Here is a 72,089-nt window from a genome sequence, read left to right as displayed (position 1 = left end):
TGGTGCCACCGCAGAATACCCAAACTTTTTCAACTTACTTACCAAGTCTGCCTCTTTGGGATGCTTATCCTTCTATTTTTTCTTCTTACTTCTCTCCCTTCATTTTCTTGTCTTCCTCTGCATCACTTTCTGATGATGTATCTGAATCCTCCTCCTTGTCTGAATCGGATGTTGCATTTGACCCTTTTTCGGAATCAGAACTATTATCTCTACTACTCTTTGCTTTTGTCATACCCAGCCTCTTTTCAACTCTTGCCGCAGCAGTATAACAAGATCATTGATTCCTCTAGCAATGTCAATGCTTACCACAGCATTCTTCAAACTATACCTTAATCCTTTCAAGAAATATCCGGCCAACATCTCATTAGTGGGTCTTTCATTGCCCTGCAATCTTTCAACCAAATTTCTGAATTTTTGAGCATAGTCTTCCACCAACATATTCTTCTGCCTAATGTCCCTGAGTTTTCTTAGAACATCAGTTGGAGTCTTTTCCTTTCTGAACCTCTGCAAAAATGCTGCCTTCAAAGCATTATAATTAACAAAATGTGGAATACCATATTGGCTAAACCAGCTCATGGCTTTACCTTCTAATGTGGCTGCAAAAAAACTGTTGAAGTTTAATTGGATCATAGTATAAAGCTTGATAACCGCTTGCTTGCCATCGAGTTTCAAACTGGGCTACATGGCAATCTGCATCTTCCTTGGATCCTCCTCTGAATTTAGCGGCTTTGACCATGGGGTTGAGAGGTGGTTGAGCCATGAGGTTCGGCGGTGGTGGTCTCCTAGGTCTTTGCCTGGTAGCCCCCTGTAGTGGGTCAAACTGGAGACTTCTTCTTACTCTTGCAGATCTTCCTGCCAAGAGTAAAGCCCCTAACAGTTGCCTTACTTGCCTTCCTCTCCTGTTGCTCCAGAATTCTCCCCCCTTTGGTCTACTGTGCGATTTTCAGAGAGTGGACTCTCCTGACCCTCCTGGGCAGCTTGATCGTACTGAAATGGATCAATATTGCCTGCCTGGGCTTGTGCCCTTGTATAATAAACTCTGGCTACTCTTCTCTCCCTCTCTGACATGCATCCCTATTGGCATTTATCGCCTTTGTCCAAACAGGACAAACACAGCCGGATTGCCAATTGTGTTGGGGTTCACCAACACAGAAGAAAGTATAAACAGACACAATTGCTCAATAAAAGACATGTTGATTAGGCCAAAGCAGAAAACTCAGACATAGCAGAAATGTGATGCACAGACAAAGGGTTGATAGAGTAAGGTTACACAAGAGATAAGAAAAGAACTCCAAATTCTTCTTGATTCACTCTCATTACATTACTTCCCCTTCTTTTCTACTTTGCTCAAAACATTACTCTTTCCAAAACGTTCTTCTTGAACAACCGTTACCTATCTTAACTTCCAAGATTCCCAAGAAAGTCATCAGATATTCCTACCACTTGAGCATATGTCCCCAACTTACTAAATATCCGACTGCTTACATATCCGACTTACTGCATTCCGACTTCTTACATATCCGACTTACTACAAAATATCCGACTGAGCAACATTCTGACTTAAGGGAACTATGCCTTCAATAGAGCGCTACATTCGAGGTGGTGCAAAAAGATCTCCTATGTTCTTTAGGTGAGACAATTTTTATTCTATTTATTTTCAGAGCTACTTTTTCAAAATACTTAGATGCACGTTTATGATTGCATTTCATTGTAGGTGGCTAGCGGAGACCTTCTCAAGTGAAGGAGATGGTGTCTTGGATGTTTTTGCAAGATGTGGAGGCTTGAGACGTGCATGCCAAGAGTTAAAAAGGCACTATATGGGGATAGAGAATGACATGGAGGTAGCCAAAGCATGTATGGGAGATTTCTCATTAGGTCGGGATGACACGTAGAAGAATGCTATAATTTGTGGATCAAAAGACTTTGTAATCGAGATTGTCATGGTTTGGAAGTTTAAAGATCGATATATACATTTTTGATCTTTAAAAGATTGTGTTATATATTTAAGTAAGTAAGAAAGTATGTATGTAATGTATGTATATATGTTAGTGCTGCGTAGGTAGCACTTGTATGTATGTATGTATATGTATATTATGAATTTAGGTAGATATATGTATATATATAATTATATCAATAAGTATGATGTGGATCAAAAGACTTTGTAATCGAGATTTTCATGGTTTGGAACTTTAAAGATCGATATATACATTTTTTATCTTTAAAGGATTGTTTTTTATATTTAAGTAAGAAAGTATGTATGTATGTATATATGTTAGTATGTAGGTAGCTCTTGCATGTATGTATGTATATGTATATTTTGTATGTGTATATGTATGAGGTGCATGAATTTAGATAGGTATATGAGTATATGTAATTATATCAATAAGTGTGATGTGGATCAAAAGACTTTGTAATTAATATTTTTATGGACTAGATCTTTAAAAGACTGAAATTTATATTGTTGATCTTTCAAAGCTTGTTATTTATATGTAAGTAAGTTCTTGGTCCTTTACAAAGCTCATAGTAAGTTCATGGTCCTTTGCAAAGCTCGAACTCCTTGTTCATTGCTCCAAACAGCTCGGCAAAAAAAGCTCGCAAAAAAAAATCCCCCGCGATGAAGAGCAGTTGATAGCCAGGTTCATTCGGGGACTGAACGAATCTTTGAATATCCTAGAATGCCAAGCCAGTTTCCATGGCCGAAGCAGTGCGGATGGCAAAGAGTTTCGCCAAGCCCTTTGATGTTAAGGTCCGGCCGAAGCCAGTTTCAAAAGGTTTTTAGCTCCAGAAGGTGATTCCAACCTTCCACTGTCTAAGAGATATAAGGGTCAAACCCAGGATATGGGAAGTTCTAGAATGGAAGAAATGTCCTTTTCCCGGAACTCAATCCCTTGGAATTCAACTTCAAAAGTTTCACCCTTGAATAAGGGAGTGAAATGCTATAACTGTGAAAGATTTGGACATCGCAGTATGGATTGCCCAACTCTTTTTGGAACAAAGTTTTCAAGGCTAGAAAATTAGGGATCAAGATTCTAAACTCCAGCTCCTTCTTTCCAGAGTAATCAGGTTTCTTTTCGCCAAAATCAGAGAAATCCTAGAGGCAGACCCTCTAACCAACCCGCAGTTTTAATCCAAAAAAGTAAGGCAAGACCTCAGATTAGGGGAAGTCAAAGAGAGATGTTCCCACATCGGCCGTCCACTTCCAAGGCAGTAACGCTAGAAGTGATTGAAGAAGAAAAAGAGGATGAAAGAGATCGTACTCCACCTACGTGAGATGAGGACATCTCACGTTTTTTAAGTGGGGTAGGATGTAAGATTCCTCCCTCCAGCTTTTGAGGTGTGCAGGTGTAAGAACCTCCCCTTATGATCTTGTAATTATTACCCTCTTTGAAATAAAAGAAAGATTCTATTTTACCTTGTTTTGATCTAGACAGAGAAAATGTCTAGAGAGAGGTAATCCAAAATTGAGATATTTTTGGATATAAAAATCCTCCTAGTATCTAAAATGGTTTCCTCTAAAACAAAAATTCAAAAAGAACTTTCCAATGTGCATTTGGAATTAATTGAAAAGAAGTATAAAGGACCTTAGCCTAAGGGTCTAGATTTTAGAAATTTTTGAATTATGGTCCAATTAAGATTCCTATGGGCCAATAGGATCAATCCAAGTGTGGGGAGGAGATAAATCCAATTTATAAAAGATGAAATTACTTTATGAGAAGATGAATAAAAGAGGAATACCCATGACATTGGAATGCAATTAATTAAATGCAAAAAGAAAAATTCCCATGGTAATTGAGATCCAAGAAATTAAATGGAAAGAAGAGGAAATTTTAGTATAATTCAATTTATGATTACTTATCAAAAGTGAAAATATGGGTAGAATTAATTTCTATAAATCCCATGAATTCTTCTATTCCAAAAGAGGAATATTGAATATAATTCATTTGAGAAGTTGAGAATGAATATGGAACTAATCATCGAGAAAAAGAACCTTTAATTAGGCCAAGCAATTGGCAGAAATTTAGAAAAAAGTCCCATTATCACGATCAACCTAGAAAAAGCTATTAAATGGGAATAGCATGTGAATGGATGAGATAAGATGAACATAGGATGGATAAGATGTGATGTAATGAGAATGGATGTAGATGTGTATGTGGAAGAATGGATGTGGATGTGTATGTGGAAGAATGGATGTAGATGTGTATGTGGAAGAATTAATGTGGATGTGTATGAGTAAGAACAAATGTGGATGTGTATGTGGAAGAATGAATGTGGATGTGGAAGAATGGATGTGGATGTGTATGTGAAAGAATGGATGTGGATGTGTATGTGGAAGAATCGATGTGGAAGTATGGATGTGGATGTGTATGTGGAAGAATGGATGTGGATGTGTATGTATAGATTTGGATGTGTACGTGGAAGAATGAATGTGGATGTGTATGTGGAAGAATGGATATGAATGTGTATGTGGAAGAATGAATGTGGATGTGTATGTGGAAGTATGGATGTGGATGTGTATATGGAAGAATGGATGTGGATTTATATGTGGAAGAATGGATGTGGATGTGTATGTGGAAGAATGGATGTGGATGTGTATGTTGAAGAATGAATGTGGTGTATGTGGAAGAATGAATGTGGATGTGTATGTGGAAGAATGGATGTGGATGTGTATGTGGATGTGTAGGCGGAAGAATGGATTTGGATGTGTTTGTGGAAGAATGAATGTGGATGTGTATGTGGAAGAATGGATGTGGATGTGCATGTGGAAGAATGAATGTGGATGTGTATGTGGAAGAATGGATGTGGATGTGTATGTGGAAGTATGGATGTGGATGTGTATGTGGAAGTATAGATGTGGATGTGTATGTGGAAGAATGGATGTGGATGTGTATGTATGGATGTGGAAGTGTATGTGGAAGAATGGATATCATTAGAAAAATTCTAGACTCAAAAGAGGACTGTTTCAATAATAATATAATAATAGACACATAGATTGAGTGACATGAAATCTAGCAACAACGATATTCACTAATGGTGGGATCTCTGTACAAACCCACCTAAAATGTGGAGAAACTCTTATCTTCATGAAATATTAAAAAAACCATCACCTTGTCTTAAAATATTTTAAACCATTTTTTTGTCACCACCTAACACAATAAAATAATGTTTTCCACATTCCTGTGTTAGACATGGAGCACTAAAAAATTCTTTCCACCACCCCTAGAACTAATGATTTTGAATGCTTGGAATAGATAGATACCCAATCTCCTGGTTATTCCCTCAACTTGGTTCCACTTTTGAAACTCGAAACATCTTTGGCGCCGGAAAGGACACACCGTCCCTCATTTCTTCTTCCCTCCTTGATCCACAAAAGTGGTTAGCTCAATCATCCGCTTTCTGCTACTTCTTCTTTCTCATACGTCTGTTAACCTCTCATGGCAACCGAAAGTGGAGTGAAACGAGCAAGGAGCAGTATCTCATCTGTTGTGTTGTATAACATAAAAGACGAGAACGAAGAATGGATTCCCCAAGTATACAGGAAGTACTCTTGGGTCACTATGTAGCCAGGAAAACGTGGCCACTACCGAGTGAAGGAAAAGGCATCTGAAGACTTGGCCAAACATTGGAAAGGAAGGATCCTTGACTTCAAGATGGCACTAGGAGGGAAAAGTGTCAAAGAAGTGTTGATCCAACTTGTATTCATGCAAAAAGAGATCAACTTGGGACCATTGGAAGGACTTCCAAGACACAGACCACATTGTAAGTGCTTGTGTTTTGTATTCCAATGTTGCAAATAAGGTGATTGATATACATTTTTCTGCCTTGCACAGATTTGTACCCATCCAATCTCTAGGAGTGGGAGCCTGCACAATGCTTGACGGGATTCTTGAATGTCGTACATGGTGAGGTGGGGGAACTTCAATATGAAGGTCGTGCACCAAGTGATCTCGCAAGAAGTAGAACACATTTCTATGACTCATTTTATACCTTGCCCACTCAATCGAGTCGACATGGAAAGTTGGAACGTATTTCTTTGCCTGCACTTGATAGTCCTCCTGAGTGGCCATTGCTTGATACAGAAGTGATAGAGTCATACAGGACCAAAATGTTTAATGATATTAAATGTGCTATGAAGCCTAGAATTGGTGCAAGAAATGTCCATTTAAGTTTGTTTGTTCCAATTGCATGCCTTGTTGATTTATTTTCTGATTATAAACAATTGAGAAAAATTAGAACAACTTTTATGTGCAAAGATATAGATGAAGCCTAGGTTGATCATTTGTTTGACAAAGGCTGGAGAGTGAAATCATCAAAGGGAGATGATTTGATCGAATGTCGATTGAACACCTCCGACATTGCATTTCGTTGAGTGTTATAACATTCAAATGTCTTTTTGTGAAATAGTTACAAAGCTTATTTGATTATACTAGGGAAATTATCCTAATGATATTTTGGAATCAGATACTATATTACCAGGCAACATATGTGCATGTCATTTACTTATAGAAGGTGGCGATGGATCAACAACAACTGGGAAAGCATGGACCAAGATACAAGAGATGGCAGCCACTCTTGCTTGATAGATATAGTTATGATTTGACAAGGTCACCCATCATTGACATTGGAAGTGGAAGAGAATTGGACTCTCGCATATGTTAGGAAGGAATTAGAAGTAGTTATTCAGAATCCTCCAGATCAATTTTGCTTCAAGCTCGATGGCCGAAAGGTAAGTAGAAGAAGAGAGTATCAGATCATTTGTAAAGATGTTGCAGCCCCACATGAATTGGAGGCACTAGAAGATATATGATGTGACCATGTATATGTATACGGTGACAATGTATTTTCCATATGCAATAAACTTATCTATTCAGAACATTGCTTTTATAATGCTTTATTGTTTAAAACAATGTATTGAAGGCAAAAATTCCCCAATTAAATTTTTATGTACACAAAAAGGCCTAAAGTAAGAAAATAAGAAGTGAAGGAACACAGTAGCAAATTTGATCCTCTGATTTTCAAATTAAAAGTGCATTTACAATTGATGTTCTCTGGAGGATACACTTTCTAGCCATCCCGAATACTTTGAAGAGGCAAAGCAAGAGTTTGATGAGCTCACAAACTACATTCATTTTCATCTCAAGGTGTCACCGGAGAAGAAGCAGAGGTTAAACAGGGATTGGCACAAGGTACCATGTGATAAGAAGAGAGCTTTGCCATGCCCTTTTCACAAAATAAAATGCCGCTTGATGGAATACTCTTATGCCTTCTTATGCTTCTTGCACATGAACGTGCAATTAATAGATAAAGAATGTACAGAGCCGCATGCAACAAATTAAAGTGAAGACACGGTTTCTCGTCAGGCTAGTCCCACCGTTGAGGACGTTGCTGAAGAGGAGGACGCTCCTCATGTGATTGAGGAGTTCAATGTTGAAGAAGAGAGGAAGCTCAGTGCGGAACAAAACACTGACGTAGGCTAGCCTGTGATTGAATCAGATGAGTTCTCCCCCATTCCAATGCCATTGCTCCCATCCTACCAAGTAGAAGATTCAGAGTATATATTGCTGACAAACATACAACATGTATTTAACTTAAGGGAGGACCATTGCATAGCCTTCATAGCCCAAAATCTGGAGGTTGATGACAATTTTGTAGAGATGATGATGGGATAGATAAGTACTTACTAGTGGATAGCCATGTGAAAGACACCGAGTTCCTATCTGCTGAGCAACACTAAAGATGATCTATGCTGATGCCCTTAAATATGAAGGAAAAGATGCCACAGAGAAAGAGCTACAAGAAGCAAGGGAAAGACTGAATATTACCAACATGGGAGAGTTTAGGGATGTGTCAAGTAAGACAACAAAAACCGTTCCTAGTTCGAGCACTAATTTATGGCAAGACGCCTTGCTTGAAGCAAATGAGAACCAAGAGGTTATTTTCTTTTGTTGTGTTTTCGTCGTACTTTTGTTGTGGATTTGGCTTTATCAACTTTGTCCAGGATTGTTTGGTGATGTTGTTTCTGGGCTAATGCTCCTTTATTTTTTCAGTTGGAAATATATGAAGACAAATTCCTCAAACGTGCTTCAGGCAAGCATATGGCAGGATTAGGCCACGATTCGACACTAGGAACATATATACATCGCCTGACTTCTACAAGGATTGCTTTGCTATGTCTGATCAAAGTCTTGCAAACTTGGGATGATGTATTGCTGACTCCACTATGTCTTTTGTCAGAACTTTGCCAAATATATCAGAACCTTGCTCTTTTGGACCCACAACATCTGTGACCATCCTGAAGCAACAACGATAGCTATTTCAGTCCATCATTCATCTAACTATACCACCCCCACACCTAATCCCCCATCTCCAAAAAAAGGAACTAAGGATGAAAATGAAAAGTGAGTGCTCAAAGAAATTATAGATCCCATAATACTTGCAAGCTTTTACACGACGCTTCCATTGGCCACCTCCAACATTGAGTTCTTCCAATGGTTTGAACTGTCTCTTGCGTAATCGAGGCGTGTCTTTCAAATATTATAATTTTTGGCTTCTACTTGGAAGTGGATATCCACCTTTTTCTTCTTTTGTTTCACAGGTTCCATTGCATTGTTCTGTGCTTTAACAATACCAAAAAGCATCATGAACTCACACTTTAACCAAAAGAAACCAAAGATATTACACTTATCTCCCATGAAGAAGATTGCTTCATTAAAACCAAAAGACAACATCACTAAATAATACCTCCTTGTCCATCAAACAAACTTGTTGGTATCTTGGATTGGTATCTTGGATGCACCAAAATGTACACAATACTTGTAAGCACAACCCTCACTTGAAAAAGGTAAGAAATGGGATTGTTATTCATGCACAAGCAATAATGGTGCATGAAGAACAAATTCTTTTTCCATCCTTTTTCAAAACTTACCGCCTCAGTCTCTCCTAAAACCTTGATGTATGATGAATCAATATTCCATTGAATGTGCCACGAACTTGGAGGTAGGCAAGCACTCATGAGATGGAGACTCGGAAGATTGTGGTGTGAGAAAGACGTGGGAGGCTATGAGCTTGCAAAACGGAAGGAATGTGAATGAGAAGAAGAGAAAATCAAAAACTTCCCGCTCAAAACAATTCGGATTTGGAGTGGTTGTGGTTGTGGTTGTGGTTGTGGAGTCGGGAAGACAATGAGGGAGACAATGCAAGATGATGGGTTATAGGGACGAAGTTTGGTTCAAGTTTGGTAAGCAAAGTTGGCTTGGTTCCATTCAAAAGTGTAATGAAGAAAGAGAGTGGTGACTTTTTTCAATAAAATAAGGCACCATAGTGGGAATAAAAAACTATACTTAAGAGGCATTGTTTTGAATTAAAAAACACCCCACATGTCAGTTAATGGAATAAAGAACTCAAAAACGACGCATCTACCCTCCAATATTATATGTGGGTTTATTGGCTTTCTTTGTCCACATCTGGCCTAGTCTTCTAGAATAGAATTGTTCGAGAACCTATTTATCTAATGTAGGACTTTCACTTAATATGTTGGAAAGCTACCCGACTAATCGGGTCCACCCGTCCATAGGATGGTGCCGTCGGGGGATTCCATCCTCCCACTTTCCACCCTACTCACGTGTCAATTTGTTTTCTAATTAATCCTACCACACTGTTTGACATAAATAAGCATGTTCCTTAATTAAGGCTCTTTTCACAAGGTTTGTTTTAATAGCCTTTTTCCACAGTACAATAATGCAAAAGACAAGATTTATAACAAAAAGTTTATACATGAATCAATTTCATATAAGCCAAACCAATTCTCTTATTCTTTTCCTTTATACTGCTGATGATCTAGAACTCGGTCTTGCAACCTCTACATGCTGGGCAAAACCCTACGGGACCATACACCTCATCATTGGCTGCTGGCGAGGACTCCAAGCCGGCCTGTCGTCCTCTCAGGCTCCATCGCTCGATCTTTCCGTCCCTCAGAGAGATGTCTGCGCACTAGGGTGGGCTAATTCACCACACTGGCCTGGGCCCTCAGAACTAGGCCGCATCACAATCACTCGCCTCAATCGGCGAACCTCATTCTCCCAATGGTATGAGGGATACCATGGGCCAACTCCGGGCCTTACTAATAACGTCTCCATCGTCCGGCTACACAAGCACAAGAACGGGGCAGCGTCAAGGCAGGGAGAAGTTGTACTTGTACCTTAATTTAACCAAGATAATAATCCATTTACTCAACTAAACCATAGGACTAGAATCCATGTTACCTTCTTAAGAAAATAATCATTTTCATAAAGATTTTTGCATTTGAACTTGAGATTGCGATAAGACATTCTTTATTTAAGGCATATGCTATTATTTAAAAGAATACAAACTTTAACAGTAAATCAATCAAATAGATCACTATTAACAATTAGTGGAGAAACCGGGGCCATACCTCAACCCCTAAGAATGATATGTAATTGAAAAACAAAATATGTATATACCTTATAGAAATTTGTCGTTTATCGTTGTCTTTGCTCGTAATAAGAGTTTCAGAACTTGAAATATTAGAATAAAGAGTCTTCTAATACCTTCTCTTATGATTGAAATCATCCGATCATCCCCAAGCTTTATCTCCTCTTACTTGTACTCTGACTTTTCTTTCTTTCGAAGGTCTATGGCAAAATAGCCTTCTCTTGGCAGGGCTACGGCAAACTATTCTTTCTTTAAAAGAAAAGCTATGGAGTTTTTGGTCTCTTCCTCAAAAATACCATAGAAATCTATCCTTCTCTTCTAAGATATTAGATAAGAAGAATGAAGGGATATATACATCTCAAGCTCTAGGATTACCTTGATGATACTTGCTGCCTTTTTACAGTTTTCCCTATGTAGAGACCCTGACAGAATCAGCAAATTGTTTCGTCCATAACTCTTTGATAAAAACTCAGAATATGGTCATATAGCCAGTTAAAAGAACCGGAAGCTATCTGTTCTACGAGCCAATGCGGGTATAGAATAGGCAAAAACATCTGTTTATAGCCACAAATGCGCCATCTTTAGAAACGCGTTGCTTTTCCACATTTTTAGTACGCATGGACTGTAAAAGTACTGTAAATATGACCTCTTATCACCTAAATTTGAATTTCTATTTTTGGAGATATTTATCTCTTAATAGAACTATTCTTGTCTTCTTATTTCTTTTAGGACTTTTGGAGCTAATATTTTTATTCAAACACTTTCCTAATGTTTCTAGCCTTATTGTCTCACTCTTCTCTAATTACACTCTATTTCCTTATTGAAATCTATATTAAAAGAGACACATACATACATGGCTTGGGAAGGACCTTACAAGTCTCTTGTCCGGATATCCGTGGGTGAGGCCCCGAGTAAGGGACACTGCCCCACGCAAGAAGTGCTACTTCCACTGCTAGCACCCCCGAATCTGTTACGCAGAGGGGGTAGGGATATTTTAAGTTAAAAATTAAGAGATATTAGTTAAAAATGAGATATTTTGGAGAAATGATGCCATTTTGACACCTTGGTAAGGAGAGGGGAACCTTTGAGGTAGGCACCTTTTTCACATGTGTGGCTGGGTTTTTTAAGTCAAAACAATGTGATATTTTTATCTCTCCTCTCTCTTGGATCAAACTAAATAAAAAAGGGAGCCAAAAATTGAGTCAAACCGAAGGTGGAAAATTCTAGAACCCAGATGGACTTGGTTAGTGGCCTCCCTCACTTATAAATAGATCCTCGTTCCTTTGTATTTTCATATTGGAGCTATACCATGCCAGTATTATCTTAAAATAATCATATTTCTATTATCCCTTAAATTTTCCTCTCTTGGGAGCTTGGAGCTTCTCTCTCTCTCCAACAACTCTTGAAGTTGCTCTTCTCCTCTTGGTGGACCATGAGTCTTGTAAATCCCATGAATCTTTTATTCAAAAAGAAGAATATTGAATATATCTTAATTGAGAAATTTGAAAAAGAATGTGAAAATATCCATCGACAAAACGTGGATAATTCTTATTCAGAAAAGGGAATCTAGAATCCTTGGGAGGATTGAGGATCCAATGAGTAAACGGAAGTTTAGAATTATTTCTCATTAATGAAGCTTAAGGAATGAAAATACAATACGTAAATACTCTTTTTGAGTTTTTACTATTCAATTCTGATAAGGTCTATTTTCTCTTTTTAAACCTTCTGATACTTAGATTTAATGGGATCGAGAAAAAGTACCTTTAACTAGGTCAAACAATTGACAAAAATGTAGAAAAGTCCTATCAGTATCGAAAGTAGAGAAACCATACTAAAAGTGGATGTGATAAGATGTGATGTGGATTTGAATAGATGTAGATGGATGTGATGTGGATCTGAATGTGTAAATGGATGTGATGGGATGTAAATGGATGCGATGTGATGAGATGAGATGTGAATGTGATGTGATAAGATGTGAATGTGATGTGATGACATGTGAGTGAATGTGATGTGATGACATGTGAGTGAATGTGAATGTGATGTGATGACATGTGAGTGAATGTCGATGAGATGTGATGTGATGTAAATAGATGTGGATGTGAATGTGAATGTGATGAGATGTGAATAAGATGTGAATGGGTGTGATGAGATGTCAATGAGATGTGATGATATGCGAATGGATGTGATGTGATGTAAATGGATGAGAATGAGATGTGATGATATGTGAATGGGTGTGATGAGATGTGAATGAATGGATGGATGTGAATGAATGTGATGAGATATGAATGGATGGATGGATGTGAATGAATGTGATGAGATGCGATGTGATAGATGTGAATATGAATGAATGGATGGATGTGGATGAATGTGATGAGATGTGTGAATGAATGTGATGTGATATGGATAGATGTGGATGTGATATAATGTGGATGGAATGAATGTGATGTGATATGGATAGATGTGGATGTGATGTAATGTGGATGGAATGAATGTGATGTGATGTGGATATATAGATGTGGATGTGATGTAATGTGGATGGAATGAATGTGATGTGATGTGGATGGAATGAATGTGATGTGATGTGGATATATGTGGATGTGATGTAATGTGGATGGAATGAATGTGATGTGATGTGGATGAAATGAATGCGATGCGATGTGGATGGATGTGAACGATATGTGAATGAATGTGAACGAGATGCGATAAGATGAGGATGGATGTGACGATATGTGAATGAATGTGATGTGATGTAAATGGATGGGAGTGATGAGATATGAATGGATGTGATGAGATGTGAGTGGATGTGATGAGATGTGAATGGGTGTGATGAGATGTCAATGGATGCAATGAGATGTGAATGTGATGTGATGATATCTGAATGGATGTGGTGAGATGTGAATGTGATGTGATGAGATGTGAATGGATGAGATGTGATGTGATGAGATGTGAATGGATGAGATGTGATGTGGATCTGGTTAGATATGAATAGATGAGATATGATGTGATGTGATGAGATGTGATGTGATGTGGATCCGGGTAGATATGAATGGATGTGAATTCATGTGAATTCATGTAAATAGATGTGAACGTGATGTGATGATATATGGATGTGATGTGGATCTCAATGAATGTAGATGGATGTGATGTGATGTGGATATGTTTTGACGTGGATAGATGTCATGTAATGTAATGTGGATCTGGATAGATGTGAATGGATGAGATGTGATGTGGATGGATGTGACATGATGTGATGAGGATAGATGTGGATTGATGTGATGAGATGTAATATGATGTGATTGGATGAGAATGGATGAAGGACGATGGGAATACATATGACTGGATATGGAATAAGAAATGTGAATTGATGTAGAAGAATGTGGAATAAGAAGAAATGATGTGGAACAATGTGGGAAGATAAGAGTTTGTTAGAAACTGTATTTATGAAACCTGTTTTTAAATGACTGTTTTATGTCAACAATGCTGGGGAAGCATTTTGACCATCTTGTGAATGAGGTTGTGGAGACCTAAGTGATAAAGTTACAACGGCTAATAGAGAGTCAGTGGAGGATGTCTCGCGTAGCAAGGTCGGCCAAGGTCTTGACCAACCTCGATTCTATTTAAATGGTGAGCTTCCGGTATGGTGGACGAGGGACCAAGGAAGCAGCCTATAAGTGAAGCGCTAGGTGACCTACGAAAAGGAGCCTAGAGGGTGCTAACCATACGGTGCTCGGGCTCTAGGTCGCCGAAGATACCCATGCGTGCGTCGAGGAATAAATTGGAATAAGGAGTTAGAATTGTTTTCTGAACTCGGGCATGGATCTGGTTGATTGGCCTTGCTGGTCCTCAACGGATGAGTCCATGGCTCTTTTATATGGAACTGTTGGTTGATCTTGCTTATCTTTAATGGAGAGTCCATCTAGATTTTTATTATGTGATTATATTTTCAGGTACTATGAGCTAGGAACTATTGAAAAGGCCCTTGAGTGAACAGGTGTTGAGCGTTCTGGTTGCCAATGATGCCATAGGTACACTGATGAAGGAATGATTAGAAATTAGAATTCAAGCTAGATATTTTGAAGGCTTATGATCAGTGACACTATGGTTTCATTAAAAGATTGTTTTAAAGACAGCTGTGAATCTGTGAAACATGCAATTTCATATTGGGTGTGTAAGTGGTGTGACTATCTTGAAGTTTGTTTGAAGCGCTGACTAGGGGGCTTGGAAACTCTTTTCCCTGGTACCCGGGACAAAACATAACCAAATTTCTAAATGAATCCTATCACTTTAGTGGTTAGGTGGTTGGCTAACCCATGGGGTTGGTGGATGGGGTTAGGCTGGACTTATGGATCCCTAAAATGAGACTCAATTCTGCTATGTTACGGTAGTTGAAGTAAAATCCCGAATAACCCTTGTTCTATGGAAAAGAATCAACGGCTATGCCTCTTGATGAGGAAAAAAGCATTGGTCTCTATGATCCAAGTGCAAGTCTCTTCCTTGATCTGACCATGTGACTTACGGGTTCGATCGGATCAGTTTGGTTAGTTAAGGCTCTTGACTATGTTAGAATAGATTTTTTTCAGTGGAATCGCCTATGTCTGCTGGGCGAGGGAAGTTTTTCCGGATTCGGTTTTGGAAAAACCGAGGGATTAGTCTCTTGTTCGGATATCTGTTGGGCGAGGCCCCGAGTGGGAGACTCTGCCTGCGCAAGAAGTGCTACTTCCATGCTAGCACCCCTGAATTCGTTGTGCTGAGGGGGCAAGGATCTTTCAAGGGTCCTATTAGGAGAGTGTCAACAACGACTTCATAAAGCCAAATTACGGGCTAACCGGGCCAAGGATATAATGTATCCAAGAAATGAACCAAAAAGGAAAAGAGAATTGGACGTACCTGCTCCAATTCTAGAAGAGTCGGAAGAGGGATCTCAAGGAAACCTGATGTCAAGAATGATTGAGGAGGTTGCACAGGATGAGTCCATTCATTCATTCCCTAGGGATGGATATGAGACACACACATGGAAGGAACCCTCAATTTCCAGAGAGCCCAGAGACATAGGTAGCCTCGTAGCTGTATTGTCCACTTCCATGCAAATGCCATTGGGACAACTGCTACACAGTTCACCAACATTGTGAGCAGACATAAAAGAATGGGTAGGAGCAGACTAAAGCTAGCAGATATTGCAGAGGAGATTCAGTCACCTCTAGCAGAAAGAAACTTAAAACATGCAAGGGAAAGAAGACGCACACATGGAAGGAACCCTCAATTGCCAAAGAGCCCAGAGACATAGGTAGCCTCGTAGTTGTACTGTCCACTTCCATGCAAATGCCATTGGGGCAACTGCTACACAGTTCACCAACATTGTGGGCAGACATAAAAGAATGGGTAGAGGGCGGACTAAAGCTAGCAGACACTGTAGAGGAGATTCAGTCACCTCTAGCAGAAAGAAACTTAAAACATGCAAGGGAAAGAATACCTACATTCATCAAAATACCAGTTAATCAATTGGGAAATTATTACGAAAGTGACGACACTAATGTTATAATCCCAATTCATCAAAAACAGATACCAATCACTAGCTATCCTAGATGGTGGACCAAGAGCCAGCATCATCACAAAACAATGTTGTAAAAATTAGGGAAAATCCGATCTGAAAAGAGCAGATCTTATTGTTAAAATGGCACACGGAACATTTTCAAGACCCATTGGAATTTTAGAGAATGTGCGACTTAAACTCTTTACGTTCTGCTACCATCATACATTTGTGGTAATAGACTTTCTATGCCAACCAGACTTAAACTCTTTACGTTCTGCTACCATCATACATTTGTGGTAATAAACTTTCTATGCCAACCAGACTCATATGACATAATGTGTGAGACCCCCACCCCCTTCTCTGTGCCCCCTCCGAGAGCGCTGACGACGGAAGCAACATCAGCCTCTCACGCAGGGCAGGGATCCACACTTGGGGGCCTCGCCCACGGATATCCGGACAATAGACTAGCCCATTGGTTCCTCCAAAACCGAACCTCAAAAAACTTCCCTCGCCCGGAAGGCACAGGCGATTCCACCAAGAAAATCATCTAACGGGAGAATTGATCTAACGAGTCAAAGTCTTAGCTAACCAAACTGATCCGACCGAACCCAAAAGTCACATGGTCAAATCAAGGAAGAGACTTGCACTTGGTCCATAGAATCACTGCTTTTTTTCCCTTTTGTGAGGCACAGCCCACTGATTCCCTCCCACAGAACAAGGGTCTTCCTAGGACTTAATCTAACTAACGTAATTTGTATCGTAGGAATCCCCTGATCCAACCTACTCGGCCCATGGGTTAGCCAACCGCCCAACCACTGTATTGGTGGGATTCCTTTATAAAAATTTGGTTATGTTTTTCTCGAGTACCCGCGATGAGGAAAAGAGTTCCCAAGCCCCCTAGCCAGCACTTTAAGCAAAGTTTAAGGTAGGCATATCACTTACACACCCAATATAAAATTGCCATTATACAGATTCGTCTCATTTAGAATGAGTTAAAATAGTTTTTTAACTACTCATAAACAATCTAAAAGAATTAACCATTTTTTTAATAGCACAAAACCATGAAAATATCATTCTCTTAATCTCTAGCTCATCAAGCCTAGAGTTTAGTTTTGAAATAAGAGATTATCTTTGAGAAACATTCATTTGATAAAGAATTAGCCATAGAGATGACTATTCTTTTTGAGAAAGAGATTTGCTTAAAGAAAGCATTACAAATAAGCATAAAGATTAACTTTCTCTTAGTTAAACATTAAAACTCTTAGGGAAAGCTTGATTTGAATTAAAACAATCATTTAGAAAGCTTCTCAAGCTTGAGAGGCTTTGAGAAGAAGAAAGTCATTGAGAAAAATTGACAAAAACCATAAAAATCACTTGCCTCTAAGATTGGCTTGATTCTTTCCTTAGGAGTGAAGCCCTCAACCAATCAATTGGTTATCAAGAGGAGAAGAGAACTCCAAGAGTTGTTGAAGAGAGAGAGAAGCTCCAAGCTCCCCAAATGTAGAGGAAAATTAAGGGATAATAGAAAATATGATTATTTTAATATAATACTGGCATGGTATAGCTCACAGATGAGAATACAAAGGAATGAGGGTGTATTTATAGGTGACGGAGGCCACTAACCAAGTCCAACCGGGTTCTAGAATTTTTTAGCTTCAGTTTGACTGAATTTGGACAAGATTTGGACCAGTTTGGCTCGCTTTTTGATCCAATTTGGTCCAGGAGAGAGGAGAGAGAAAAATATCCCAGTTTTGGATTAAAAAACTCAAGTAATCATGAAGAAAAGGATCCTCCTTGATGTGGCATTCTCTCCTTATTTACTGAGGTGTCAAAAATGTATCATTTTCTCTAAATATCTCTTTTTTTTATTAATATTTCTTAATTTTTAACTAATAACCTTGTACTCAGTCAACTCTTCATCTTATGTGAGCATTTACTCATTTTTGGGTATTTTCTTTTCTCTTTGGATTTATCTCATCCCAACAATTGGATTAATCCTATTGGCCCATAGGAACCTTAATTGGACCATAATCCAAAAATTTCTAAAAATCTGAACCCTTAGGCTAAGGTCTTTAATACATTTTTTGAATTGATTCTCCTAATGCACATTAGAGAATTTATTTTGAATTTCTATTTCAAGAAATTATACTTGAGACATCAGGAGAATTTTTATATCCAAAAATATCTCAATATTGAATTATCTCTCTCTAGAATTTTCTCTCTCTCTCTAGGCAAAAACAATGAAAAACAATATTTTCTTGCATTCAGAAATAGGGAATGATTACAGGGGATTGAGGTAAAAGCTTATTCATTATTCAAGCTGAGGAGGAATCTTTTATAATCCTGGGGAGACCCTTCATGAGGGAATCCAAATTGGTGTACAATTGGGCATTAGACCATGTGTATGTTTGAAAAGGGACTTGCAAATTCTAAATATAGATCTGCGAACATGGAAAGCACACCCCATGGAAGGGAAACTGTTTGGTAATGATTTGTTCACAACCGAGCGAACCACATCCATTGTAAGATTCCTCCCTCTAGCTTTTGAGGTGTAAAGGTGTAAGAACCTCCCCTTCTATTCTTGAAATTATTCCCCTCTCTGAAATAGAAGAAAGATCTTGTTTTACCCTGTTTTGGCCTAGAGAGAGATAATGTCTAGAGAGAGATAATCCAAAATTGAGATATCTTTGAAAATAAAAATCCTCCTAGTGTCTAAAATGGATTCCCCTGAAACAGAAGTTCAAAATGAACTTTCCAAGGTGCATTAGAAATTAATTGAAAATGTGTATAAGGGACCTTAGCCTAAGGGTCTACATTTTAAAAAAAAATTAGATTATGGTCCAATTAAGGTTCTAATGGACCAATTGGATTAACCCAAGTGTTGGGATGAGATAGATCCAAAAGAATAAAAGAAAATACTAAAAAATGAGTAAATGCTCACATAAGATGAAGAGTTGATTGAGTACAAGGTTTATTAGTTAAAAATTTGAGTACAAGGTTTATTAGTTAAAAATTTGAGATATTTTAGAATAATGATGCATTTTTGACACCTTAGTAAGGAAAGGGGGACTTCTGATGTAGGCACCTATTTCACATGTGTGGAAGGGTTTTTAATTCAAAAAAATTGTGATATTTTTATCTCTCCTCTCTTGGTCAAACCAAATTAAAAAGGGAGCCAAACTGATCCAAATCTTGTCCATTGAGTCAAACTGAATCTAGAAAATTTTAGAACCCAGTTGGACTTGGTTAGTGGCCTCCCTCACCTATAAATAGACCCTTAGTCTTTTGTAAAAAAATATTGGAGCTATACTATGCTAGTATTATATTAAAATAATCATATTTTCTATTATCCTTTAAATTTTCCTCTCTCTTGGGAGCTTGGAGCTCTCTCTCTCCCTACAACAACTCTTGGAGTTGCTCTTCTCCTCTTGGTGGACCAATTGATTGGTCAGGGGCTTCATTGCTAATAGAGAATCAAGCCAAACTTGGAGGTAAAATCAAATTTTATGTTTTTTTTTCAATTTATCAATGATTTTCTTCTTCTCAACCCCTCTCAAGCTTGAGAAGCTTTCTAAATGAATGTTTTAATTCAAACCAAGCTTTTCTAAATGAATGTTTTAATTCAAACCAAGCTTTTCCTTAAAGTCTTAATGCTTAATTAAGAGAAAGTTAATCTTTATGCTTTTTTGTAATGCTTTCTTTAAATAAATCTCTCTCTCTAAAAGAATAGCCATCTTTATGGCTAGATCCCTTGAAAAAGGATGCTTCTCAATGATAGTCTCTTAATTCAAAGCTAAACTCTAGGCTTGATAAGCTAGAGATTAAGAAAATTATATTTTTATGATTTTGTGTTAACAAAATAATGGTTATTTCTTTTAGATTATTTATAAGTAGTTTAAAACTACTTTGATTGATTCTAAATGAGAAATAGATTATCTTATCAATTTGGGAAAAGAGAAATAATGGAATGAGCTTAATCTAGTGGGATAATCATAATTAAGTTTATGATTATGGTTAAAGTTATGATAAATTCATAGTTTGATTTTAAGCATAAAAGAGGAACTACTATCATATTTTCATTACAAGCTTTTACTCTTTTAAGAAAATTTGAGAATTATCAGTAATAGCAGCAAAGTAATGGTAAAATTTTTAAAAATTAATACATATCTTATTTTTATGCATAATTCTAAAAGAGGACTTCCTACCATATTCTAGGATTGGACATCCTATGCAAAAAGAATGATTTTCATCATATTCATGAGAAATATTTTTTTTTGTAATTATGCATAATTAATTGATTACGAGAAAAGAGAAATTTTTGATAAATTTATTTTTATGCAAAAAGAGTAATTTCCATGATATTTGAGATCCAAGTAGTTAAATGGTAAAAGAGGAATTTTTGGTAAATTTATTTTTATGCAAAAAGAGAAATTCCCATGATATTTGAGATCCAAGTAATTAAATGGAAAAGAGAAATTTTTGGTAAATTTATTTTTATGAAAAAAGATAAATTCCCATGATATTTGAGATCCAAGTAATTAAATGGTAAAAGAGAAATTTTTGGCATAATTCAAATTATGAGTATCTATCAAAAGTGAAATTTTGAGCATTTATAATTTTATTGGGAAATATAGGTAGAATTGATTTTTGTAAATCCCATAGCTGCTCTAGGGTGTCGGCCTCAATAACAATCTCGAGTGGTTGCCCTTGACCTTCCTCGGCTTCTTTTGATGCTGCTCTTCTTCCGCTTCTCTACTACGCTCTGCTTCTTCAGCTTCCTTCCTATGCTGCGCTTCTTCGGCCTCCTTCCTGCGCTCCTCTTCTTCTCTCATCTCCTTTGCCTCTTGCTCTGTTACTATAGGTAGATTTGTCCTTTTTCTGTAGGTAGTGGGCCGAGTTGATCGAAAAACCGCTCGTCTTGCTCCTGTTCTTCTAGCATGGCCTAGGTATGTACGTGTGCGAGAGATAGTGGGAGAGCAAGAGAGAGTAGAGCACAAAGAAGAAAATGAAATGTGGTGGTTATAAATGAAAAATGACTTAAATATGTCTATAAATATATTTTTTTAAAACTTTTAGAAAATTTAAAAACACAAAAAAGATTATAATCAGGGAGTTTAAGCCCATGAGGAACCGCACCGACACTTGCTTGCAACCCACTGCCGTAGTCTCTCCCTAGCATCCTTCAGTTCTTCTTGCATTAACAGTTTTCATTATTTGACGCCTAAGAGACAAATTCCTACGAGATTTTTACCTTTTTTTGCCACAACCAGAACGCGATAGAACTAGTTGAACATTTCATGGAGCGCATTACTCTTGACTTTGCCACCACCATGGCGAGTGCCCTTAAAATACACGACCTTTGCTTGGTAATGTGATTTCTCCATGCCTTGATTGCTCCAAAGTGCTAAAGAGCCATATCTATCGAGAAAGTATGGCCCATGTGCATACAATATATGCTGCATAGAAAATTACAAAAAGTCAACAAACAGTATGAAGAACATACTACAAGGACACAAGAAATATAACATTACCATGTAGTGAGTAATGTGTGTTTCTCCCCATGCCTCGACCATTTCTTCTATAAATCTACAAGTAGCTTGTTTAAGTGCCTCAATACCATGGTCATCCAGGTGAGGTCTCTCTAGAAGATCGACCATTTTATCACACGCCTCCCATACACATGCACGTATTAGGCCAAGCCTGGCATCATTTCCTCGATATGTTGTAACATCACATATCTTCTTCCAAATTTCAAAGTTAGTGTGGCTATGAGAACCCAAGTGGTTTGATAGCAAGTGTCTTGCCTTTGATCCACCCATGCAAATTTTATTAGGGTTGTCTTGTGTAGGGTTTGATTTTCTGTCCTTTGTCAAGACCACTGCTCCAGCATGTAGTCCAATAGAGGAAAGTACACCCTCTAGTGCACGTATTGACTCTTCTCGTCGATCTTCGGGCTCCATGTTCCAGACATAGTTTATGTGGAGCATCAATAGCTTATCCAAAATCCTGAGTCTTGCATGTAATGTGCACACATGCACTTGACATAGTGGAATGCCCAAGATTGGGTTCCAAGCATTGTCCTCCTGGTCACGACTAGGTGGCTTGCTCTGGTCACAACTTAATATGCCATTATGCCATACCTTTGATCCTTTCCTCTGTTCAGCATCAAAAACGATTGCTTTTTTTGCACCCACCTGTTTTTGACTTTTTCCTTTGCTAGGTTGTTTCCCTTTTACTCTTGAGTCTACTGCTGTCTTGGAATGACAACAGTAAACACATGAGAATATAGTATTCGCACTTGTTTTACAATCCAACATACACTTTAAGGTTTTTAGATCGCCACCTGTTAGGTGTTTTTCTGAAAGGCGTTTTAGGCTTGTGTACATATGGGATGCATGGCATGTGCGAGAGTTTTGCTCGGGAATGCCTTGGCAGATGTACAGGGTGGACGGTTTGGCTGCAGGCTTGTACAGCTTTATCCGGAGTGTGGTCTACTGGAGGTTTGCTGGGGATGACATCAGCCACTCGGTCGCTTGTTTGTGTGCGCGTCCAAGTATGAGTGGGCATTGGAAGGTTGTATTTGAAGGTGTGTGGAGCATGGGCAATTAAAGGTGAAAGGGCTAGTGTAGCTTTGAGCATTGGTGTGAAAAGAAATATAATTGGTGGCCATCTTTTAAGTAAAATAAAAAATAATGATATTGACGTGGCCAAAAAAGCAAAGGCCACATGGCTGTTTGCCTTGCAGCCAGCATAGCTGCCAGCGTACGCAATCTAGAAGCTGGCGAGGAGAGGAAGACAAGAGGGGCCGCCTTGTTTGTTTTGGGCTCTCGGGCGTGTGCAGCCGCCCGCAGGACCACAGTGAGGAGGCTTCTTCGGTGAGCTGCAGCCAGGCGGACAGAGCCGACACGAAGTGGTGTGGCTGCCTAGAGGCTGGACATGGGGGCCTCCCTTGTGAAGTGTAGGGACGTGGAAGCTGCAGCTACTGGCGTCAAAGGTGACGGACAGGAGACATTGAAAGGGTGACGAGCTGTAGTTGGCTACGCAAGCAGGCAAAAGGGTGAAGCTACTGGTCGACTGGGCTGACGGGTTGGCGAAGAGGTGGATTGGCACTCGAGAGACTGAGGCATGAAGAAAGCTGGGAAGCCGCCTTGTAGAGAACTCCTGGCTAGTGATGCTGCAGAGATAGAGGCCAGGCAAAGGAAGGTGGCCTATGCAAGTTTGGGGTCTCTCAGGCGAAGTGTGGAGAGCAAAGGGAGAATTAATCTAACGAGTCAAGGTCTTAACTAACCAAACTGATCCAACCAAACCTGAAAGTCACATGGCCAGATCAAGGAAGAGACTTGCACTTGGTCCATAGAATCACCGCTTTTTTCCCCCTTTAGCGAGGCATAGCCCGCTGATTCCCTCCCATAGAACAAGGGTCTTCCTAGGACTTAATCTAACTAATGTAACTTAATCGTATCTATCTGTATCATAGGAATCCCCCGATCCAGCCTCCAACCAGCCCATGGGTTTAGCCAACCGCCCACCGACCACTGTATTGGTGGGATTCCTTTATATAAATTTGGTTATGTTTTGTCTCGGGTACCGAGGAGAAGAGTTCCCAGGCCCCCTAGCCGACGCTTCAAGCAAAATTCAAGGTAGTCACACCACTTACACACCTAATATGAAATTACCTTTTTAACAGATTCGGCTATCTTTAAAACAATCTTTCAATGAAACCATAGTATTACTGATCATAATCCTCCAAAATATCAAGTCCATTGTTTTGCAAAAATTATCATCCGCACTCTCCATTGAAGACCAGTTGGTCAACCAATGAGATCCAATATCAAATCTCATTGGTCAACCAATGAGATCCAATATCAAATCTAGTTCACAAAAATAGTTCCTTTCTATTTCATCCATATCTCATTGGTTGACCAGCTGGTCAACCAACGAGATCCAATATCAAATCTAGTTCACAAAAATAGTTCCTTTCTATTTTATCCACATCTTCCTCGACGTACGCATGGGATTCCTAGCAATCTCGTGAGCCCGTGCATTACCTCGTCAGAACCCTCTAGGATCCTACTTAGGTGTCCTAGCACTTTACTCAGGGACTGCTTCGTCGAACCTCGCCCATCGTATCGGAAGCGCACCATTTTAACCATACCAAGGCTAGTCAAGACCTTGGCAAGCTCTGTTTTTTACGAGCGACGTCCCTCGACGACTCCCTGTCAGTTTTGCGAATCTCTCCTTAGTTAAATCACAAACCAAATGGTTCCTCCACCATCACCCATCATTCTAGTGTAAAACAGTCCTTTTTTTTAAAGCAGAGGTTCTATGCAAGGAGAATTCCCGGTTTGAGTTTGATTCACAAAACCCTTCTTCCCACAATCTAGCTTACTAACTCATAAACAATCTAAAAAGAATTAACCATATTTTTACTAACTCAAAATCATGAAAATATCAATTCTTATTCTCTAGCTCATCAAACCTAGAGTTTAGATTTGAAATAAGAGATTATCATTGAGAAGCATCTTTTTCTAAAGATTTAGCCATAAAGATGACTACTCTTTTTAAGAGAGAGATTTACTTAAGGAAAGCATTACAATTAAGCATAAAGATTAACTTAATTCTAATTAGACATTAAGAATCTTTGGGAAAGCTTGATTTGAATAAAAACCATCATTTTGAAAGCTTCTCAAGCTTGAGAGGGGTTGAGAAGAAGAAAGTCATTGAGACAATTGAAAAAACCATAAAAATTAGTCTTACCTCTAAGTTTGGCTTGATTCTTTTCTTATTAAGCAGTGAAGCCCCCAAGCAATCCTTTGGCCACTAAGGGGAGAAGAGCAATCTTCAAGAGCTATTGGAGAGAGAGAGAAGCTCCAAGCTCCCCAAGAGAAGAGGAAAATTAAGGGATAATAGATATATGCTTATTTTAAGATAATACTAGCATGGTATAGCTCAAAGATGAGAATACAAAGGAATGAGGGTCTATTTATAGGTGAGGGAGGCCACTAACCAAGCCCAATTGGGTTCTAGAGCTTTCTAGCTTCAGTTTGACCCAATTTGGATATGATTTGGACCAGTTTGGCTCCCTTTTTGATCCAGTTTGTTCTAGGAGAGAGGAGAGAGGAGAGATAAAAATATCACATTTGTTTGAATTAAAAAACCCAATAAATGATGGAGAAAAAGGCGCCTACTTGATGGGGCTCCCCCTCCTTAACAAGGTGTCAAAAATTCATCGTTTCTCCTAAATATCTCATTTGTTTATTAATATCTCTTAATTTTTAACTAAATAAACCTTGTACTCAGTCAACTCTTCATCTTATGTGAGCATTTACTCATTTTTGGGTATTTTCTTTTATTCTTTGGATTTATCTCATCCCAACACTTGGATTAATCCTATTGGCCCATCGGAACCTTAATTGGACCATAATCCAAATTTTCCTGAAATCTGGACCCTTAGGCTAAGGCCTTTAATACACATTTTTAATTGATTCCTAATGCACATTAGAGAATTTATTTTGAACTTTTGTTTCACGGAAATATATCTTAGATATTAGGAGAATTTTTATATCCAAAAATATCTCAATATTGAATTACCTCTCTCTAGAATATTTCTTCTCTCTAGGCCAAGGGAAAACAATATTTTCTTGTATTCTGAAATAGGAGATGATTACAGGGGATTGAGGTAAAAGTTTATTCATTATTCAGGCTGAGGAGGAATCTTACATCCTCTCCCACTTGAAAAATGTGAGATATCCTCATCTCGCAAAGTGGGGGCAATCTTTTACCAACTCTTCTTCCTTCTCCCAAGTGGCGTCTTAGGACATCTCACAAAGTGGGGGCAATCTTTTACCAACTCTTCTTCCTTCTCCCAAGTGGCGTCTTCTAAAGGGAAGAACTTCCACTTGACCAAAAATTCTCTGAGGACTCTGCTCTTGAGAACCTTCTCTCGCGAACGTCAAGGATTTCTTCAGGTTGGAGTACCATCTGGCCTTAAGTCGGAGGAGAAATCAATTGTTCGTCTCATTAAGCACATGACTCGGTCTGGGTACATACTTCTTAAGTAAATTGACATGGAATACATTATGTACCTTGACATGGGGAGGCAAAAGAATTTTATAAGCTAAATCTCCTATTTTCTTTATACAGCATACGGTCCACATTATCTGGGAGAGAGCTTCTTATACTTCCCTAAAGATAAGGAACTTCTTTTGGGTCGTACTCGAATGAAGACAATATTTGATTCTTCAAACACTCTCTCTGATCTCTTTTTATCCGCATAGTGCTTTTGCCTATCTTGGGCAGCCTTAATATCTTTATGGATTGATTGCATTTGCTGGTCCATGTCATCAAGCATCTGTTAAGACATCTCAACTTTGATCAATGGATTGGACCAAGTCAATGGTGTAAGGCAATCGTGTCCATACAGAGCTTTGAAAGGGCTCATCCCAATGCTTCAATGATAAGAAGCATTGTAAGCAAACTCAACCAGGTGTGCAAATGGCTTAACCACTTCTTGGGTTCCCTACCATAGCATGACCGAAGGATATCTTCAATTACCTGATTCACTCTTTTAGTATGGCCATTTGTCTCGAGGTGATAGGTTGTACTGAGATCCAAGAAAGTTCCTACTGCTTGGAAGAATGCAGTCCAGAATCTCGATGTGAACTTAGGATCTCTGTCACTTACTATCCTCCTGGGTAAGCCATGCAATCTGAAGATCTCTTTGAGGAAAACTCTGGCAACATCCACTGCAGTGTATGTTTCTTTTAGTGGAATCAGATGAGCAAAGCTTTTCTTCATAGACATGTAAGTTTTTATAAACCCTAGATGTCCAGCTATCAGACTATCATGGGCTTCTCATAATCTTTCCCTTTATTCCCTCATCATTGGGAATGCATAGCCGATTATTATAATACATGCATCCTTCATCCAATTTGTACCCAAGAACTTGACTCATTTCTTGAGGAGTCTTACTTTCCTGTATCAAAAGAGTAGCAATAGGGGCAAAGAATTTGTCCTGCATGATTCTCTCCCTTGCTTCACTGATCAATGGATTTGACACCAATGTTATTGCAAGCAAGGAGGCTTTTCTACTGAGCGCATCTGCTACCACATTTTCTTTCCCTGGCCGATACTTAATTTCAAAATTGAATTCTTGCAGGGTCTGCATCCATCTTCTTTAACGCATGTTGAGATCCCTTTAGGTGAAGATCCACTTCAGACTTTGATGATCTGTCATCAAGGTGAACCTCTATCCCAAAAGATAATATCTCCACAACTTCAGAGCATAAACTACTAAGAATAACTCCAAGTCATGGACAACATACTTTCTCTCATGTGTTCTGAGTTTTTTGGATACATAGGCTACTGCATGACCTTCCTGCATAAGAGCACTGCCTAAGGCAAAACCACTGGCATCAGCAACTTAAGGATAGGGTTGGTTACTAGGGTTGTCTTCAGCTTATCAAAGGCACTCTGACACATAGCAGTCCACTGAAATAGGGTACTCTTCTTGAGAAGGTTAGTTAAAGGGGATGCTATCTGGGCATATCTAGGTATAAAGATTCTATACCATCCGGTTAATTCGCAAGAATCCTCTGACTTCTTTCACTGTCTTGAACTCTGACCAATCTACGACTGCTTGGATTTTTGCGGGGCTAGGTGAAATCCCATCTTTAGACACTATGAATCCCAAGTATTCCACCTAGTCAACAGAGAAAGAACACTTGCTCTTTTTTGCAAAGAGTTGGTGCTTCCTTAGGATTTCGAGGACCTTACGCACATGATCTTCATGATCTACAGCATTCTTTGAGTATGCCAAGATGTCATCAAAGAAGACAAGAACAAAATCATCCAAGTATTCTCTAAGAATATCTTGCATGAGACGATTAAACGTCATCGGGGAATTAGTCAATCCAAATGACATGACTATGAACTCATAATGCCCATAGCGAGTATTGAATGATGTCTTCGGGATGTCTTGTTCCTTGTTTTTGATCTGATAGTATCCGAATTTGAGATTTATCTTTGTGAACATTTGGGTTCCACTTAATCGATCCAGAAGTTCATCAATCCTGGGGATAGGATACTTATTTTTAATTGTTAACTGATTCAATCCTTTGTAATTAATACAGAGTCTTAACGTTCCATCTTTCTTCTTCTGAAAGAGAATAGGCACACCCCAAGGTGAAACACTAGGTCTAACGAATCCTTGTTTTAACAGTTGTCTTAACTGCTCCTTAAGTTTTATGGCTTCTGGGACTGCATTTTGTATACATGTTGGGCTACTGGCTAAGCTCCGGGGGTTAGCTCAATCTCATGATCTACTTCGCGAGTCGAAGGCATCTCAGTTAGCTCTTCTAGGAACACATTGGCATACTCACTTAACCACTCTGATTCTTTAGCCTTGCATTTTATGTCTACAGGATTCATCTTATGTCTACAGGATTTTATGTCTACAGGATTCATCTTAACGACATAAATAGCTTGCCTCTTTCTCAGCCCCTTTAACAATTTAGAAACTTTGACTAATTGCAGCACTAGGGATGTGGAAATTCCAGTTCCTTGAACTTTATTCCCTTGAAGGTCAAGGAAAGAGATGGTTCCATTGTGACAATGAATGTCAGCTTGATTCTTATGGAGCTAATCCATTCCAAGGATTCCATCATAGATTCCCATGGAGCCAATCCATTCCAAGGATTCCATCATAGATTCCCAAGGGTAGGACTCTGAAGAACTGGAAATCTGTTATGTTCCCATCTAGACTAAACTGAATAGGGTCTGTCTTAAGGTGTGTGAAAAGGATCTTTCCCATCTAGACTAAACTGAATAGGGTCTGTCTTAAGGTGTGTGAAAAGGATCTTTCCACTGGCCAATTCCACTTGCATAGATTTCCCTTATTTTTAATTCAGGACTAACTTACGCAGACATCCTGGGGAAATAAAAGAATGAGTACTACATGAATCAATCAAAAGCTTGAATTGCTTACCCTGGTACTCTGCTGGAGTCTGGAAGAGTGAGAATTGATGATTCTATCCCTGATGCTCAATGGCAGCATATATCTGTCCTTTTTCTTCCTCCACTTCCTTAGCTATAGTGATGGCTCTAGCTGTGCAGTCTGAGGTGGAACTCTGTCTCTTTGGTTTCCCCAATTATGGGAGGGAGTTCTGAGACTAATTTGCATGGAGGCTGCACGCTGAGCTGGCACTCTTCTGGGGTTGCCCTGATTTTGGCGCAGGGGACCCTAATTGGACTGATACGAAGGAGTCTACCTCTAAACTCTGGGACCTTGGCTTCCTTCGCCCATAGAAGGAGTTGGGCAATCCTTGAGCTGGTGCCCAAACCCTTGACAACCAAAACACCTATTTTCACTTCGAAGCTCTTCCCTTTGCATTCTAGAAAGAGCCAGAGTTCCTGAAAAGAGCTTCGAGGAAAAGGTCTTCCTTCATTTTTGAAACTTCCTCTCTCCTAATTCTGGTTGGGAACTTGGTGTCTCTTAGGAGGCGGAAGGTTGGAAGAACTTCTCGGTGTTTGGAACCTCTTGAAGGATGAGGGAGCTGGCTTTGGCAAAGGACTTTAACAATAAAGGCTTTGGTGAAGTCCTTTGCCATCCTTACAGCTTCAGCCACCATGGAAATTGGCTTGGCATTCTTGAGACCAGGGTGTCCAAAGGTTCGTTCATTCCTTGAATGAACCTGGAAATGAGTTGCTCTTCTTCTAGCGATGGCGAGTACTTAAGGAGAAGAGCGAAAGCCTGGTGATACTCTTCAATAGTTTGGCTCCCCTGGCTTTGCGAACATTGGGGTCAAGCTCTTCCTCGTCTCTGGGAGAGGGTGGGTCTGGTTGTCGGCCACGGTTCGCACGCCTCATGATTCTACCAAAAAAGATACATTATTAAATTCCTATTTGATTTCGTCAACGAGATCTTAAGACTTAAGAGGTTCAAAAAATAATTACTTAAACAAGATAATCGATCTTATTGGAGATCTACGACATATGTCCGAGGAACAGATCTCATTTCTTCAATTTGTCATATAATAAACAAATCAGTTATATAACTGAGAATTTTTCACAAATCATTTCTTTATTTATATAAAGGTTGCAATATGTACATGGAGCATCATGGCTCCATAAAATCAAAACCTCCGTAGTATAAGCATGAGACGGCGATACTGAGCTACTGGCATGCCGCGATACAATTGTTCCCTTACCGCTAAAGGTGCTACAATCTTACTACTTGGGATAAAACATCTAAGAAGTCTATAAATATTACAAGAAAGCCTAAAATCTCAAGGCGTAGGGTAATAAAGGATAACACCGCAAACCACCTTTAGCTTCAATAGGACCATGGCTAAAGAGATATTCTTTCTCAACATCACGCGTGGGAAATATAATTCCTCGAAATGATTTGCGAGTCTTGCTCTGCCTGTTTGAGTCATAATGGAGGAGAGGATATGCTCAAAGGCGAAAGCAGTCATATCGTGAGACTGAGTGAGATCAGGAATACCAAATAAACATGGAACTTCCATCTATAAAACCAAATTCATGGATTAAAAGTCTTCATTAATGAAGCTTAAGGAATGAAAACACAATACGTAAATGTTTTTATTATAAATTTTTGATAAAATTTATTTTTCCTTCTTAGCCTCCAACAAAGCTCTGGTACCAGCTGTGAGACCCTGTCCCCTCCAGGATGCCGACGGTGGAAGCAGCATCGGCCTCTCACGCGGGGTAGGGATCAACACCCAGGGCCTCACCCCACAGATGTCTGGACAAGAGACTAGCTCGGCGGTTCCTCCGAAACCTAACCTGGAAAAACTTCCCTCACCCACCAGGAAAATCATCTAACAGGAGAATTAATCTAACGAGTCAAGGTCTTAACTAACCAAATTGATCCGACCGAACCTGAAAGTAACATGGTCTTCCTAGGACTTAATCTAACTAACATAACTTAATCATATCTATCTATATCACAGGAATCCCCCGATGAGCCAATTGCCGCCGACCACTGTATTGGTGGGATTCCTTTATATAAATTTGTTTATGTTTTGTTCCCGACGAGTACCAAAGAAAAGAGTTCCAAGGCCCCCTTGCCAGCGCTTCAAGCAAAATTCAAGGTAGTCACACCACTTACACACCCAATATGAAATTACCTTTTTAACAGATTCGGCTGTCTTTAAAACAATCTTTCAATGAAACCATAGTATTACTAATCATAATCCTCCAAAATATCCAGTACATTGTTTTATAAAAATTATCATCCAGAGTCTCCGTGAAGACTAGCTAGTCAACCAACGAGATCCAATATCAAATCTAGTTCACAAAAATAGTTCCTTTCGAGTTCATCCATATCTTCCTCGACGTACACATGGGTGTCCTATCAACCGCGAGCCCGTGCATCACCTTGTAAGATTCCTCCTCAGCCTGAATAATGAATAAGCTTTTACCTCAATCCCTTGTAATCATTCCCTATTTCAGAATGCAAGAAAATATTATTTTTCCTTGTTTTGGCCTAGAGAGAAGAAATATTCTAGAGAGAGATAATTCAATGTTGAGATATTTTTGGATATTAAAATTCTCCTAATATCTAAGATATAATTCCCTGAAATAGAAGTTTAAAATAAAAGTCAATATTAGGTAATTTGGAAAAAATCTCACATTTTGGGAATCAATTACTCCATATATTTTTGGACATATCTTAAACATACTAACTCTAAATTTGTCGGAGATCATAGATTTAGATTCTACTCTTCAAGATCTTTCCGATGATATTTCACATGAGGGGGTTTTGACAAAGTTTTGGACAAGTTCACCATGCTCCCATTTTTCAAATGGGAATGGGATTTTTTCCAAATTATCTAATATGGTGTTATAAGTTCTCCAATGTGCATTAGGAATCAATTAAAAATGTGTATTAAAGGCCTTAGCCTAAGGGTCCAGATTTCAAAAAAAATTTGATTATGGTCCAATTAAGGTTCCAATGGGCCAATAGGATTAATCCAAGTGTTGGGATGACATAAATCCAAAAAATAAAGAAAATATCCAAAAATGAGTAAATGCTCACATAAGATGAAGAGTTGACTGAGTACAAGGTTTATTAGTTAAAAATTAAGAGATATTAGTTAAAAAATGAGATATTTAGGAGAAATGATGCATTTTTAACACCTCAGGAGGGGAAGCCACATCAAGTAGGCGCCTTTTTCTCCATCATTGCTTGGGTTTTTTAATTCAAAAAAATGTGATATTTTTCTCTTTCCTCTCTGCTGGATCAAACTGGATCAAAAAGGGAGCTAAACTAGTCCAAATCTTGTCCAAATTGAGTCAAACTGAAGCTGGAAAGCTCTAGAACCCAGTTGGACTTGGTTACTGGCCTCCCTCACCTATAAATAGACCCTCGTTCCTTTGTATTCTCATCCTTGAACAATACCATGCCAGTATTATCTTAAAATAAGCATATTTTCTATTATCCCTTAAATAATTTTCCTCTTCTCTTGGGAGATTGCAGCTTATCTCTCTCTCCAACAACTCTTGAAGTTTGCTCTTCTCCTCTTGGTGACCAATTGATTGGTTGGTTGGGCTTCACTACTAATCAAAGCCAAACTTAGTGGGGTAAGATTAAGTTTTATGGTTTTTTTTCAATTATCTCAATGACTTTCTTCTTCTCAACCCCTCTTAAGCTTGAGAAACTTTCAAAATTATTATTTTTATTCAAATCAAGCTTTCCCTAAGAATCTTAATGTATAATTAGAATTAAGTTAATCTTTACGCTTATTTGTAATGCTTTTCTTAAGTAAATCTCTCTCTTAAAAAGAGTAGTCATCTTTATGGCTAAATCTTTAGTAAAAGAATGTCTCTCAATGATAATCTCTTATTTCAAAACTAAACTCTAGGCTTGATGAGCTAGAGATTAAGAATTGATATTTTTCATGATTTTGTGTTAGTAAAAATAATGGTTATTTCTTTTTAGATTGTTTATGTGAGTAGATAAAAATTACTTTAACTCATTCTAAATGAGAAAAGGATTATCATAACAAAATGGGAAAAGAGGAATGGTTAATTTAGCTTAATCAAGGGAGAATAATCATAATTATGCTTATAATTATGGTTAAATTTATGATATGTATAAATAGTTTAATTTTAAGCTTAAAAGAATAACTTCTATCATATTTTCATTACAGGTTTTTAAATAGGAGAAAGATCTTGTTTTACCCTGTTTTGGCCTAGAGAGAGAAAATGAGAGGTAATCCAAAATTGAGATATCTTTGGATATAAAAATCCTCCTAGTGTCTAAAATGGTTTCCCCTGAAACAGAAGTTCAAAATGAACTTTCCAATGTACATTAGGAATCAATTAAAAATGATATAAGGGACCTTAGCCTAAGGGTCTAGATTTTGAGAAATTTTTAGATTATGGTCCAATTAAGGTTCCTATGGGCCAATAGGATTACTCCAAGTGTTGGGATGAGAAAAAACCAAAGAATAAAAGAAAATACACAAAAATGAGTTCGGGTTTGGTTTTGGAAGAACCAAGGGATTAGTCTCTTGGCCGGATATCTGTGGGCGAGGCCCCGAGTGAGAGGTTCTGCCCTACACAAAAAGTGCTACTTCTGCTGCCAGCACCCCCGGAATTTGTTGCACAGAGGGGGCAGGGATCTTTCAGTTGGTATCAGAGCGAATTGGCTAAAGTGGATTAACCGAGAAGCAAGAAATGTCAAGAATTTATGAAGTACTAGTAAAAGATTGTAATTGTGTGATGAAATTCATATAAATTGATGTTTAAAATAAAAATTCATAAATTGGTAATTGGGTCTTCAAATGGAAGTACCACAATTGTATGGAATCCCTGACCTGCTTGAGGCCTAAATATGATGGTATTTACCTTATAACTCCAAGGACCGTGACTACCTGTGTATACCGTGGGTATATATGCAGCTCTTTACTGACAATATATACGAGTAAATCTAAGACCTTGAAATTATAAGCAAAAATGCTATCCAGATGATGAATTTGAATGCTGGTTGATATGATTTTAGAATTCTGGTTGAGAATTGATGAGTTGATTTTGATTCTGATTGAAAGATGATGATTCTTGAATTCTGGTTGAAGGAAGATAAGTTGAACAAAACCACAACGAGGATGAATGGGACGAATCCGAGTGATGATGTTAGTAACAAGAATGACGATTATGACTTCAGCAAATCACTATGAGATTAGTGGACTGCTGACAGATTGTTGCTGTTAACCTTTGACCCAGTGGATCTAATTAAGGGATGACAAATTAAGAACCTGCATAACTGAAATTCCCGTGGAGGAATAATCAGATGGAATTTTTGATCTGATGGACCATTACTGTGTTAAGAATATAAATGAATTATTCTCTGATAATGAATTATGTATGTTCTTTTGCTGGAAGGGATCTTTATCTCATGATTTTGTGGGGAGCTAACCAATCTAAAGAACCCCAAAATTAGTTGAATCTAAAGTCGGATTTGAATTATAAATAAAAGGACTTAACAAGAATTTTCGTATTGATAGGATCATGGATGGAGGTCATCGTGGTAGGAATGATAACCCCCAATTCGATGAGGAAGAGCTCGACTTGGATGTTCGTAAAACTCTTCATAGATTGCAGCCTGGACCTTTCAAGGGTGAAGAGGAAAACTTGGGCGAGGCTGTGGAGAAGTGGATTGAAACAATGGAAGAATACTTCGATGTCATCGGGTACAATGAGAAGAGTAAAATGGCTCTTGCAAGACTGAAGATAGTAGAAACAACTAGAGTGGCATGGAGAAACCACTGCGAGACAAACCGTCTAGATCGGAACACCCAGACATGGAATGATCTCAAAATTTACCTAAGGAAGAGATTATGTCCTCCCGGCTTTTTGGAAACCAAGATGAACGAATTCTTAGAGCTAACCCAAGGGAGCATAACTATTGAAGTGTATCACCAAGCGTTCGCTCTCCTCCTCAAGTACTCGGGTCGCCACCGTTGGATGAAGAACAGCTAATGGCCAGGTCCTGAACGAACCTTTGAATATCCTAGTGAAGAATGCCAAGCCAGTTTCCATGGCCGAAGCAGTGCGGATGGCAAAGGATTTCGCCAAGGCCTTTGATGTCAAGGTCCCGCAGAAGCCAGCACCATCATCTTTCAAAAGATTTCTAACTTCGGAAGGTGATTCCATTTTTCCACCGCCTAAGAGACAACAAGGTCAAGCTCAAGAAATGGAAAGTTCCAGAATAGAAGAAAGATCCTTTTCTCGGAACTCAATCCCCTGGAATTCAAATTCAGAAGTTCCACCCTTGAACAAGGAAGTGAATTGCTATAACTGTCAAGGATTTGGAGATCGCAGTATGGATTGTCCAACTCCTTTTGGATCAAGGTTTTCAGGGCAAGGAAATCAAGGACCAAGATTCCAGACTCCAGCTCCTTCCTTCCAGAGTAATCAGGTTCCTTTCCGTCAAAATCAGGGAAATCCCAGAGGTAGACCCTCTAACCAACCCTCAATTTCAATCCAAAGTAATGCAAGACCTCCGCCTCAGAATAGGGGAAGTCAAAGAGAGATGTTCCCAAATCAGCTGTCCACTTCCAAGGTAGTAACGTTGGAAGTGATTGAAGAAGAAGCAAATGAAAGAGATTATACTCCACCTAGCTGCGAGATGAGGACATCTCACATTTTTTAAGTGGGGAAGGATGTAAGATTTCTCCCTCCAGCTTTTGAGGTGTAAAAGAGTAAAAACCTCCCCTTCTGTTATTCCCCTCTCTGAAATAGGAGAAAGATCTTGTTTTACCCTGTTTTGGCCTAGAGAGAGAAAATGTCTAGAGAGAGATAATCCAAAATTGAGATATCTTTGGATATAAAAATCCTCCTAGTGTCTAAAGGGTTTCCCCTTAAACAAAAGTTCAAAATGAACTTTCCAATGTGCATTAGGAATCGATTAAAAATGATATGAGGGACCTTAGCCTAAGGGTCTAGATTTTCAAAAATTTCTAGATTATGGTCCAATTAAGGTTCCTATGGGCCAACAGGATTAATCCAAGTGTTGGGATGAGATAAATCCAAAGAATAAAAGAAAATACACAAAAATGAGTAAATGCTCACATAAGATGAAGAGTTGACTGAGTACAAGGTTTAATAGTTAAAAATTAAGAGATATTACTAAAAAAATGAGATATTTTGAAAAAATGATGAGTTTTTGACACCTTGGTAGTAAGGAGGGGGATACCTTTGAGGTAGGCGCCTCCTTCACATGTGTGGGAAGGTTTTTTAATTCAAAAAAATTGAGGTATTTTTATCTCTCCTCTCTCCTGGATCAAACTAGATCAAAATGGGAGCTAAACTAGTCCAAATCTTGTCCAAGTTCAGCCAAACTTAAGCTGAAAAATTCTAGAACTTAGTTGGACTTAGTTAGTGACCTCCCTCACCTATAAATAGATCCTTAGTCTTTTGTAAAAAATCTGTGAACTATACCATGCCAGTATTACATTAAAATAATGACATTTTCTATTATCCCTTAAAAATCCTCTACTTTTGGAGAGATTGGAGCTTCTCTCTCTCTTCAACAATCCTTGGACCTTTCTTCTGAACATACTAAACTAATCGATTGGTTGGGGGCTTCCTTCTAAGATAAAGAAGCAAGCCAAATCAAGAGGTAAGAAGTAATTTTATGGTTTTCATTTTAATATTCTCAAAAGATTTCACTTCTCAACCCCTCTGGCAAGCTTGAGAAGTTTCAAATTAATTGTTTTCACTTCTCAACCCCTCTCAAGCTTGAGAAGTTTCAAATTAATTATTTTCAATGCAAATCAAGCTTTCTATAAGAATTCTAATGATTAATCACAAAAAGTTAGTTTTTATGCTTAATTAGGATGCTTTTATGTATATCTCTCTCTCCCCAAAAGAATAGTCATTCCTATGACTAATTCTTAGCAAATGAATGCTTCTCATTGATAAATTCTTAATTTAAAATCAATCTCTAAGCTTGTTAAGCTAGAGGTTAAGAAAATGGCTTTTTTATGCTTTTATGCTAATAAAATTATGGTAAACTTATGATTTAATTCCATAAATTGGATTTAAGTCTAAGGATAGTATTCTATCATAATTGTATTACAAAGTCTTATTCTTTCTAGAAATATTAAAAATTATCAGTAAATAGCTCACCATTTAAATCGAACCGAGGCTGGTCAAAACCTCGGCCGACCTTGCTACGCGAGACCTACGCGAGACGTCCTCCATTGACTCTCCGTCAGCAGTTGCAACTTTATTAGTTAGGTCTCCACGACCTTAATCACAAGACGGTCAAAATGCTTCCCCAGCATTCTTGACATAAAACAGTCATTTACAAAAAGGTCACAAATACAGTTTCTATATTGAACTCTCTTTCCACATTATCCCTCATCAGTCCACATTACTTATTCCACATTCCATTCATATGTGTACTCATTCTCATCCAATCACATCATTTTCCATCTCATCACCTCATATTCATTCACATCACATATCATATATTCACATCCAATTCACATGTCATCACATCTCATCCATTCACTCATATCGAGACGACACATCATTTCACATACACATTTGCATTCATTATTTTACATACACATCCACATTTGTACATCCACATTTGTACATCCAATTCCACATCTGCATTCATACATACACATCCATATCCACATCCATACATCCACATCCACATTCATACATCCACATCCACATCCACATCCATACATCCATTTCCACATCCACATGCATACATCCATTTTCACATCCACATTCGTACATCCATATCCACATTCCACATTCATACATCCACATCCACATTCACATTCATACATCCATTTTCACATCCTCATTCATACATCCACATCCACATACATACTTCCATACATCCACATCCATATCCATACATCCACATCTACATCCATACATCCATTTTCACATTCACATTCATACATCCATTTTCACATCCTCATTCATACATCCACATCCACATACATACATCCATACATCCACATCCACATCTACGTCCATACATCCATTTTCACATCCACATCCACATCCACATACATACATACATCCACATCCGCATCTACATCCATACGTCCACATCCACATCCACATCCACATTCACATCCATACATCCACATTCACATCCATACATCCACATCTACATCCATACATCCACATCCATATCCATACATCCACATCTACATCCATACATCCACATCCACATCCATACATCCACATCCATATCCACATCCACATCTACGTCCATACATCCATTTTCACATCCACTTCATACATCCACATCTAAGTTCACATTCATACGTCCACATCCACATCCTCATTCGTACATCCAATTTCACATTCACATTCACACTCACATTCATAAACATCCTCATCCACATTCCATACATCCATTTCTACATTCACATTCATACATTCACATACACCTTCACATCTATTCTTTTATAACACAACCATTCTCATCCTATCATCACAGCCCATACACATCTTATCACATCAGATACACTTCTTACCTCATCCCATACACATCTTATCACATCCTATCACATCTCATATGCATCTTATCACATCCCATACGCATCCTATCACATCCCATACGCATCTTATCACATCTTATACACATCTTATGGCATCATCTCATCCAATCACATCCCGTACACATCTTATCACATCAGATACACATCTTATCACATCCGTTACACATCTTATCACATCAGATATACATCTTATCACATCACTATTACATGTTATTACTATTTAATAGCTTGATACCGATAATAGGACTTTTTTTTTCTAATCTTCAGTCACTTTCTTGGTTTAAATTAAAGATTCTTTTTTGACGACTATTTCCATATTGCTTCTCAATTTATCAATTGAATTTTATTTCATATTCTTCTTTTGAATAAAGAAATTCATGGGATTTATAGAAATCAATTCTACCCATATTTCTTCATTTGGTAAAAATAACCATAAATCAAATTTATACTAAAATTTCCTCTTCTTCCCATTTAATTTCTAGGTTTCCAATTACCAAGGGAATTTCTCTTTTTACGTTTAATTAATTACATTCCAATGTTCTGAGAATTCCTCTTTTCTCAACAAGTATTTCTCATATAATAAATTCATCTAAATTAAAATATCCATTATTTCGATATGTTAGAAATTTCTCTTTGCCCAACTAAATGAGGGAATTCCAATTGTCGTAAGAATTCCTCTTTTGACATTTAAATATTTCTCATAGGTAAATAAATTTATCTAAAAATTTCATCTTTGAAATTAAATAGATTATCCCATAATTCCAACATGATAAGAATTTCTCTTTTCTCATCCAATCATGGAATTCCAAATGTAATGGGAATTCCTCTTTTAACATTTAATTATTTCTCATAGATAAATAAATTTATCTAAAAATTTCATCATTGAAATTAAATGAATTATCTCATAATTCCAAAATGATAAGAAATTCTCTTTTCTCATCTAATCATGGAATTCCAATTGTAATGGGAATTCCTCTTTTAACATTAAAAATTTATCTATACAAAAAGATAAATTTAACTAAAATCTTTCTTTAATTTTTTTTACATAAATTATACATAATCTTAGCCTTCTAATTCTTTTCTCTAAATCAATGGAATACATGGATTCCCAAGGTCATGGGGATTACTCTTTTAATATAAAATTTAATTTCTAGAAATTTCTCTTTTTCTTAATTAAATAATTATGCATAATCATAAAAATCAATTTCTCCATGATAACTATGAAAATCTTTCAATTAATCTAGGATGATAATTCCTAGAATATGGTAGGAAGTCCTCTTTTCATACTTTGAATGAAAATGTTGTGTAAATTTTACAGAAATTTTGCCATGGCTCCGCTGCTATTACTGATAAATCTCAGTTTATTTTAAAAGAATGAACTTTAACATTATGGATATGATTAGAATGATCCCTAATTGGATCATTAACCCATTATGGATTGAATCATAAATTCTCATGTATCATGCTTAGAAATACCATGGTGCAACATATATGATAATGATCTATACATGCTCAAATATCATGGTGCAATGCATACAACCCATACACATGATGAAATACTCCACATGACATGCATGGTGTTGTCCCTTGTACCTTATTTCATTCATATGGTTTGCATGCTTTGTCAAAATCTTTTTCCCAACATCTCATGTATGTGAGATTATCTTGACACGGTCTTATTACTAGAGCCAAGAACTCCATGAGTGATCTAGAAACTACCAAGTATATGAAGTTACAGGACACGCATCCCATAAAGTCATTAATGAAGATGCCATTTATAGTCACACAGTATGGATGCACACTAGAAAACTACCATTTTTACACCTCTAAGGTTTTATGCTATCGAGATATATTACCCACAAAGGTCAATGCATACAAGTAAAAAATGAATGTTATGGCTAGTGCATCATAGTGGCTACGAGCTTGCACTTTATTTGTCACCTTACAATAAGAATAGTTTAAGATCGGGCCTCCTTTAGAAATACAACTCTTCTTGTAAATAGACAAGAACATTGTTTCTTTACAACTTAGATATGGGTGCAACCTGTTATAATTATTCAAAGATAGAGCAAGAACATTGTTTTTTTACAACTTAGATATGGGCACAACCTGTTGTTGTAGCTATTCACAAATACTATGAAGATTTATGATGTCTATGATAATTTCAACTCATGGCTAATGTTTTGCTTTGCAGATCAAAGGCCAATGTTTTGCTTATAGCTCGAAGGCCTAATCTCACTTTGCCCAACACTCAGCTAATCAAAATAAAGACAATTCTCATGAACATATGAATTTATGAGAACATGTTATTTTCAATAGAGAATGCATTTAATTTGGAGATTTTGATTGAGATCATTTTAAAAATATATATTATATAACTAAGTGCACATAAAATAGCCATAATCATGACCATACATATTGGGGATCTTCTTCTCTTCAAGAACCAGCATCCATAGTGGGAATCCTCTATCTTCCTTTTATTCTCTTCAAGCACCATTTATGGGTTGCTTTATAGTCTACCTAAGTGGATGCATTATTAGAAAAGGACACGTGATCAAGAGACATTTTGGCTTAAAATAGGGGGGAGCATTCTTGGGCTTCATTTTTCAAGATAAAGGCCTCCTTATAGGTCTCACATGTTCCCTATTTGAAGTGACATCATATCATTAATATTTAAGATTATGACATATATTAACCAATGTATTGCCACCAATAATCTTTTCTCCAAAAATGTGCATTAGATTTTGTTACAAGCATCTTCTAAGTTCTAATAACATAGGTGCAAATATGCCCTTATTACAAGTTGCCTTTGTTCACTTTCTCACTATTTTCATGCAACTTGAGTTCTTGTTAGATGTGAAAACAATTAAATATATACTCTCAAGAAACCTTTGTTTCTTTTAGATCTCACCATTGCCATGCAATCCAGGTGCTTGCTTATTATTCTCATCTCCAAGAAGCTTACCATTGCCATGCAATCCAAGTCCTTGCTTCTTATTGTTATCTCCAAGCTTGTCAATACTTCTTATTCTTTGGCATTGAACATTCTATAGCACTCTCTTTTTTAACATTTTATGGTATTTATATTAGCATAAATAACATATATTACATAGGGCCCAGTTTTTAAAATCTTCTCGCCATACAAAGGTGCCCTTACTGCCCTTAGCTTGTAAGGTTACAAAACAAGGATTTCTTTAATCTCTTACACTAAAAAAAAAGAGAGGCCACTCACACGCGGATGTATTTAGGCTTTCTTCAACATCTATTTAGGGCTTTTCGTATTGTCTCTCAAACGTGATCCTATCTAATAATGACTGGTTTTAATTTGAGGCACCAGAAGCATGGTGGGTCGTCATGAAAAAATTCTTCACTATGTGCATCAGTGAGAGATTTTACAAGGATCACCATTCTCACTTCCTTTGCTAATGCCCATGCACTAAGAACCAAAAATATATATACTGCTACTACTGTAATAGCAAGGGAGATCCATTGTGCTTAACGTGAATTAACATGAATGGTTTGTTCTTAAAGACCATTGAAAAAAATGGGGTCAAAGTTTTTGCCCTACCCAGAGAAGATACTTGGTTTGAGAATCAAATCAAGGCATTCATGCAATCCGTGCACATGTAGAACCTTTCTTTGAGTTTTGTTTGAAGTAGTTTGAGGTGCAGCTATTCTTGTTTAGAAAAGGTCCATTGTATTTTCATTATGATTTCCATCATCGTATGGTTGGTTGACAAGGGTATTTAGTCAAGTTTGTCCAGGCGGGGATAGGGTAATTTTAAGACCCTGGTTGCTATTTGGCATAGGTATGACAACACCTTGTTGATGGACGCGATTCCACTTACAATGGTTAGTTAAACCTTCCAAACCTCAAACAAATGAGTTATACTGAGTTGGACTCATTTTCCTTTGTGACATTGCTGATTAGTTGTGTCTTTGGCAACATTCAAAGAATTTTAGAAAAGGACGAACACAAGTGCCAACGGTGACAGAGAATAAACATAGGTAAGATTTGAAGGCAAACTCACAATGAAGCCAGTCTAAAGTTTCAAGCGTTATAAGTAGCTAGAGCCATTGTTAGGCTACATGTAAATACTATGTACCTTCCACATTGCATGTGGAAATGCCCTAATTTCCACACTACCCTTCACACAAAACTCCTTTTCACATTAAGGCAAGGCAAAGCATATCCCCCCTCAGGTACGTTTCACATTGGACCGTGTGTTGTCTCCAATTTGGGTTGCTTTGTGGAGTATGGAAGAAAAACACTCGCGCACATATCGAGTCGGGTGTAGTAGATCCATGGCAGATTCTGAAGAAATTAGGGTGTCTGTCCAGTTGCAGGAAGCTGTCGTCAGGTTGCTAGCAGGATTTAGCGTCTCTGCACAGAAGTCGCCAGTTTCCAACAAGAAAAGAAGTAATTAGGGTTTCTGCAGAGAATAGGAAGAATTAGGGTTTCTACACAGAAATCAGAAATCAGGGTTTCTGCACATAAGTCAGCAGTTCGCAAGGTTTCATCCGTTTGGAGAGATTAGGGTTTTCCCAGAAGTTAAGGGATACAGAGTTAAAATGCAAGTGCGGTGGACATGTCTGCTCAGAATCTTTGCTCCATCGGAAAATCGAAGCATTGCCGTGTAGCAGAAGGCCGGTAAGCCAAGTTTTTCCTCTCTTGTGTACCGTCTTTTTCTGGTCCCTCCCTCGTACTTGGAGGCATGTCGTACGTTGACACTGGGGATGATGAGCTTGACTATGGGGAAGGTGAGCTCGGCGAGGGCGCTGCAGCTGTGACCTCTTTTCAGCCCGGAGGGTCCTTATCTGCCCTTGCAGATGAAGAAGAAATGGCCCAAGAAGAGGAGTACGATGACCTGTACGACGATGTCAACATAGGGTTTTTCGAAGCTGCAGCTGAACGTGCCAAGCAAACAGCTGCAGGAGATGGATTTGAGATGGATGATGATGAAGCTTTTGACGAGAAGCCTGAGGTGAAGCCTCTTGTCGCCTCTGCTCATCCTAATGTGAAGGTAGCTGAGCATGGGGCATTAGCCCTGCCCCCTGCTGCCGCCATTTTGAATCTTTCACAAACCCGTCCAGAGGGGTTCAGGGCCCCCAAAGAGGAGCCAAAAGAAACTGTTGAACAAGAAAAAGGCATGTCCATCTCCTGGTCTAGACCAGAGATGAACTACAGGTACGCTGGACAGCAAAAAGAGATTGTTCCTCCACCTGTCATCCCAGTGAATGGAAAGGACATGGACCAGGGTAGGCAGATGCAGTTGTTTCTGTCTTCCAGCATAAAAGAACAAGGTGTTGGCTACAACAATGGTCTGAGACAAGTGGGTGCCACTGCCGTACCCCATCTTGAGAAGCCATTTTCACCTTACAAGGACAAGGCTGCTGGAGCTGTGCCCACATCTGGTAATGGTGAACCTGCTTCAGGATTTGCGCAGACTGGGGTAAACGTACAGAGCGGTGTACCAGTAGGAGGTGGCTTCTCTGTTGGTCCAGGTAGGGCAGCTGCAGAGGCAACTGTCAACCCTAAAGAAAGAGTTGGGATGGATGACATGCTGTATGATAGAACAAGAATCACAACAGCAGGTCCACTGAAGCCTGCACAAAGGGATTTATCACCTAATGTGGCAGATAATGCATTTAAACAACATTTGGGGAATGAAAATGCATCCAGGCACACGATTCAGCAGTCATACCCTGGTGATGGCAGTGCAATGTTGTTTGTTGGAGACCTACATTGGTGGACAACGGATGCAGAACTAGAGGCTGCCTTATCAGAATATGGGCGCGTGAAGAATCTAAAGTTTTTCGAAGAAAGGGTGAGCGGCAAGTCTAAGGGTTATTGTCAAGTGGAGTTTTTCGATCATGCCGCTGCCCTTGCATGTAAACAAGGGATGAGTGGAAGAAAGTTTCATGACCGCCCCTGCATTGTTGCACTCGGAAATACAAAGAGTATTCAACAAATGGGTTATCAACAGGAGAAGAAAACACAAGCACAAATTCAGGCACAACAAGAGCAGATGACAGCAAGGAGAAATAATAACAATACTGGTGGTGCAAGGGGAGGCTCTTTTTACCAGGAAAGGGACAGTGGTCGAGGTTATGGCGGGAGGATGGGAACTGGTAGGACTGGCCATGGACAGGGCATGGGTAACAAAGCAGGGCAGGCTGGTGGTGGAAGGGGCAGGGGAAACTACATGGGTAAGGGGATGGGCAGTGGTGGTGGTACTGCGGGAACAGGGATGCCATTTGGTCAAGGTCACTCTGGACCTATGGGAGGCCATCAATCTGCTATGATGATGCATCAGGGGATGATGGGGCAAGGATACGATCCAGCATATGGGCCAATGGGAAGGAGCGGGGCTGCATATGGTGGCTATGTAATGCCTGGACCACCGTTTTCTGGGATGGTAACACCATTTCCGAGCTTGGGCCCTGGAGCTCTTCCTGGAGTTGCACCTCATGTCAATCCGGCATTTTTTGGGAGGTCTGTTGCACCAAATGGGATGGGATTGATGCCTGGAGGTGGCATGGAGGGTCCTCACCAAGGAATGTGGGGAGATGCATCTTTTAGTGGATGGGGTGGGGAGGAGCATGATAGGAGAGCTAGAGATGGAAGCTATGCTGAGGATGGAGGTGGCATGGACTATGGCTACAGCAATGAGATGGGCCATGAAAAGAACAGGACAAGTGGAGGATGGGACAAAGAGAATGGAGATTGGACAGAGAGACACCGAAGAGATAATAGGGATGGGGAATGGGAGAGAGAGCATCACAGGGAGAAGGATAGAGATAGCTATAGGGATCAGAGGGATAGAGAGAGAGACCGTGAAAAGGATGAAGATTGGGATAGAGAGAGACCAATCAGGACAAGAAACAAGAGTCGTATGGTGGAAGAGGAGGAAGATGATCCAAGGCAGAGGTCAAGGGAGGACGACTATGGCAAAAAGCGCCGTATGGCAGAGAGAGAGCTGTCCAGAATGTAAGAACCATAGCAGTATGCCATCTTCGAGTGTGAGTGAGGTTCTTGAATGGGGAGTTGTTTGTAAGAGTGGATTTCCAAGTGCAAGTTTTATCACTGTAAGCATCTCTCCAGGTATGCCAATCTGATTTTCTACAGTTTTTTCTATGCAAGTCGTGTTATTATTGGTCAGAAATGCAGCTACTGACTGCTCTCATGTGTAGGAATGCAACCTCTTGTAAAGGTCGATATGATGAGCAGCTGTGCAGGTTTTCAGAGTCCCAAGCGTGGTGGGACAAGTAGCTGTTAGTAGGGCAACAACCTCTACACTAGGCTTTTTGCCAGCTCAAGACTGCAATGACGGAGCTATTACTGGAGCTGCAACTTCTACAGTAGCTTTTGGCAGCTCATTTAAACTTCATAAAAGCAAACCTTTTCTGACATTATAGTGTGTAGGCTCTTTTAGAAAGAGAAGGGCTTTAGGCTCAAACACCTCTATGGAGTGCATTGGGACATGCTTTTCAAGTATCTAGATTTTTAATGTTTTTCATGGTTGGATAGTTGAATGGAAATACACCAGAAAGATGTTAAAAGGCAATCCTTTTTGAGCCCATGTAATTGTCTGTCTTACTCTCATCCAAGGGAGTGTTCTTGCTCACATTAGTCCTCTCCTAGTTGTCCTGATACACCACCTACACAATTGTACAGATTAGCGTAAGGATTATCATGATCCTCCATGTCATATATGTATGCTTCGAATTCGTTTGTAACATTCTTTCTCTGCATTACCTCTTGCAGAGCCATGCAAATAAAGTCTCTACGTGAGAGTTTTTCCATTTGCTGCTTGAGATATCCCTTCTTTGACCTCTGGCCATGATGCAGCAGAGTATGCTCATGTAATTCAGAATTCACATGTAAATATATGGCCAGTTGTGTCGTATTGTACCCAGTGTCTTTTAACACCCTTCTTGAAGGGTTATGACATGGCTTTCAGGGAGTGGGAAAGCTTGTTTTTTGGCTTTCATGTTCCATGTGAAGATGCATGCCGGCTTGACAGGGAAAGAGGATGGGGGATTAGAAGGGTACACATTCCGTTGGCTTTATAAAGCACAGGATTATATGTGTTGAGGAAGTGCACCTTGCACCTTGCGTTAAGTCAATCCGTCATTTGTGTATGTACATTTTAGTCCTTTCCAGAACTTATCCTCCTCAATTGTATGGCCCAAGTTTGGGCTCATCTTTTGTGTGGCAGTTATGATGCGAAGCATGGGGCTTGGCTAAAAAAAATATGATTCTCCTGCTGTCAAGTTTCTTGCTTGATGTTTCACGAGGCTTTTGACTGCAGTGTGTTTACATTTTGTTGTTTTGTTTTGAAGTACTTTGCAGCACCCGGTAAACATGGCTGTGTGATGAGCCGCCATAAATTTTAGTCACAGCCAGCAGCTAAAACCTCTTATGTCTGCTTGTGAGCCAGCCTGAGATTCTGGGCTGCACTTGTGGTGCTTCCATAAGTCTAGGTGAGTGATCTCTCATGTGAGATTCGTTATGATGGTAGGGGTTATTTTTTCAAAGCCGTAAAAAGTGTTGAAAGCATGGAATATGATTAGATTTCTCTTCGTAAGTGCAAGTCCTTTTGCCCCCCTGGGTATGACCTAAGGTCCTTCGCAAGTATTCGTGGGAAAAGTACACAGTGAAAACTTAGGAGAGCACTGCTGTGCTACAAAATATTTTTCTTGGAAAATGGGGGGGGGGTGGTGTGGTGTGTGTGTGTCTGTGAGAGAGAGAGAGAGAGAGAGAGAGAGAGAGAGAGGGACGTGTAAAATGCACGTGAACTCACTGAACTCACTGACGTGAAACATGTGTTCTTATTCTTACTCCAATGTGTATGTGTAATGAAGTGGTACTTTGTTGGTGCATTGCTCTGGTGGATGATCCAAGTCAAGTTTTTAAGACATGCCTTGTGCTGAGGACTGCTTTTATTGGTCTCTTGAACTAACCAAGAATGTAATCATAGAAAGTCTCATCTTCACTTTAATTTTTAGATGTATTAATATACCCTTGTTAAACTGGCATTCATAAGCGGTATGTGGCTTACAAGTTGAAGGATTAAGGTGTTGTAGTTTTCACTTCTTTATGTAGTCTTGGAATATTTTCCATGCCGTCATATCTTGTGGTTGACACGTTTCCTCCTCCTTACAGAGATGCTTGCTTGTTAATCATTACATGAAACTTATCATAACCTTTCGAATACTCGATCCTTTGGCTAGAGATACACCCATTTAAACCTTTTAACAATTTCAGTATGTTGGTTTAAAAGATAGGCCACCCTTGCTCATTTAGCTAGATTGCCTTTGCAATGTCTAGTATTTCTTAGGCTCATTCTGATTTAGGGAATTTACTATGGGCATATAATATTAGCTTCTTTCTAATGAGTTTATGACCTAGAGGGATGAACAACACAATCCCCTCACCATTTCTAAAAGGGTCCTTACAAACATAACTACATGCTCCTCATTTCATTTTCATGACTTGAAGATTTTCCCTAGTGGCTCATTTGAATCCTGCTTGCTTACAATCACCTAGAATCAAAGAAGTTGAATTTCACGACACGAGTTGCTCCATCTACTATGATACTCCTCTATTTCCACCTCAATTTAGCAACCCTTCGCTAGTAAATTGGCAAATGCAAAGATATCTTCAATACATGCCAACTTACATTTACCTTCCAATATTAAATTGGCTTCAACACATGCCAATTTACATCTACCCGAGAGTAATTCTTATTTTATCCCCTTCATTAGGGGAAGGTTGAGATGTTCTAGGAGCCCTTTAAGAGTGACCATGGTTAGAAAGAGGAAAATCCAACAAAGCAATAGGAGGATAAAGAAATTAAGGTCAAAGATTTGGGGTCTATAAGATGTCACTTTCAAGCCAATGGAGACACAGCCTAGCGGTAAAGTGTTGAAGTCCCATGCAAGAGGTGCTAGGTTCAAAACCTATTGGCTGTTGACAGCGGCATGAAAGCACACACGCACACGAGCACAAAAGATCCCCCAAAAAAAAGATGTCACTTTCAAAAGCTAGGATGCCATTTAAAGTGACACTATTACATATGTACCTTTCTGATTTTCCTCTTTTGCATATCTCTTTTCCTCTTTTTAATATGCATAACTCATTTTTCCTACTTTCATCACCTCCCACGGCCTCCCTCCCTCTTCTCGAGCTCCTCCCACAACCTCCCTCCCCTATCTCAAGTGCCTCCCATAGCCTCTTCCAAGGTTTAGCTTCAACCTTCCCACTTATACAATAACTATCCCAAGCTCTCCATTCCTTCTCCCATCTTCTTTCCTTCTCTCTCACCCCTTTCCCTTCTCTCATGTGTTTTTCTCGCGATAAAACACCTCTATCCTCTCTTTCTCTTCTTTCTTTCAGCTATGTTATATCCACTAGCTTTCTCCTCTCTTTCTTCTCCCAACATGGTCTGTACAATGAAATATTCTTTTTGGAATAAAGAGATTTCTCTCTCTCTCTCTCTCTCTCTCTCTCTCTCTCTCTCTCTCTCTCTCACACACACACACACACACACACACACACACTATCACATGTTATCCTTGCGATAATGAGTGTCCACCCTGCTATACTAATGTACTCTTGTCCATCCGTCCCTCTCTCTCTCTCTCTCTCTCTCTCTCTCTCTCTCTCTCTCTCTCTCTCTCTCTCCCCCTTCATCAACTCTTGTGCTCCTTGCTTCATTCAATATCTCCCCGCCACCAATGTAGTGTGACTCACTCTATCTCTAATCTCAAACCCCTAAACATCATCTATGGCTCCCATAGTCGCAATCACACATGCCATCTCTCTACAATCTTGGCTAAGATGAAGGTGCAGATAAAAGCTAATGAAGAAGGTGATCACACGAGCAAAGTCGCTCTGGGAGAAAATGAATGGAGATGGGCTATCCAAAGGAGGAGACATTTATCAATGGAATTTAAAGTTGACTACATTAGTAGGCGTATGGCTACATTTGTCAATGGAATTTAAAGTTGAGTACATTAGTAGGGATTTGACGTGCATATGGCTACATCACCGAACAATGAAGAAACTGTCCTTTACTAGAAGCTTTGCAAAAAGGTGGAAGAAAAAGAAGAGTAGGAGGAACATGTTTAGATGTCCTACTGTACTGTGGAAATTGAAATAAACAAGACACCTTACTCCCTTGATTTTAGTGTGTCACAATGGAGGAGATAAATATTTATGTAATATCATCAGCGTGTGTAAGCAATAATTAATAGTTTTTTAACACCAATAGTGTAAGAGAGAGACAAGGAGCAATAGAGAGACAAAGGATGATGGGAGAGGGAGATAGACAGAGGGAGAGAGAGAGGGTTGAGAGAGAGGAGAGAGAGAGGGAGAGGGAGAGGGAGAGAGTAAGAGATAGGGAGAGGATAGAAAAAGGGAGGGAGGAGAGAGAGAGAGAGAGAGAGAGAGAGAGAGAGAGTGGAGTGAGGGTTCAGCTAGGGTGGGTTGGGCTGGGTCGGGATGAGGTAGGCTGGGAGGAGGGAGGATGGGGGGGAAGAGAGAGGATAGGGTGATAGAGAGAGGGTGGATGTAAAAAAAAGCTCACTCCTCCAAATCCATCCCTGCACTAGCATGTAAACAACATTTGGTATCAGAGTAAACCTGGCTCTTTTTAGGGGGTGGTGCTTAGGGTTTCTTTAGCTATGTATTCGTCTTTCCCCAAAGGCAATAGAGAGAGAGAGTGGATGTCAAAAAAGGCTCGTTCCTCCAAACCCATCCTTGCACTATCCTAAACCTAGGCATGTAATCAGTTCTTATTCCAACACTTGGATTAACCCCAAACACTCTTTAGACCTTAATCCATAATTTTCTGAAAATGTGTCCCTTAGGATAAGGTGTCTAATGCACATATTCAATTAATTTCTAATGCATATTAGAAAACTCTTTTTGAACTTCTGTTTTAGGGGAATTCATCTTAAATAAAAGGGATAACTTTATATCCAAAAATATATCAAAACTATATTACCTCTCTCTGAATATTTTCTCTCTCTAGGCCAAAAACAAAGGAAAACAATGTTTTCTTGCATTCTAAAATAGGGGATGATTACAAGGGTCAGAGAGGAGAACTTATACATCTTTTTGGGGCTGAGGAGGAACCTTACATCTATTCTGAAGGGGGGAATGATTACAAGAGACTGAAGGGGAGATTCTTATATCTTTACATCTCAAAAGCTGGAGGGAGGAATCTTACAATTCACATACACCAACAATCACAAGCAAGCAAACTACCATAAGCTCAAGAGAGAGTGAGAGAGAGAAAGAAAAACTCAATTGAGACAAATGGTATTGTCCCTTTTAATATTCCATAAAATGTCATATACATGAGCTCACTTTTTATAATGTCCGGCCGCCCAATTACAAATGGGGGCCCAAAACTAGTCTTCCTAGTTTAACTAGCTCTATGTACATCAATTCCTTATGATTGGCATTACACAAGTCATAAGCTCGGTCATCCCTTCTCTCATTTACAATTGGCGCTTAGTGCGGTTACAAAAAAAGACGGATTACAAGAGTAATGTGGTAGCCGCGCGAAAGGTCATGTTAACTAGAGTGGTTAACATACCCCCCTCCCGATTGCATGTCCAGCTATCTGTTGTAGATAGAGTATGTGCGGACGAAGTCCCATCTAGAAGTAGGGGCGGGAGGGGCTCGATGGAAGACGTGGTAGCTCGTCTAGAACGTTGTCTCCATCATGTCTTTGAAAGTCTGGAGTTGCCAACATGCATCCACATGATACATTCATAGTAGCCAAACAACTGCTTGAGTGTGGGCCCTTTTTTGATGTCAAATGCGAGGCCCTAGGCTCCCTCGAAGTAGTGGTCCCCATGTCGGGAAGGTCTCTAGCAAAGTGATTTCTAAAGTTGAAGAAGCGAATGGTTGCAATCTTTGTTGGGTCCGAGACCTGGTCGTAACGGCAGATGAAATCGTGGAAGCGCCTGACCATGGTGTTTTCTGTACATGGGTTCTATGGTGATGCAGGCACGCAAACCAAGGGAAGTTGAATTGCAACTTCGGGTTCTTTTGTTGTTCAGCCTGGAAGGTTTTCTAGGCCCACCATCTACGGATGGGGAGGTAATCTGGGCTGATCCTCAATAAACGGGGCATGTTGCAAATAAACCTCCCAAATAAAGGGCCTTCTGAGGAAGGGCCATCGCCAGGCCGGTTGCTTGATCATGAGATCGAAGGTGATGGGACGAGCAGTGGCGCGAGGGGCTGGTGGTAGCCACCCGCGAGTTTGAGGTGGGTGATCACGCCTCCATGTCATGTGCTTGGCGTCCAAGTACGGGTGGAGGACATGGAGATCGAGGCGTTCGGTGATGGGGTGATCATGGAGCTGTCAGACCGAGCAGGATGGCGATTGCTTGCTCAAACTCCGTGCAGTTCAGGGGATTGCGCCAATTCAAGGGGTTCGACTTCCTTGCGCTGAGATGGTGGCGGTGGCGGGATCTCCCCTTCTTCGAGTGGTGGAGAGGGTGTCGATGACGGAGGTTGGGTGGTGAGGCTCATGTCGAGGAACGATGGGGTAGCAGAGGTGGAGGGAATATCCCTGAATACTCAGTGTAGCCCTAAACTGCACATTTTTCTGGTATAACTCCTCAGAAACTGCACACTCCTAGGCTTTGGCTAATAACATTTCCCTTTATGAAATTTGGGCCACTTCTTGTTGCTAGGAGATGTAGTCGGTCATCTCTTGGATGAGCTCTCGGGCCATGTTAGCAAAACTCTGGGCAAAATTGGGCACTTCTCCTCGGGCCACATGGATGCTTTTTGCGTAATTCTGGCTAGAGCTGAAACTACCAGTGCGGGCCCAATGGAGAGCATTGATGGTGTTTTGGGTGTCACTGGGGGAAGAGGGCCCTGCATGACCAATGAGGTTGCATTTTAGTGAACCTATCAGGGAGTGGGGTCTCATAAAGACTTCTATTTAAGAATTCCTGCCTTTGGTGATCTTCTTCCACTTTTGCGGCCTTCATGGTGGCTTCTACAGCTACCCGCAGTAATCTCTTTCTATGTGGGCCTAGGGCTTGGGGGTAGCTGTGCCTATATTTGGTAGGTGCGGGTTCATTGTGGGGCCTCTTGGCTGGTGGGGAAATAGGAGAGGTGGATGGAGGGTATACAAAAGTAAGTGCAGCATCCGGTCCACTCAAGTGGATGGCTCGTGGTGGCAGCTCCTCCCAGCCCACTGCGCAATATAGAACCATGGTGAGTAAAGTGGCGGCCAACTTGCCTTGGGGTTGGAGCAGATGGCATGGAGCTCGCGGAAGAGATAGTTGGCCCAATTAACCTACTGGCCTCGGTGCACACGTGCCAAGTTATCAGACTGCACCTGCTAAACCTATCGGTCCACCTTGTCGTGTGAGGAGAAACTGTAGGGTGCGTGTTGGCATCACAAGGGCTTCCTAGGCAATGTTTCCCCACTCAACTCCATCCTTGTTGGCATTCCCCCTGTACAGGCCACGACAAGGCGGATAAGGGCATTGACAAGGCGGATATATGGCTGCTCCACTTGTGGTAATGCTAATGCTGCACAAGTCCTATGGTGAGCTGGACTGGATGGTGTCTTCCCTTGATATCCAAAATGATACCTGTATGCTTGTTTTCATCATGTCTCTGTGAAATCCTATGCTGAGCTGGACTGGATGGTGTCTTCCCTTGATATCCAAAATGATACTTGTATGCTTGTTTTCATCATGTCTCTGTGAAATGTAAGGCGGCGTACAAATCTGGCCCCCAAGGCTCCAGGGTGGGTAGTCGACCTAGTTCGAGCAGCTCTAACTTTTGGACCACAGCTGGGTCAACTTGCAAACAGCTCCATAGCACAGCCTTGTGTAGTAAAGGAGCTTGTGCTCAACTTTACGACGATTCTTCAGGGAATGGACAGTGTGTCCATTAACTTGCTTCATCAGGGCTTCACAACACAGATGGGAGAGCTGGGTGGGGTGCTTTGCATAGTCCTTGAAGCGGCCGACGCTGGTAGGCCTCTTCCTCCTTAGGAAAGTATGGTGGAGCACCTCGAGGGAGGAGTCGGAAGCTTTAGACATCCTGAAGGCTCTGGCTGTGAGGGTAAGGGTGTGTGAAAAAAATTTGCAAGAGTTTGGCGAGGCTAAGAGTGAAAAGTGAGAAAGTGGGAGGAGGGGCCCCGTATTTATAGCACTGTGAAGAAGATGCAGCCATGGCAAGTTCAAGGAATGGGTGTATGACTATAAGCGAATGGGCGTGGCTGGTGGGGTTGAAAGTGAACGGTCGTGGTGGGCACGAGGATCGAATGGCCGTCGAGAGAAGAGGATAGAATGGCCGCGGGACTGGTTGGAATGGACGTTGGCTTTGCATAAAGAGTCGACATAGCCGTGGTAGGTTAGATTTTGAGAAGGGAATGGCCGTGCAAAACTTGGAACAGTCGCCTGCTTTGGATTGATAATGGAACGGCCGTGGCACTTTGATTCTGAGATAGGAAAGGTTGTGGCACTTTGATTGGATTTTTTTTTTGGGGGGGTGTGTACCCTCTCAACAGGTTTTGTACATTGAGGCTATGCTGCTAGTACCCCATTGCAGGTTTTGTATTGACCGCGTGCCCAGTTCACCTTAAAGAAAGGATTTTATGCCAATTGGGTGATGGTGAAGTAAGGGGGAGGACTTCCTAAAGAAATTCCTATGTGAGTGGCAAGGAAGTAGCTGGGGATGAGGGAGTTGAAGGGACTTTCGCAGTCCTGTCAAGCCTTTAAATGATAGGCGGAGGAATCGCTGACGTTGAAGGTATATCTGTAATGAAATTTGTCAGCGTGGCCGGTGGCTTGGGGGTGACTGTGTCACATAGGACTTTTTGCTTCCCTTTTTCTTGAGTAATATTAACGGCAGATGTTGCCTTGGGTTCCCATTGAAGGGTAGGTGACTAAGCTATCACTTGAGGTAGGGGCTTAGGTTGGAGAGGTTTGGGGATCTATACAGTATGATTTCCTTCATAGTAATGTTGAGCGAGAAGAAGAGATTTTGGGATCCACCGAAGGGTTGATTGCATGGGTTTAGGGTTTGGTCGAGGGTCAGAGTGCCTACGAGGGCACGTAGATTTGTGTTGACCATGTACCTTGCAGGCTTAAGGTTGGTGAATGAGAGGCCTACATTGGGGGCGAGAAACTCTGGATGCCCGTTGGCAAGGGGGATGGTGGGACCTTTTGGGGATCCACAATGGAGATGTTCCCTCATAGTCACCTTGTCCTGTAAGGAGTTGCTTGGGAAGCCACTGGCAAGATATCAAACCTTGTAAAGATTTGTTAGGATGGTTAGCAGTGTTAATTTGGTTAGTATAAGGTGGTGTGGAAATTGCTTGTGATTTGACCATGTGAGAGCATGCTTCCATCGTGTGTGGTGGTTGTGTGGGTGCTAGAGGCGTTGGTGCGGATGGCATGTTGAGAAGCCTCTTTTTTGGGGGAACGGAATGATAAGAGTGAGGTGTTGGGGTATTTGTGGTTAGTGTGGGAGTGGGATTTTGTAGCATGGGGGAGTGACAAGAACTGGTTCTTCATCTATCATTATGACGGTAACATGACCAAAAGCCAATTGTAGGGTGGTCGTCCATGCATCCCAGTCGATGTAGGCTTGGGACTAAGAACTCCATGGTCTGCTTTAGTGCCATAGCTTAAACTAAAGGGGGTAGCGTTAGTTGCTGCCTTATATGAAGTTCTCTATAAGCTGAAAGTGCAGCTGGCAATTTTTGTTCCCAATCGTTGGTGGCTAGCCTCCACTGTTCTGGTGAGAATGGCACACATGATTTTGTTTGATTTTGTTTATACTTTCAGCTTGACCATTTGCTTGAGGATAGTAAGGGGAGGACTTCCTATGGGGTGACAAGGAACTCTTGCAAAAGTTATTTGATTACTTCGTTGATGAAATGTGTTCCATTGTCATTGACAAGATCAAGAGGACACCCAAAGCGTGTGATTATAGACTCATAGAGAAATTTGACTGTTGATCAAGCATCGGCCTGCCCACTTGGTGCACTAGTCCATGGCATCAATTAATATTTGGCTTGAGTGTATTTGGTTATTGGACTGATGGGTCTTACAAAATATATGCCCCATTTTTCAAATGGTTGTAAGGACACAATGGGGTTTAGGGGCATGTGATCCTTGAAACAAGGGATTGCTACGCGCGCTGGCATTCAACACATAGTTTGACATACTCAGCAGCGTCACCATTAAGGTGGGCCACCATAACCCAGCTATGAGAACCTTACGAGTAGTGATGTCTGCGCGGCAAAGTGCTCGATCGCTAGCACAGGTAGCGTGAGCCTGTTCAAGGAGGAAGATGTATTCATCTTCTCGAATGAAACACCTTAGGATTTTGTCCTTGCCTTGCTTGTAAAGTTGACCTGCAACTAGTTGGTATATGGGGCTGCTTTTTTTATTAAGCGACGGGACAAAACTTGTTGAGGAGAGGATCAACCAGTGGGGCTAAAAAGTGAGCCATTTCTTTGACCCATTCAGGAATTACGCAAAGTTGGAACAAGGAAACATCTGGTAAATCATCATCTATTACCACTAGTTGTTCGCCATTGGGGATCCTTGACATTTGGTCTGCTAGAACATGTTGAGAGCCTTTTCTCACCCCGTAATGGTGAAATCTAACTCTAGCAAGATAAGCAGCCACCTGGTGATTCTACCTGTCATACATGGCTTATTAACCAGGTATAAGAGGGCTTGATGGTCTACGAAGAAGACGAACTTGGTCGCCAAAAGATAATGGAAAAACTTCTTAACCATGTAAACCATAGCTAATCCTTCTCCTTGGTTATGGGCCTCTTAGCTTCGTTGAGTTGGCAGCGGCTGGAAAAACTAATGGGGAAGTCCATCTTGTGTTCGTCGAGTTCGGCCAGCACACACCGGCAAATGCTGAGGCGTCAATATGGACATGGAAGATATGATCCCAATTGGGGGATCTAAGGACTAGAGCGCTTGCCAAGGCTTTTTTGAGTGTGGTGTAAGCTATGTGGCATTCTTCTATCCAGTCAAAAACTATGAGGATCCGTAAAGGGGCCTAGCAATATTGGCATATATGAAAATGAATCACTGATAGTAGCCGACATGTCCCATGAAGCGATGGACGCCCTTGAAGTTGGTAGGTGGTGACAACTTGAGAATGAGCCGTACTTTGCTGTCCTCAATTGATATTCCTTTCCTAGAGACGATGTGTCCCAGGATCACTCCATGTCGAACCCATAATTGGCATTTAAGAGGGTTCAGTGAGATGCAATATAGTCTGCATCACTCTAACACCTTACGCAAACATGCAAGGTGCTCCTTCCAAGAAGAATTGACACATAGGTCGTCCATGAAGACTTCTAGGAATTTCTGGAGATATTCCTTGTAAGCCATACACATTAAGCATTGGAAGGTTCCGGGGAAATTGGTAAATCCAAAGGGCATGACTTTTATGCGTATGTATCCTATTCAGTAGCAAAAGCATTTTTGTGCTGGTCTTTAGGGTCGATCAGCACCTGGTTGTATCCTGAGAATCCATCTAGGAAGCTGTAGGCTTCCTTTCTCGCTACTCTTTCTAACACATGTTCAGTGAATGGTAAAGGATAGTGGTCCTTTATAGTGGCGGCATTGACCTTTTTGAGGTCGACGCACACCTTGACTTTTTCCTTTTTCTTGAGCACTATCACAATCGGTGACACCCACTCCATATGTTCAATTTCATAGATGAATCCAGCATCAATGAGTCTTTCAATCTCTTTACGAACCATCTTGGAATATTTGGGGTTCATTGGGTAAGCTTGTTGCTTTACTGGCCTAGCTCCATCAACCATGGGAATGGTGTGATGTACCACTTCTGGAGGTACGCCTTTCATATCCGCGTGTACTTCCAAGAAAAGCAGTCCTAGAATTCAATTAGGAGAGCAACGAGCTTTGCTTCTTCTTCCTTTATAATGTCTTCTACAATGAATACTGGCCTTGGGTCTTCGCCCGAGCCTGCTGCCAAGTTACTTCCTTAACCTTGGTTGGACCATCATATGAGCTCCGAGGTTGCCACTATTAGACCTTTGAGCCGACTCATATTGAACAAAGCGATCAACTATTTTGAAGGTCTTAAAGTGCTTGAGAACCTGTCATGTTTCTTCTGCTTTAGCACTTTCCTCATCAATTAGCATGTTGGCTTCTTTTGTTTGTGAGTGCCAACTTTTTGTTGTGTGCCTTGCATGCAGAGTGGCAAAGCTTTTTAGGGATTGGTTCCGGTTGAGTGGGTTCAACCAGTTGTGGGACAATAGTGCGGATCACAAGAGAGTTGTTTGTAAACGCTTTTTGCCATACGTCATTGAAATGCTCATGGGCTTCTACGGCTCCCACATATTTCAACCAATGGGCTTCAGAGTTGTCTGGGAAGATGTACCACTCTGGCCCAGGAAATCCTTCTAGCCTGTGAGTTTTATGTGAGCATGTACTCCTTGATGGCTTAGCACAAACAACCTGATCCAACTCTTGCGTGGCGATATTGGGTAGATATGCTGAACTAAGCATATATAATGATGTAAGATCTTGCCCATCTATTGTGGCAAATCTCGTACTAGCTTTTCTAGGCAAGATGTCCAGTGTAGTGAGGATATGCATCCAGTTCTCAGAGTCTTCCAGCTTTGGGAGTGGTGCACAATCCTCCTTTTCATCTTCTAGTGTTTTATGGCATGTCTGGCATAGATAGACTTGAGTAGTTTGTGTGGTTGTGACCGAGTCCTCTACAAATGGTCCCTGCCACTCATGGGGTGCACTTTCCATGTGCATAGATTCATCTTGAAGGTGAGATCTTTTCTCCTAATATTGATATGGTCAGTATCCCAGTCATGGATCATCTTGGATTCTCGCATATAAAGGGTCTGTTAGGGATGCAATCGTACGAAACTGGTTGATGCCCAAAATTCATCACCACAAAGGTGTGGTGGTAGGTTCTTCCCAAAATCTTAATTTTAAGATCCTTTAATAGACCAATGGGTCTAGCGGTGGCTCCATCAGTGAGTTTAACTAACAATCGGGTGTTGTCCAAGAAGGCAGATGCTCCCCATTTTTCCCAGCATTGTTTGGTCACAATGCTCACTCCGGCTCCTCCATCCAAGATTGATGTAACTTGGTGGTCAAAAGTTATTGTGGCAAGGCCACATTAAGTTCATCACCTTCAAAGTATTATCTGAACTTAATGTGGCAAGGCCACATTAAGTTCATCACCTTCAAAGTATTGTCTGAGCTTGTTCACTCAAATGGTAGGAGTCCCTTTTACCTTAAGAGGTATGTGGAATTCTTCTTCTTGAGATTCATCAGAGCTATCTCGCTCCATGGTCTCGTGCATGCCTACCCTGAGACATTCTTCCATCAAGTCTTTCAGGTCATTCTATAGGCTTGGGCTACCTTGGAGCAAGGTGTCGATTGGGATCTGGACTTGAGAAGAGAGGAACGAAGAGAGGCCTACAATGTCTCTTGGGGAAGAGGAAGTCCTGTCGAGAAGGTCAGATCTGCATTATCTCAAAATTTTTGAGGTGTATGGGATGTGAACATGGATTTTTGTGTTAGTTCCCCTATGGTGTTCATCTCCTAGGCCTGCAAGATATTCTGCCACCCTGTCATTCTGTAAAATTCCTCCTCAGCCTGAATAATGAATAGGCTCTACTTCAATCATCCCATGTAATCATTCCCTATTTCTGAATACAAGAAAATATTATTTTTTCTTGTTTTTGCCTAGAGAGATGAAAAATTCTAGAGAGTGGTAATTCAATATTGATATATTTTTGGATATATAAATTCTACAAATATAAAAAATATATTTTCCTAAAACAAAAAATCAAAATACATTTTCCAAGGTGCATTAGGAATCAATTAAAAATGATTTAAAAGACCTTAGCCTAAGGGTCAAGATTTTTTTGAAATTTTTGGATTATGGTCCAATTAAGGTTCCTATGGACCAATAAGATTAATCCAAGTGTTGGGATGAGATAAATCCAATGAATAAAAAAAATACCCAAAAATGAGTAAATGCCCACATAAGATGAAGAGTTGACAGAGTACAAGATTTATTAGTTAAAAATTATGAAATATTACTAAAAAAATGAGATATTTTGGAGTAATCATACAATTTTGACATCTTGGTAAGGAAAAGGGGAGCCTTCAAGGAGGCGCCTATTTCACACATGTGAATGAGTTTTAAACTCAAAAACATTGACATTTTTATCTCTCCTCTCTCCTAGATCAAACCAAATAAAAAAGGGAGCCAAACTGGTCCAAATATTGTCCAAATTAAGCCAAACTGAAGCTGGAAAATTCTAGAACTTAGTTGGACTCAGTTAGTGGCCTCCCTCACCTATAAATAGACCCTCATTATTTTGTATTCTCATCTGTGAACTAGACCATGCCAATATTACATTAGAATAAGCATATTTTCTATTATCCCCTAAAAATCCTCTACAATTTGGAGAGATTGGAGCTTCTCTCTCTCTTCAACCTTCCTTGGAGCTTTCCTCAACATACTAACCAATTGATTGGTTGGGGGCCTCTCCTAAGAATAGAGAATCAAGCAAAACAAGAGGTAAGGTGTGACTTTATGGTTTTTTTCTTTAATATTCTAAATGTTTTTCACTTCTCAACCCCTCTCAAGCTTGAGAAGTATTCAATTGAATGGTTTTTCAATAATGCAAATGAAGTTTTGTAATGAAATTTAATGATTAATCACATAAAGTTTACATTTATGCTTAATTTAGGATGTTTTTTATGTATATCTCTCTCTCTCCCAAAAAATGGTCATTCCTATGACCAATTCTCAATTCAAATGATGCTTCTCATGGAGCAATTCCTAATTCTAAAATCAAACTCTATGCTAGTCAACAAGCTAGAGGCCAAAGAGATGGCTTTTTTATGCTTTAATGTTACATAAATTATGATAAACTTAGGAATTAAGTCCATAAATTGGATAATCATCTAAATGATAGTTACTCTATCATAATCCTATTACTAAGTCTTATTCTTTTAGAAAATATTAAAAATTATCAGTAATAGCAACGAAGCTATGGTAAAATTTTTAAAAATTAACACATAAATCATTTTTATGCATAATGTGAAAAGAGGACTTCTTACCATATTCTAGGATTAGTCATCCTATGTTAAATGAATAATTCTCATCATATCCATGGAAAATTAATTTTTAATGTTTATGCATAAATAGTTAATTAGAGAAAAAGAGAAATTTTTAGTAATTTTATTTTTATGATAAAAGAGAAATTCCCATGATAATGGAGATCCTTGTATTCCAATGGAGAAGGAGAAAATTTGGAATACTAAAATAATGGATATTTTATTTAAAATTAAAGAAGAATTTTAGATAAATTAATTTTATGCATGAAAAATTTAAATGTTGAAAGAGGAATTTCCATCATAATTGGAATTCAATCATTTAAATGGAAAAAGTGGACTTCTTGTCATATTTGGATTAATGGACATTTTTATTCAATTTTAAGAGAAATTTTAGTTAAATTTATTTTGATGCATAGGAAAAATTTAAATGATAAAAGAGGAATTCCCATCATATTTGCAATTCAATCATTTAAATGGAAAAAGTGGAATTCTTGTCATATTAGGATTAATGGATATTTTTATGTAATTTTTAAGAGAAATTTTAGTTAAAATTATTTTATGCATGAATAGATTTAAATGATGAAAGAGGAATTCCCATCATATTTGGAATTCAATCATTTAAATGGAAAAAGAAGAATTCTTGGTATATTTGGAATAATTTTATTTAATTTAAAGAGGAAATTTAGATAGTGATAAAAGAGGAATTCCCATGACATTTGGATTGCACTCATTAAATGAGAAAAAGAGGAATTTCAAGCTTATTCAAAAAAAAGATATTTGGCATTTTTACGATATTTAAGAAAAGAAAGATTTGAATTAATTTTAGGTGTCAAAAGATGAATTTTGAGCACAATTCTACCTAGGGAATTAAGGTTGAGAAATTAAATGGTAGAAAGAATATCATTAGATATTTTATGTGGCTAAATCACTAAATTGGTATTTACCCAAAAGTAGATGTTTATCTAAAGAAAATCCTTGTTAGAACTAAACTGAATGATTAGACTACGAGAGGGACCGATAGTAAACCTACTTGTCCATCTCTCGATCTGAATCAAGCAAAAAACTTCGTGACCAATTCCAATTCCTAAATACAAAGAATAGACCACCGTTGAATTAAACTAGTTTTCCTTTGACCGAAATCACCAAGAATCTAGTTGGACAATCAGTCAAATGATGGGTAGATTACCCTAATGAGAGATTAAGGATTCTCATTATGAAATTGGAAAATCAAGGAAAAAGGGGTTTTTGTGGAACCAATCTCAAACTGGGAATTTTACTTGCATAGAACCTCTGTTTTTATTTAAAGGATTGTTTTACACCAGAATGCTGGAGAAAGCAATTGGCATGTGTTTTACTAAGAGGAGGTTCGTTTGCAATAGCTAGTGGGGAGTCGTCGAGGGACGTCACTCGCGGCAAAGCCTGCCGAGGTCTTGACTAGCCTCGGTACGGTTAAAATGGTGCGCTTCTGGTACGATGGACAAGGACCGACGAAGCAGTCCCTGAGTGAAGTGCTAGGACACCTAAGGAGGATCGTAGAGGGTTATGACCAGGTGATGTACGGGCTCGCGGTTGCTAGGACACCCATGTGTGTGTCGAGGAAGATTCGGATGGACTAAAAGGAAAGATTTTTGTGAATCAAATTTTGATACTGGATCTCGTTGGTTGGCCAGCTGGTCTCTTCAATCGAGAGTCCAAATGGAGAGTCCAAAGGACACATTTTGTAATACAACAAACTCAGAATTTTGGAGGATGATGATTAGTAATATTATGATTTCTCATGAAGTATTGTTTTAAAGCTAGCCGAATCTGTTATAAATGGCAATTTCATATTGGGTGTATACGTGGTATGCCTACCTTAATTTTTGCATGAATTGCCGGCTAGGGGGCCTGGGAACTCTTTTCCTCGGTACCTGGGTAAAATATTTATAAAGGAATCCCACCAATACAGTGGTCGGCTAACCCATGGGCCGGTTGGTAGGTTGGATTGGAGGATTCCTGCGAAACATTTAAGATGCGATTAGTTACATTAGTTAGATTAAGTCCTAAGAAGACCTTGTTCTGTGGGAGGGGATCAGCGGCGGCTGTGCCTCGTTAAAGGAGGAAAAAAGCGGTGATTCCATGGACCAAGTGCAAGTCTCTTCTTGATCTGACCATGTGACTTCAAGTTCGGTCAGATAAGTTTAACTAGTTAAGACTTTGACTCGTTATCCCCGTTAGAAGATTTTCCCTGGCAAAATCGCCCGTGCCTTCCGAGCGAGGGGAGTTTTTTCGGGCTTGGTTTCAAAGGAACCGCTCAGGCTAGTCTCTCGTTCGGACATCCGCAGGCGAGGCCCCGAGTGTGGATCCCCGCCCCGCGCAGGAGGCTGACATTGCTTCCGCCGTCGGAGCCCTTGGAGGGGGGGTCTCACAGCTGGTATCAGAATTTTGTTGAAAGCTAATAAGGAGAAATGAATTCTTATCAGAAAGTTGTAATAAAAACTCAGAAAGAGCATTTACATATTGTATTTTCATTCCTTAAGCTTCATTAACGAAGAATTTTTAATCAAAGAATTTGATTTTATAGATGGAAGTTTCACACTTATCTGGTGTTCCCAACCTCACCCAATCACAAGACATGACTGCGTTCTCCTTTGAGCATCTCATCTCCTCCGCTACAACTCGAGTATCTATATTTTCCTGACCTAGCGGAGAGACGGCAGCACAAGTGGTTTGTAGAGGGCAGTATGTCCACGCCTCTTATGACTAGCGTGCGATGCTGAGGTGGTAGAATCTCTCACTGACCATGATTCTGATGAAGCTGAAAGTGATACATGGTGTTATTTTATATCACTCACAACACCTCAAAATTTCATACTTTCCCGCCAAATCTACAGACTCCTTAGTCGCTTTATTCCTAAAGGAGAAGATAGTAGCTCCCTTGGTAGTAAGGGAACATTTGTATCAATGCATGTCTATAGCCCCCCAGTACCGTCGTCTTATGCATCTCCCGAGGAGATTTTGACTTTTGGAGCCGAGCTACTCCATGTACATATTGCAACCTTTTTATAAATAAAGAAATGTATTGTGGAAAAATTCCTTGTTGTATAAGTGATTGTTTATGGATGAACTGATAAAGCAAAATTTGTTACCGGACATATGTCATAGATCTCCAATAAGATCATTTATATTGTTTAAGAAATCATTTTTAAAACCTCTTAAGTCTTAGGATCTCGTTGTCGATATCTAAATAAAAATTTAATATTATATCATTTTTGGCAGAATCATGAGGCGAGGAAACCGTGCCGTCAGCCAGACCCTCTCTCTGAAGAGGAAGAGCTTGACCCCAATGTTCGCAAGGCTCTTCACACAGAACTCCAGGACCCTTCAAAGGTGAAGGGGAGGACCTGGGTGAGGCTGTGAAGAAATGGGTGGAAGCTATGGAAGAATATTTTGATGTCACAGGCTACAATGAGTGGAGCAAAATGGCTCTTGCCAGGCTGAAAATAGTGGAAACAGCCAGGGTGGTATGGAGGAACCATTGTGACACCAACCATCTAGACAGGAATACCCAGTCCTGGAATGATCTTAGAGCCTATTTGAGGAAGATATTTTGTCCCCCCGGGTTCTTAGAAACCAAAATGAAAGAATTTTTAGAGCTAAACCAGGGGAGCAAAACCATTGAAGAATATCACCAGGCATTTGCTCTTCTACTCAAGTATTCACCACCCCTAGATGAAGAGCAACTTATGGCCAGGTTCATTCAGGGAATGAACAAACACTTAGACACACTGGTCAAGAATGCCAAGCGAGTGTCCATGGCAGAAGCTATCAGAATGGCAAAGGACTTCGCCAAAGCCTTCATCGTGAAAGTCCCTCATCCTTCAAAAGATTTTAGACACCGGGAAGCTCTTCCAACCTTCCGCCTCCAAAGAGACACCAAGGTCCCAACTAGAATCTGGAGACGAGAAGTTTCAGGAATGAAGGAAGGCCTTTCCCTCTCGAAGTTCTTTCTCAGGAACTCCGGCTCTTTCAAGAATGCAAAGGGAAGAGCTTCGAAGTGAGAACAGGTGCTTCGGATGTCAGGGGTTTGGGCACCAGCTCAAGGATTGCCCATCTCCTTCTGTGGGCCAAGGAAGTCAGGGTCCCAGAGTTCAGAGACAGACTCCTTTGTATCAGTCCAATCAGGGTCCCCCACGCTAGAATCAAAGCAACCCCAGAAGAGTGCCAGCTTATCCTATAGCCTCCATGCAAAGCAGTCTCCGAACTCCCTCCCAGAATTGGAATAACCAAAGATTGAGAGTTCCACCTCAGACTGCAGCAGCCAGAGTTGTCACTATAAATTTCTCTTTTGACATTTAAATATTTCTCATAGATAAATAAATTTATCTAAAAATTCATCATGAAGTGGAGGAAGAAAAAGGACAGGTCTATGTAGAAATAGAGCATCAGGGGAATAACCGTCAATTTTTAGTCCTTTAGACTCCAGCAGAGTACCAGGGTAAGCAATTCAAGCTTTTGATTGATTCAGGCAGTACTCATTCTTTTATTTTCCCAGGATGTCTGCGTAAATTAGTCTTGAATCAAAAATCAGGGAAACCTATGCAAGTAGGATTGGCCAGTGGAAAGATTCTTTTCACACACCTTGAGATAGACCCTATTAAGTTTAGCCTAGATGGGAACGTAATAGAGTGCCAGTTCAGCATCCTACCCTTGGGAGTCTATGATGGAATCCTTGGAATGGATTGGCTCCGTGTAAGAATCAAGATGATATTTATTGTCACAAAGGAACGATCTCTTTCCTTGACCTTCACGGGAGTAAAGTTCAAGGAACTGGAATTTCCAGATCCCCAGTGTTGCAATTAGTCAAAGTTTCTAAATTGTTAAAGGGGCTCAGAAAGAGGCAAGCTGCTTATGTCATTAAGATGAATCCTGTAGACATAAAATGCAAGGCTAAAGAATCAGAGTGGTTAAGTGAGTATGCCGATGAGTTCCTAGAAGAGCTTCCTGAGATGCCTCCGACTCGCGAAGTAGATCATGAGATCGAGTTAACCCCCAGTAGCCCAGCATGCATACAAAATGCAGTCCCAGAAGCCATAAAACTTAAGGAGTAGTTAAGACAACTATTAGAACAAGGATTCGTTAGGCCTAGTGTTTCACCTTGGGATGCACCTGTTCTCTTTCAGAAGAAGAAATATGTAACGTTAAGACTCTGTATTAATTACAGAGGATTGAATCAAATAACAATTAAAAATAAGTATCCTATCCCCAGGATTGATGAACTTTTGGATCGGTTAAGTGGGCAAATGTTCACAAAGATAGATCTCAAATCCGGGTACTACCAGATCAGAATCAAGGAGCAGGACATCCCAAAGACAACATTCAATACTCGCTATGGGCATTATGAGTTCACAGTCATGCCGTTTGGATTGACTAATGCCCCGGCGACATTTAATCGTCTTATGAAGGATATTCTCAGAGAATGCTTGGATGATTTTGTTCTTGTCTTCTTTGATGATATCTTGGTATACTCAAAGAATGCTGCAGATCATGAAGATCATGTGCGCAAGGTCCTGGTAATCCTAAGAAGACACCAACTCTTTGCAAAAAAGAGCAAGTGTTCTTTCTCTGTTGACCAGGTGGAATACTTGGGATTCATAGTGTCAAAAGATGGGATTTCTCTTGACCCCGGAAAGATCCAAGCAGTTGTAGAATGGCCAGAACCTAAGACAGTAAAGAAAGTCAGAGGATTTCTAGGATTAACCGGATGGTATAGTCTTTATACCTAGGTATGTTCAAATAGCATCCCCTTTTACTAACCTTCTCAAGAAGAGTACCATTTTTCAATGGACTACAATGTGTCAGAGTGCCTTTGACAAGCTGAAGACAGCCTTAGTAACCAACCCTGTCCTTAAATTGCTAGATTTTACCAAACCCTTTGAGGTAGTTAATTGATGCCAGTGGGTTTGGCCTTAGGCGGGTGCTCTTATGCAGGAAGGTCATGCAGTGACCTATGAATCTAGAAAACTAAGAACACATGAGAGAAATTATGCCGTCCATGACTTAGAGTTACTCTCAGTAGTGTATGCTCTGAAGTTGTGGAGACATTATCTTTTGGGACAAAGGTTCACCTTGATGACAGATCATCAAAGTCTGAAGTGGATCTTCACCCAAAGGGATCTCAACATGCGTCAAAGGAGATGGATGCAGACCCTGCAGGAATTTGATTTTGAAATTAAGTATCGACCAGGGAAAGAAAATGTGGTGGCAGATGCGCTCAGCAGAAAAGCCTCCTTGCTTGCAATTACAGTGGTGTCAAATCCGTTGATCAGTGAAGCAAAGGAGAAAATCATGTAGGACAAATTCTTTACCCCTATTGCTACCCTTTTGATGTAGGAAAGCAAGACTCCTTTTAGGAAATGAGACGATTCTTAGGTAAAAATTGGATGAAGGATGCATGTTTTATAATAATCGGCTATGTATTCCCAATGACGAGGGAATAAAGGGAAGAATTATGAGAGAAGCCCATGATAGTCTGATAGCTGGACATCCAGGGTTTATAAAAACCTACATGTCTATGAAGAAAAGCTTCTTCTGGCCAAGACTAAAAAAGGATGTGCTTGATCATGTGCGGAAATGCTTAATGTGTCAGAGAGTCAAGGCAGAGAGAGTCAAGATGCCAGGGAAACTGCAGCCTCTAGACATTCCTCAGATGAAGTGGGAATGTATCAGTATGGACTTTGTCACTAGATTACCTTCAGTGCAATCAGGTTACAACTCCATTTTTGTGATAGTTGACAGGCTAACCAAAGTTGCCCATCTGATTCCAGTGAAAGAAACATACACTGCAGTGGATGTTGCTAGAGTTTTCCTTAAAGAGATCTTCATATATTACATGGCTTATGCAGGAGGATAGTAAGTGACAGAGATCCCAAATTCACATCAAAATTCTGGACTACATTCTTCGAAGCAGTAGGAACTTTCTTAGATCTCAGCACAGCCTATCACCTCGAAACAGATGGCCAGACTGAAAGAGTGAACCAGGTAATAGAAGATATCCTTCGGTCATGCTGGCAGGGAACCCAAGAAGTTGTTAAGCCATTTGCATCTGGTCAAATTTGCTTACAACTCAGAGAATTTTTAGTAAAGTGGAAGTTCTTCCCTCTAGAAGATGCCACCTAGGAGAAAGAAGAAAAGTTGGCGAAAGATTACCCCCAATTTGCGAGATGAGGACATCTCGCGTTTTTTAAGTGGGAGAGGATATAAGATTCCTCCTCAGCTTGAATAATGAATAGGCTCTACTTCAATCCCCTGTAATCATTCCCTATTTTTGAATACAAGAAAATATTATTTTTTCTTGTTTTTACCTAGAGAGATGAAAAATTCTAGAGAGTGGTAATTCAATATTGAGATATTTTTGGATATATAAATTCTACAAATATCAAAAATATATTTCCCTGAAGCAGAAAATCAAAATACATTTTCCAAGGTGCATTAGGAATCAATTAAAAATGATTTAAAAGACCTTAGCCTAAGGGTCAAGATTTTCTAAAATTTTTGGATTATGGTCCAATTAAGGTTCCTATGGACCAATAAGATTAATCCAAGTGTTGGGATGAGATAAATCCAATGAATAAAAGAAAATACCTAAAAATGAGTAAATGCCCACATAAGATGAAGAGTTGACAGAGTACAAGATTTATTAGTTAAAAATTATGAAATATTACTAAAAAAATGAGATATTTTAGAGTAATCATACAATTTTGACACCTTGGTAAGGAAAGGGAGAGCCCTCAAGGAGGTGCCTATTTCACACATGTGAATGAGTTTTAAACTCAAAAACATTAAGACATTTTTATCTCTCCTCTCTCCTGGATCAAACCAAATAAAAAAGGGAGCCAAACTAGTCCAAATCTTGTCCAAATTCAGCCAAACTGAAGTTGGAAAATTCTAGAACTTAGTTGGACTCAGTTAGTGGCCTCCCTCACCTATGAATAGACCCTAATTATTTTGTATTCTCATCTGTGAACTAGACCATGCCAATATTACATTAGAATAAGCATATTTTCTATTATCCCCTAAAAATCCTCTACAATTTGGAGAGATTTGGAGCTTCTCTCCCTCTTCAACCTTCCTTGGAGCTTTCCTCAACATACTAACCAATTGATTGGTTGGGAGCCTCTCCTAAGAATAGAGAATCAAGCAAAACAAGAGGTAAGGTGTGACTTTATGGTTTTTTTCTTTAATATTCTAAATGTTTTTCACTTCTCAACCCCTCTCAAGCTTGAGAAGTATTCAATTGAATGGTTTTTCAATAATGCAAATGAAGCTCTATAATGAAAGGGTGGTTGCAAGATCAGGGTGCCCAGTTTTGTCCACTCAAGCACCCTGTAAACAGTAAAAAAACAGGTATTTGTTTACCTTTAGTGGCTAATATCTCCTAGTAAATGAAAGAATTTCGTTTCAAGTTCTTTTGTTGGAACATCGTATTCAAAGTTGGAAATATAGTTGCATAATTTGATTAAGCATTAGATAGTCAAAAGTCCTCATTTTCTTAGGTACAAAGTCAATGTATGCACCCTGTCCCAAATTTGAACTGATTCCATAAAATGCTAATATCTTTTACATATTAACTCATATGAGATTCCCACTTTGTACCTTAGATCTTCACATAATATGGAGCTTAACTTGATTTTTCAAGAAAAGTTTAAGATATTTGTCTATTTTCTTTAAATATTTCAAGGTCTTTAAAGTGTTATAATATACGCCACTTTTTGTACCCACAATAGCTACCACTTAAAATCCTCAATCTTGTAGATCAAAAGAGTAGGTAGATACTGAGACATTAGTAGAATGTGGTGGTTAGTAAAAATTGCAAATCCAATGGTTGGATTTTTAATGATCTCTTTTTCAAAATTCTTCCAGACTATCAGAAGGCCTGCAAAAATTAATAATCTAATTAGTAAAACTACATTTTTGATGTGAATCATCTCAAACCTATAGGGACTAGTGTACTTGTAATGGTGCATCTATGAAAAAATAAATTGGATCACTCTAAGTATGGAAAGATCATTTGTTTATCATTTCATCATATTTTTGATTAATTTTGATTAATTAGACTTATTTATATTAATTTAAGTTATATTAGGTTAATTTAAGAAAAAGTGTGTTTTCTATTATTTGCTTGATCTCATTTTAAGTACCTTGCCCCCCAAAATTTTCTCTCCAAGCATTGTCCCAGTCCAGCATAAACTGGATAAAACTGGACACCCTGATCTTGCAACAACCCGAAATTTAATGATTAATCACATAAAGTTTACATTTATGCTTAATTTAGGATGTTTTTTATGTATATCTCTCTCTCCCCCAAAAATGGTCATTCCTATGACCAATTCTCAATTCAAATGATGCTTCTCATGGAGCAATTCCTAATTCTAAAATCAAACTCTATGCTAGTCAACAAGCTAGAGGCTAGAGAGATGGCTTTTTTATGCTTTAATGTTACATAAATTATGGTAAACTTAGGAATTAAGTCCATAAATTGGATAATCATATAAATGATAGTTACTACTATATCATAATCCTATTACTAAGTCTTATTCTTTTAGAAAATATTGAAAATTATGTATGGTAAAATTTTTAAAAAATTAACACATAAATCATTTTTATGCATAATGTGAAAAGAGGACTTCTTACCATATTCTAGGATTAGTCATCCTATGTTAAATGAATAATTCTCATCATATCCATGGAAAATTAATTTTTAATATTTATGCATAAATAGTTAATTAGAGAAAAAGAGAAATTTTTAGTAATTTTATTTTTATGATAAAAGAGAAATTCCCATGATAATGGAGATCCATGTATTCCAATAGAGAAAGAGAAAATTTTGAATACTAAAATAATGGATATTTTATTTAAAATTAAAGAAGCATTTGAGATAAATTATTTTTATGCATGAAAAATTTTAATGATGAAAGAGGAATTTCCATCATAATTGGAATTCAATCATTTAAATGAAAAAAGTGGACTTCTTGTCATATTTGCATTAATGGATATTTTTATTCAATTTTAAGAGAAATTTTAGTTAAATTTATTTTTATGCATAGGAAAAATTTAAATGATAAAATAGGAATTCCCATCACATTTGGAATTCAATCATTTAAATGGAAAAAGTGGAATTCTTTTCATATTAGGTTTAATGGATATTTTTATGTAATTTTTAAGAGAAATTTTAGTTAAAATTATTTTATGCATGAATAGATTTAAATGATGAAAGAGGAATTCCCATCATATTTGGAATTCAATCATTTAAATGGAAAAAGATGAATTCTTGGTATATTTGGAATATTTTTATTTAATTTAAAGAGAAAATTTAGATAGATTTAAGTTACGATAAAAGAGGAATTCCCATGACATTTGGATTGCACTCATTAAATGAGAAAAAGAGGAATTTTAAGCTTATTCAAAAAATAGATATTGGTATTTTTATGATATTTAAGAAAAGAAAGATTTGAATTAATTTTAGGTGTCAAAAGATCAATTTTCACCACAATTCCACCTAGGGAATTAAGGTTGAGAAATTAAATGGTAGAAAGAATATCTTTAGATATTTTATGTGGCTAAATCACTAAATTGGTATTTACCCAAAAGTAGATGTTTATCTGAAGAAAATCCTTGTTAGAACTAAATCGAATGATTAGATTACAAGAGGGACGGACAATAAACCCACTTGTCCATCTCTCAATCTGAATCAAGCAAAAACTTCGTCTTCGTCGTGAATTCCAGCTCCTAAATACAAAGAATAGACCACTGTTGAATTAAACTAGTTTTCCTTTAACCGAAATCACCAAGAATCTAGTTGGATAATCAGTCAAATGATGGGTAGATTACCCTGATGAGAGATCAAGGATTCTCATTATGAAATTAGGAAATTAAGGAAAAAGAAGTTTTTTGTGGAACCAATCTCAAACTGGGAATTTTACTTGCATAGAACCTTTGTTTTAACACCATATTGGGGAATATGGGAATTTCCCACAAGTTTGGGACACGTGGTCAAAAGTTTGGATTAACCACACCACTAATCCAAAATGAGCGCTTTATAGCTCTTTAGATTTCATTTTTCAAGCGCTTTCCAATGATAGGTCATATGATACGGTTTTGAGAAACTTACAAACATGTTATCCATGTCCCCTTTTTTAAGTATTCAAAAATGGAAATTGGGAAATTCCCAAATTCGCTAGTGTGGTGTTGTTTTCATTTAAAGGATTGTTTTATGCTAGAATGCTGGAGGAACCATTTGGCATGTGTTTTACTAAGAGGAGGTTCGTTTGTAACGGCTAGGGAGGAGTCATCGAGAGACGTTGCTCGCGGCAATGCCTGCCGAGGTCTTGACCAGCCTCGGTACGGTTTAAATG

At 39.2% G+C, this 72,089-nt stretch overlaps 1 protein-coding gene across 1 annotated transcript; it reads left to right on the top strand.

Moving 5' to 3' along the window:
* Window positions 1-42,760: 42,760 nt before the first annotated feature.
* LOC147617197 (uncharacterized) lies at window positions 42,761-46,350 on the top strand. The gene is made up of 2 exons (XM_086776808.1): window positions 42,761-45,649; window positions 45,739-46,350. The coding sequence occupies exon 1, from the start codon at window positions 43,260-43,262 to the stop codon at window positions 45,537-45,539; it is 2,280 nt and encodes a 759-aa protein (XP_086632934.1). The 5' UTR covers window positions 42,761-43,259; the 3' UTR covers window positions 45,540-45,649; window positions 45,739-46,350.
* Window positions 46,351-72,089: the final 25,739 nt, after the last annotated feature.

The sequence above is a fragment of the Cibotium barometz genome, chromosome 37 (assembly GCF_041138505.1).
Source record: "Cibotium barometz isolate CiBa-2024 chromosome 37, ASM4113850v1, whole genome shotgun sequence".
In the NCBI taxonomy this organism is placed as follows: Eukaryota; Viridiplantae; Streptophyta; class Polypodiopsida; order Cyatheales; family Cibotiaceae; genus Cibotium; species Cibotium barometz.
This window is presented reverse-complemented; position numbering and strand designations above follow the sequence as displayed.

Excerpts from the sequence above, each read along its gene's own strand:
- LOC147617197 (XM_086776808.1), top strand. The coding sequence starts at position 43,260 with ATGTCGTACGTTGACACTGGGGATGATGAGCTTGACTATGGGGAAGGT.